Genomic DNA, 68,793 nt, shown 5'->3' with positions numbered 1-68,793 from the left:
AATGGTCACCCGCTTCGTCCTCACTATGGCCCCAAGTGTGTGGGATTCGCTTCCCCAAACCACAGATGGGACTGAAGCGTCAGAGAGACCAGGCAGCTTCCCAAAGCCACACGGCGCCTGGGGGGAGGTGGGGGGGGGCTGAGGTTTGAACTGGGGTTTGTGATATCAGGAGCCCCAGGTGAGGGCCCTGGGCCTGCCGAGCTTGGAGGAAGCATCTGGGGGACTTAGGGGACCAGAGGTCGCATGCTTCCGTCAGAGGCATCTGCTGGGCATTGCCCGTCCCTGTTCTCAGCTCCCCACGCCCCTCACGTTAGCCCAGCACACGCCTCTGGACAGGCCCCATCTCACAGCTGAGGGGAGCGAGATGGGAGGCGGGGGGGCGGGGGGGGACCCGGGTTGGGTCACACAGCGAGCGAAGGGGGGGGATTCATGTGGTTCAAGTCAGCCACCTCTGTCAGCACCCGGGGCTCAAAGGGCTTTGCCGGCCGGCGACCTGCCTCCTGGGTGACTGTCTGGGTTTTTACGGCTGGTGTCCCCCATCCACACCGGGAAAGGGGACCGCAGTGCAGATGGTCGGATTGCAGGGTGCTGCCTCCCTGGACGCCCACCTCAGACCGCCGGGATCAGAGCTGGGGGGCGGGGCAGCCAGGCGGAAAAGGGCCAGTGGCTGGGGGCCTCCTGAGGGGCTCTGCTACATATCATCCAGTGCCTGGGGTGGGGGTGGGGGCTGCTGGGGTGTGGACACGGCCAGAACTCAGGCCCTGTGGCGGCACCTGACTCCACCCGTGCAGGAGCCGTGGGGGCTCCGGACCCCATCCGGGACCCCTTCTGGGACCCCACCAGGGACCTCATCCGGGACCCCACCAGGGACCCCATCCGGACCCCATCCGGGACCCCATCTGGGACCCCGTCTGGGACCCCATCTGGACCCTGCCAGGGACCCCATCTGGGACCCCACCAGGGACCCCACCAGGGACCCTGACCGGCAGGCCAGGAGGGAGATTTCCCTGCAGAACTTTTAGCTCCCTGAGGGCATCGAACCAGGGTCAGGATACCAGGCTGAGCTGTGCGTGTTCCCCGGGTGGAGACGGCCCGAGGCTGGGGGTGAGGAGGGCCCAGGGCTGCCGACCCTGAAGCTGGACTCTCCCTCTGGGGGTGCTGTGGTTCTGACCCCATGGACTGGGCCTTCAGGGGCTTTTACACATCTGTCCAGAATCCCCTCCGCCGGGCTCCTGGCAGCCCAAGACATACCTGGAAGAGGCCGTCCTTCCCAGCACCCCCAGGAATGCTGCCTGTCCCGGGGTGGGGGGCCAGCTCTGCCCTGAGGGCCTCGAGCAGGGAATCCGGGGCCCTCTTGGCAGACAGACTCTCTCCTTGCTGAAGGACAGGGCTGGGCCTGGAGCTTGACGGGGGCCCAGCAGACCTGGTGCCAAAGGTTTACAGGGACCGGGATTCGGTCCCTGTATCCAGCGGGGATCCTGGATAAACCGGCAGGAAGTGGGAAGCGAGGATAAGCCGGCCCTACACCAAACGTGGGAGCACCGCGGCCGACCAGGCCTGCAACGCACCGGACCTGCTGGGTCAGCGTCCTCGCACACGGGTGTGCGCTCAGGGGAGGCCGAGGCAATGCAAGCCGTGTTGGGCGCGTTGGATGTGCACGCACACACTTCCCCCCTCAAAGCGAACCTACAGTCGCCCTTTCCACGCTCCCGGGAGATACTTTTTGGGAAAACAAGGCCGCCGCAGCCCTGGGGGTTCTGGAGCCCCAGTTCGGCCGGATTCCTTGCCTGGTGGACGGTGAGGTGCGCGGGTGAACGCGGCGACTGGCTGGAGCCTTGTTTGCAAACGCGCCGTCGACGTGCTGGACGGGTGACCGTGGCCCGGCCCCAGAGCCAGGAAGCCGCGGGAGGAGGGGCCGGCCTGGCTGCGGGGGAGCCGCCGGGCTGCGGTTCCATTAACAGGACGGAAGCTCGGAGCTGGAGCCAGAGATGAGTCAGACAGCACTGGAGGGGTGGGCCGCGGTCCAGGAGGACGCACCCCCCACGTCTGCCCGTCCCGCCAGGGCCTGCCCCGTGCCGAGTGAATTATTCAGCAAGCTGACCCAGACAGGAAGCAGGCACGGCGGGCTCCAGGCTGCCGGCCAAGGGCAGGCAGGACGCAGGTGGGAGGGGCGCACCTGCTCCGTGGGTCCAGGGATTATTTTAGAGCTGGGGAAACTGAGGCCTAGGGGGCCCCTGCATAGCTCCTGGGCTGAGGCCAGGATGCCCCTCTCACCGGAGAAGAGCGGAGCCCCGGCCAGGACACAATGGGGGGCGTGCAACACAGCTCTCACATTTCGGTACAGACCGTCCCTTCCTCCGTCTCGGCCACTGGCCCCGGGGTGAGCCCCTGCGGGACACGCCCCCCCCCCCTCCCCCCCCCCCCCCCCCCCCCCCCCCCCCCCCCCCCCCCCCCCGGCACTGGGGTCCCCGGGCCAGAGGCTCCGCCCCCTGCTCAGAGTGGGCGGGCCCGCGGAGGGCGGCCTCTGGGGCCTGGCCCTGGGGGCGGGGCTTGGGTGCATCTGGGCCACCACTCAGCCCTGCTCCAACTCCTTTCCCGGGGGCAGGGGGCGGGGCCTTGCCCGGCCCGTTAGGAGCCTGGGAGCCTCGCCAGACCCAGCAGCCGCCTGGAGGCTCCTCTGGGCCCGGGCCCCACGGCAGCGGCCTCCCCTGCCAGCGCCGCTGTCCTAGCTGTGTTGTGGAGGCAGCGTGAGCACGTCCTCAGGCAGCCACGAGCACAGCCCCTCTCTGGCCCAGACAGGATGTGGCCACGGCCTCCCCACGAGGGGGTTCAGGTCCTGCTCCAGCCCCAGTGCTGCCTGCTGGGCGCGCTCCCCCTCCTCCTGGTGCCTCAGTTTCTTCCTCAGCACAACGGGCAGCAGGACTCAGTGAACAAGACAGACAGAGGAGGTCACTGCTCCCAGGGGTCACGTCCTAGTGGGAGGGGCCAGGGAGCAGCTGAGATAATGTCAGAAGGGACTGAGGGGCGGGTCAAGGAAGACCCCTCCTGGGGAAGAAATGTCTGAAATGGTGCCTGAGCCCCGGGAAGGAGCAGCTACAGGGCCTCATGGGGGGGGGGGGGAGCACTGCAGAGGCAGGAGCAGCAGGTGCAAAGGACCTGGGGTGCGTGGGACGGGATGGTGGTCCTCGCCCAGGAGGGAGGCCCTCATGGCCGGTGACGGGTCTCAGGGCCCTCGTGGGTCCCGGTGTGGCGCTGGGTCCTCCGGGTGCTGTGGGGCGCCCAGGCGACAGGGCCTGGCCCCCGTGTTCATAAGACCCTCTGGCTGCTGTGGGGAGGGGCGGGTGTGCGGAGCCAGAGGGCAGTGAGGAGGCCGGGCTTCAAGACCATGTCTCAGGAGACGTGGTGGGACGGGAGGGGAATTTCAGATATATCTTGGGGGCGAAGCCGCGAGCTGCAGACGGACGGGTGTGCGGTGACACTGAGTTGGGAGACGGCAGAGCCTGGGGCAGCCGGGCCCGGAGGGCTGGTGGACAGGGCCACCCGGCCTCACCCAACCTGGGCCGCCGGCCGGGCCTTCACATGGGTGAGCCGGTGACCGAGGACCCAGACGAGCTGGCACGTGGGTGTGGACGGGGGTCATAGTGCACGGGTGATCTCTGAAGCGTCAGGACTGTCTGAGGCCATGGGGTGCGGACGGCTGGGAGAAGAGGCCGAGCCCTGTGGCCTCCACGCCCGTGACCCGAGGAGGGGGCGGGTGTGGGGGGAGGGCCCGGAGGGGTGCACGTGATGACAGTAAGGTATCGTTACTTGGCTCAGAGGTTGCTGGTCAAGAGACCGTAGTCACCTGCCTCCGTCCAAAGCAGCAGCAGATTTGTTCCGGGGTCACCTGTGGAGACCCCCCCCCGCCCCCCCCGCCGCCCGTCATCTGCAAAGGGCAGCCGGGGCTCCCGTGAACACACTGGGCGATTTTGTGGGCTGGATCGGCGCCCAAGCGGACCTTTGCTCGCCTCTGGTGTTCTCTCCCCGTGAGGCCCGGGGGGCGACCGGCTGGTTGACCTGACGGGGGGCGGGGCTGTCCAGCATCTCAGTTCCTGGTCCACAAATGAGCAGCCTGGATTCCCGAGATTTCCAGGCTCCGCCTGCCACGCGGGGCACCCAGCGTGCGGTTAGCAGAGCACACAGAGGGTCTCCGTGGCCAGGAGGTGGGAGGCGCACGGCCGGGCTACCCGTGTGCTGGCGCCCGAAGCCCCCCGCACACCCCGCACCCCCTTCCCAGCCAGTCCGTTCGGCACATCTTTCTTCCGGGCCGGTGCCCTCGACCCCACAAAGGCCCCAGTGGGGTTCAAGTGAATCGGGGAAGCAGGACCACAGGGTGCCCTCCTGCCCGCAGAACGCTTCCCCCCGGAGTAGATGCTGTGACCGTTGGCCGGGGACAGAAGGGGCCCTTGGCCTGTGGAGGCGCTGGGCTTGGCGGCCGCACTACCCTGGAGAGGGACGCGGTTCCCCGGGGGCAGTGGTTCTCAAACTCCCGCGAGGCGCACCCGGAGGACTGAGCTCGGCAGGTCTGGGGCGTCGAGGATGTGCCTTTCCATGATGCCGCTGGTCTGGGACCCCGCTTTGAGGACCGCTGACTCGGGGGTTCCTTCCCTGCCTGCATACTAAATCACCCGCTGAGCTTTTAAAACAGAGCCCGGCCCCACCTCACACCCAGAGTTTGGGGAAGGGAGGAGAGAAGGGGGCGGGTATTGAGGAATCTGTGAGGTTCGCCCCCACCATGGGCCCAGCGTGGGGGGAGGGGAGGAGCACAGGTGCGAGCCATGTGGTCGAGCGTGCGTCTGGTCCCACGAAGCCTCTACGACGGGGGAGCCGGTCAGGGCTTCCCGAGTCGGGTGGACCCAGCAAGAGGGCTTGGTGAGAACGGATGCCCCGGCCAGCCGCCCGGAGCCCCCAGGGAGCACCTGGGGTGGGGCTGTGGACCCGATTATTGGGGGATCCGTGGGATAAACGGAGACCCGGTGGGAAACACAGGTGGCCGGGCGGTGCCTTCGCCTGCCAGCACTGCACGCGCACACACGGACACACACACACACACACACACACACACACACACAGAAATACCTCCCACACACTGCTTGTTTCAAGCGTCACCCACCTACCTGTGCGCAGGTGAGGAGGCTCAGGGAGGCCGCTGGGCCCAGGAGAGGCAGTCTTGCAGCCTGTGTGATTGGCAGTGTGCCAAGGGCAGGGGCACCACTGGGCAGAGGGGGGTGATTCCTCGCCCCTTTCCTTAGAATCACCTCTCTGACTTTCACTTGGGTTTATTGTTTGTCGAAGCCCCCAAAGACAATGTTGCCTGTACTGGGGTGACCGTACCCGCCTCCCCTCGGCCCTGATGTTAACGATCAATTAAAAGCCCAGCAGGAGAAGAGGAGAGGCTGGGGACATCCGTGTCCCAGGCAGCTCCTGGGGCCCCCTTGGGCGGGAGGCTCGGGTCCCGAGTCAAAGCGTCCGGGAGCCCCTTCGGGCCCTGCTCATGCCGGGACCGTGACCCGACCCATCCATCGCCTGACGTCCGGCAGACAGCGAGTGCTTGAAAGCCGCCAGCACCCCGGGCCTTGGACACAAAGCTGTTGTTGGTGCCAAGCAAGGCAGAGGCTTGGCAAATGACCGGAGCCCGGGTGACGGGCACAACATGCTCTCACCCCGAACGAGCCTTTCCTGTGCCAGCTCTCAGCAGCACGGGGGAGCCAGTCCCGGCCTCCGAGGGGCGGGCGCCGTGCAGGGCGGGGCTGGGGTGGGCGTTAGCGGGGGCCCCCGCCTCTCCTCCTCACCCCGTGGAGACACTGAGACAGACGGCAGAAGTGAGGGGTGGCCAGTGGGCCGCAGAGAGACGAGAACCCAGGGGGGCACCGGGCCCCTCGCACCCTGCCCTCACCTGCCCATGGCCACCAGGTCACCCACGGAGAGGTCCCTCGGGGCAGGTAGGTGCCAGGTCCCTGCCAATGCCGGTGGTGGGGCAAGAGAGGGCCTCCCGTGGGCGTCTGTCCTGTGCCGCCCTCACTGTGACCACGGGGCGGGCCCGTCGTCACACGAGGAGACGGGGGCTCCCTCAGGCCGGACGGCCCCAGCCAGGTGGAGGCAAGGACATGTAGCATGAGGACAGCGGTCTCGCCCCTTGTCCTCCGGGTGCAGCGCACATCAGGACAGGAGCCCTGCCCGGGGCCCGCTCCCAGCACTCACATCTGGTGCAGACGAGCAGTGACAGTGGCCCTTCAACAGCCAGGAGGGGAAACGGGGCTGGTGGGGCCCCCCTGCCCGCCCGCCCCCACATCCTTGCTCTGGTTGGGCGTGGGTCCCGGAGAAAGAGTTGCGTTCAGCTGTGGTGTGCTGGCGGGGAGGCCAGGCCGCATGCACGTCAGGGCTCTCTCGACCAGCTCAGAAGGCCATAACTGGCAGCTTAAATGACAGAAACCCCTCCCCTCACGCTTCCAGAGGCTGGAAGTCTGAGACCACGGTGCCCCTGCCATCTGGTTCTTGGTGACGCCTCTTCCTGGCTTGAGACTGCGTTCCGCTCCCTGTGTCCTCAGATGGCCCCTCCTTGGTGTGCATGCGGATAGAGTGACCCATCCTACGGGGCACAAATCCCACTGGGAGGGCCTGTCCTCACGACCTCGTCTGCCCCTAAACACCTCCTGAAAGCCCCACCTCCGAATACCATCACAGTGGAGTTGGGGTTTCAACATAGGCACTTTGAGGGAACTTGGCCGGGGGCAGGAGGGTGGGGAGATAAACATTCGGCCCGTAACAGATTCAAAAGTCTTCAACGAATACTAGGCCATGAATCCAGCAAAAATAAAAATAAACCAACCTAACCAAGTGGAGTTGTCCCTATGGTGTGTGGCTGGTTCCGTACTCAAGACTGCAGTCACCCTACCAACAGACCAAAGAAGAAAACCCATGAGAACGTCTCAGTAGGTGCCGTAAGAATATTTAACTTCTCTTCGCGATGAAAACCCTCAGCACGCTCGGAAAAGAAGGAAGCCCCCAACCTGATTAAAGGCATCTACAAAAATTAATAACAGTAGACAAGAAACCGTATGTATCTAACGTCACTTTATTAAATGCTTATTTATTTATTTTGAGAGAGAGGGAGAGGGACAGAATCCCAAGCAGGCTCCGTACTGTCGGCGTGGAGCCCGACCCGGCTTGATCCCCTGAACCATGAGATCACGACCTGAGCTGAAATCAGGAGTCAGGATTTAACCGACTGAGCCCCCCGGGCGCCCCGGTAGCTAACATCGCTTTTAATGGTGGAAGGCTTAGACAGTGTAATGAGGCAATGACAAGCCGGGGGGACGCCACATTGGCCGGAGAAAAGACACACACCTGACTCTTCCCACGGGTGACGTGAATCCGTATCGAAAGTCCCCAAGAACCGACAAAAAGCTAGGAGAACTAATAAGTGAGCTTTGCAAGGTCCCCAGATACAAAGTCTCTATACAAAAATCAGTCCTATGTCTGTACACCAGCAGCGAGCAATTGCAAACTGAAACTTAAAAACAGGGACGTCTGGGTGGCTCAGTCGGTTAAGCGTCCGACTTCGGCTCAGGTCACGATCTCATGGTTTGTGGGTTCGAGCCCCCTGTCAGGCTCTGTGCTGACAGCTCAGAGCCTGGAGCTTGCTTCAGATTCCATGTCTCCCTCTTTCTCTGCCCCTCCCCTGCTCATGCTCTCTCTCTCAAAATAAACATTAAAGAAATTTTTTAATAAAAATAGTACCATTTACAACGGCACCAAACACATATGAAATACTTAGAGTTAATAAGTCTAATGAAATGAGTGTAAATTTTGTGAGTTGAGGGCCACAAAACACTATTATCGAGGTCAGCTAAAATGCACATAAATGGAGAGATGAACCATGTTCATGGATCGTTACCATGTTCGTTTCCCCCAAACTGGCCTATAGATCCAACGGAAGGCCAAAAATAAATAAATAAATAAAAGCGAAAGCACAGAATGTTTTTATGTGGAAGTTGGAAACCCAATCTTAAAACTTACAGGGAAAGGGAAAGGAGCTACAATCGCCGAAAGAAGGGTTTGAAAAGGAAGAACAAAGCTGGCAGGTTCTAACCTGATTTCAAGTCTTACTGTCAGGCTACAGTCATTACGAGCCTGTGGTATTTATGATACGATAGACACGTGGACCCACAGACACGTGGTCAATTGATTTCAGTGAAGATTCGAAGACAATACAGCAGAGAAAAGATAGTCTTTTTAACAAATGGGGCTGGAACAATCAGATATTCGTACGGAAAAAAAAAAAGAAAGAAAGAAAAGAAAAGAATCTAGACCGACACACTGCAGCGCACACAAAAATTAATTCAAATTGGTTCATTGACCTAAACAGAAAATCTGCAACCATATAACTCCTGGAAGACGGAAAAGGGAATTCTCGTGACCTTGGGTTAGGCAAAGATTTTAGATATGACACTTAAGAGCAGTGATCCATAAAAAAGCAAATTTGTAAGTTGAACTTAATAAAAATTAAGAACTTCAGCTTTTTCTGTGGCAGCTGAGACAAGGAACAGAGGAGCTGACGGGGAGAAGACATTTGCCCTTCCCATTACCCGATAAGAAACTGGAATTCCGAATGTGTGAAGGGGTCTCAAAACTCGGTCATAAACAGCCCAGCTTTTAAAATGAGCAAAAGATTTGAGCAGACGCTTCCTCCAAGAAGGTATATGGGCGGCAAGTGAGCACCTGAAAACGTGTTCAGGATCCTTAATTATCAGACAAACGCACGTTAACGCCATAGTGGAGATGCCAGCACACGTGGGAAGGCTAACTTCGTTTTCGTTTTATTTTGGTTTTTAGTTTTTTTAAGTTTATTTATTTATTTTGAGAGAGAGAAAGAGAGAGAGAGAGAGAGCATGCGCGGAAGGGGCGGTGAGTGAGAGAGGGAGAGAGAGAGAATCCCAAGCAGGCTCGGCTCCCGAAGCTGACAGGCATGCAGAACACGGGAGACGCGGGCATCCCTGGTGGGAACAGCCCCTTTGGAAAATAGTTCGGCTTCTTACCCAGCCGGGCCCACGCGTGCCGCGCTGCACGCGACAGCCCCGCTCCTCGTGACTCGAGTAGTGAAGGCATGCCACCCACATACTCACAGGTGGGTGTTTGCAGGGGACCTATTTCGAATCACCCCGGGCTGTAAAGGACCCCCGCGTCCTGAGAGTGATTGGGTGAGCAGGCGGCCATGCGACCACGCGGCGACCTACTGACCCACCAGGAGGGAGCAGGCCACCGACGGGTGTGATCATGGCGATGAATCACAGAAGCCTCATGCTCGCTGGAAGAGGCCAGACCCACGATCCCGTCCAGCGCAGGTCCTCTTACACGACATTTTGGAAGAGACAGAACCACAGGGACGGACAAGAAATCAGTGGATGCCGGGCCCCGGGAAGAAAGGGGATTAATCGTAGATTAGTTCAAGGGGGTTTCAGGTAATGGATCTGTTTCCTTTCCTTTTTTTTTTTTTAACCTTGTTTTATTTATTTTGAGAGGGAAAGTGTGAGCGGGGGAGGGGCAGAGAGAGAGGGAGAGAGAGAATCCCAAGCAGGGATTTGAGCCCCCAACCCGGGGCTCAGACTCACCAACCATGAGATCACGACCTGAGCCGAAACCACGAGTCGGACCCTTAACCGGCTGAGCCACCAGGTGCCCCCGGTCTCTGCCTTTTAATGGGAATGTTTAACCCATTAACCCTTGATGTGATTATCCACGTGGCTGAGTTTAGGTCTGTCGTCTTCTGTTTTCTGCCTCTCTCCTCTGGGTTCGTTTATTTGTTGTAACGAATATTTTGCTTAGTATGGCATGGTCAGGCCTTCACCGGCGTTTCGGCTGTCTCCTCTTCTGTCATTTTCACTGTCAGCACCCTGCGTCTTTACCCCCTCCCGTAAAATAGAGCGGGCTTGCGGATCCCGGCGCGTCCCCCCACCCCCCGCCCCGGCCCCGCTGGCCTTCGCGGTTGTCGCCCGTGTGTCCTCGACGAGGGCTGACAATCTCACCGCAGTGCGACCATTTTTTCAAAGGGGAGGGGAAGCAGACTCCTGTGTTTACTCAGGGAACCACATTTCTGTTGTGAAGGCGGCTCCCCCCACCCCACCCCTCCCCGGCGCTGCTCCCCACCAGCCCGGGGAGCCCCCGCGCCATTTCGGGAGCAGACGGTCCGCGGTGGGGGATTCTCTCGGTCTTCTTTCACCTGGGATTATCTTCACGTACCTTCATTCCTGAAAGAGGTAGTCACCGGAAATGAAACTCGGCCAAAGCGCTTTTCTTTCCGCATTCCAGGCGCCGCTTCCCTGCGCCCCGTCTCCGCGACGTGCGGCGTCTGAATCACCGGACGGTGACTGCAACGTGTTGTTTCTCTCCAGCTGCCTCAAGACGTTTTCTTTGGTTTTCAGGGATTATTATGTTTCTCAGTGTGGTTTTCTTTAAGTTCGTCCTCTTTGGGATTCTCTGAGCTTCTTAAACATTTTGACGCGTTTCTCTCACCAAATTGCGGATGTTTCCCGCCACTATTCCTTTGAATCCCTTCCCCACCTTTCTTCCCTCCGCCTGGACTTTCTGAGGTCGTGCCCTGAGCCTGGCCCCTGAGCCTCCACTCAGCTGTCACTTCCTGTCTCTCTTCTTCGGATTGGGCCTTTTCTGTTTATCTTCAAGTTCACCGGCTTTCTCTTTCATCCCTGTTCTGCTCTCAACTCCATCAGGGGGTTTCAGATATTGCATTTTTGGATTCGAAAATACTCATTTGTTTTTTATGTTTCCTACCTCTCTGCTGAGAATTCTCATTAATTTCTTATCATACAGTGTGTGTGTGTGTGTGTGAGAGAGAGAGAGACAGAGGTCTCACAAAACACAGGACGCCAGCTGTAAGTACCTGGTCATACCCAGGGCTGGCATCTGGCCATCCATCGTCCCTCCTCCTGAGGATTGATCTTTTTCCCGGGTTTGTTTGTTTTTTTAACATTTATTTATTTATTTTGAGAGAGAGGAGAGGGGAGGGGCAGAGAGACAGGGAGCGAGAGAGAATCCCAAGCAGCCTGCATGCTGTCAGCACAGAGCCCGACACGGGGCTCGATCTTAAGAATCGTGAGATCACGACCTGAGCCGAAATCAAGAGTCAGACGCTTAACCGACTGAGTCACCCGGGGGCCCCCATTTTCCCGGTTTCTGTCGAGCGATTTTGTTTCACATCGTGAGCACTGGAATGCCGTGCTGCATAGATGCCGGGTCCTGTTTCAATCCTCTGGAGATGCTGGCATTGGTGGCGTGGAGGCGGGTTCACCTCGCCTTCTGTGGGCCTCACGCGTGCACCCTCCGGGGCTGTTCTGAGGTGGGTGCGGGGCCAGACACGGAACTAGGGGACCCTCTTGTCGGCTCCCTCCCTCCCCGGGTCCTCGCCCCCACCCCCCGGCCCGCAGGAGCCCCTCTCCCTGTTTCTCTCCCTGGAAAGGGGGGGTTTCTATCACCATCAGAGCCTCTCGCGTGGCCGCGCTGACCCGAGGCCCGGCCTCGCCTCCTGGGCAGAGCCGCCGGGAAAACCCAGAAGTTCTGCGCACGTCACCGCGTCCTCGGCAGAAGTTTTCGTTTGCATTTTGCGTGGATTTCCGTTGTGATTAGTGGAGGGATGGGCTGTAGCCCAATCCGCACCTTGGCCGCGTGGGAGACGCCACCTCTGTGCTCCTTCGAGGGTTTCCTGCCCGTGACCTTGCAGGAGGATCTTTCTGAGGCCTGAGGGCAAGCGAGCGTGGGCCCCCGCTGGGTGCGGGCCCCCCCCCCCCCGGGCGGTGCTGGCAGCTCAGGCAGGTGGTGAGGACTCTTCTCCTGGCAGTTGGCCGGAGCTGACCCGCAACTGGCGGGGAGGCTGCGGCCAGAGGCCGGGTCAGGTGGAGTGGGGATCAGCCCCCTCGTGTCGACACGTCGGACCGGCATCCTCAGACGCGGGCAGCCCGGAGCGGCACACCCACGGCCGTGGGGACGGGAGGCGCAGGGCCGGACTCGGAACCTGAGCTGGGGCCTCCGGACCTCGTCCCCGCCCCGTCGTCACACGGAGGCACTGCCCCGGCCCCGCGTTCTCTGAGCTCCTCCAGCCGCTTGGGCCGGCTGAGTCCTTGCAGGAAGGACCCGGTCCCTTCGGCCCCACGCCGCCGCTCCGGGGCGGCTCGCTGATGGCGGGGCCGGTGAGCTCAGGGCCGGGGAGCGGTCTGGCCGGACGGCAGTGACTCAGTGCAGAGGAGGAGACGGGAGGCAGAGGCGTCGCACGCACACGGGGCAGGAAGAAGGACGTGAGACATATGGAGCATGACAGCTTAATGGCCTTTGGCTAAAGCGTCCCCTGAGTGTGCCAGCGCGGGCGAGGCTCTGTGCGGACGCGGACGACAATCCCCGTCACGCGGCGGCCGGGCGGGGACGGTGTGGCAGCCACAGTGCGCACACACGTGCGGGCCGTGCCCCCCCGTAGGACCTGCCCAGCCTCCGAGGGACGGTGGGCAGGCCGGGAGGGAGGGCACATCCGGATGGGGGTGAACCTGGCCCCTCCCTGCCTGTTCACTACGACGCCCACCTCCCCCGCGGGCCCCTCCCTGCCCCCCACCAGCGGGAGCCGGGAAGAGGGGACAGCGAGGGCCCGCGGCCCCAAACCACACACCGGCCATCTGGATGCTGCAGCCTGGGCCACCCACACACTACAGTCCCTCCAGATCTACTGTCCCTTTTAGGGGAGAATAGTGAGGTCAGGAAGGACCTGGGCACCCCCCCCCCGAGTCTAGAATAAGGCCACGTCCCCCGGGCAGCGTTCCCTTGGGGCCAGGGCCGTCCTTCTCCACAGTTGCAGCCCCGTCAGCCCCCATCAGCACCAGCCGGCATCTGTCCTCCAGTTGTCACCCTTGCTCTTGCCTCCGAACTCAAGGCCTGAGCGTCCGGCTCCCGCTGGCCTGTCCGCTAGCGATCTCAGGGGCGCCCCTCAGCCCGTGTCCCAGCCCACTCTGCCAGCTCCTGCACCCCCCGTCGGGGCTCCCCCGCCTGGGTCTCCTGCGGGCGAGAGCACCCCCAGGCAGCCCTGCCCCCCTTCCCTCCCCCCTTGTCATGGACACACAGCACCCCACCCCGCATCTGGGTGGAACCCTCTGATCTGCTCTGATGAGATCACTGGCTGCCCCGGGGCCCCGCCAGTGCGTCTGGACCCCCTCCCCACGCCACCCCCGAGCTCCCCTCTGCAGCCCCCGAGAATCCCGTGCCTCAGCCCCCCTGTCTCCTCTCTGGGGACCCTGGGCCGGGCCGGCTGCACGGTGTGGGTCTGCTCACGGGTAGTTACGTTCTCACCTTTGCGGTGACCGGTGACCAGGGAACTCCCCCACAGAGCCCTCGGCACACCTGCTGGGGTCACACAGCCCGAGGGGGCCCCTGTCTTGATCCAGTGTGGCAAACCACATTCCCTTCAGCGGCCCATGTGTGCCGACTTGAAACTTTGAACGGTAGAGGGGGAAGTGCGTCCTAAAGGTCAGCTTTCCAGAGAGTGCTTCCAAATAAGAGAAGCCTATAAAACGGGCTCTTTGGGATTTGGGCAGGAAGCTCTCGTCCCAGGGGTTCGCTGTCTTAGGGGAGAGGGGAGAAGGCAGTGTCTTGAGAATTCTCAGGTTCAGGATCTCAACGAAGAGGTCAACCGCGGACTGAGGACTCACAGCGTGGTGGGGGGAGGTCACATCCTGGCAGCGGAGAGCCTGGGGGGCCCAGCTCCTCTGGGCCGTGAGCTCCGGAGGCCAGGTGGGAGGGCGGGGCCCACGTTCAACCACAGACACGGAGGGACTGGGCGCTCGGGCCGCATGAATGTCACCCCATTCACTTTTTATTCACAAATACAAAGTAAGGTCCTATTATGTGCCAGATAATGTCCCCAGCAGGAAACAGTAGGCACAGACCTGATGGGAACAGGAAGAGTTTTGGGGTACAGGGGCAGTGGGTAATGGAGGCCCTCACCCATGCGGGGTGAGGGGAGCTTTCCCCAAGGCCAGACCTACGTGTGCGAAGGCCCTGTGGCAGGAGACGCACCATGTACCCAGAGCACGTGTGGGCGAGGTTGGAGGGAGGTGAGCCCCCAAGGCCAATATTTGCTTCAACCAAAGGATGTCAGCTAGGCTGCTGCAGGAGATGCTTGTCTAGCAAATGCCACTGTAAGACCCCCAGGGCCTCCCCCGACAGCCCACGGGATCAGCCCCCAGATGTCCCAGGGCCTGCCCCCAGACCTCAAACGTTGTTCCCATGACTACCACATCACAAGCACCGAGACTCAGGTTGTAAGATGACCTCGTGTGTTGCTCTCAGAGTCTGTGGGCCAGGGCTCGGACAAGCCACACAGGGACCTCCTTCCTGGGTGGGGGTGGGCGCTGAGCCACTAAAGGGGCCCAAGTTCCGCCACGGTCCCACCAACTGGCTGGGCTCTCTGTTCCTTCCATTTCAGGTCTGTGCTCAGCAGGAGCGTGATTCTTCAACCATGTACCCTGGGGGGTTGGGGGGACACCCAAGGGGACACCTGTAGGAACATGTGCCCCCCCCCGAGGTTGGCCCAGGACCAGATTGGGACCGGGGACCCCCGGCTCAGAGCCTGGACGCGGGAAGTGTGCGCACAGCAGGCTGAGCCAACACAGGTCAGACTCTCCCGCAGCCCCCCGCCGGGTGTCCCAGGTAAGCGCCCCTGCCCCACCAGCCCGGGCCGACCTGTAGGTCACGGCAGGTCACACGCTGCCCATCCTGGCCCAGCAGTGAGGGAGGCGGAAGGAGGGCAGGGTCTCAGCCCAGGCTGGAGTCAGAGGGCAGGGCAGCGGAGAGCGCGGGGGAGGGGGAAGGCGGGGCGGGGTGGGGGGGCTAAGGGGAAAGCCCTGCTGGCCTTGATCCTGGAGGCACAGGCCCTGAGGCGGTTTAGGACTCGAGACTCTAGGGTGGTGGGGCCTCCAGGGCGCTCCTGCCCCACCAGCCGCGCCCCCTGGTTTCCTTTCAGTGCCGGGCAATGCTCCGAGCCCCTCACTCCTCCCCCCCAGCAGGCTCTATGCTCAGCGCCCCCTCCTGTCCTGGACGGTCCCCAGGGCCAGTCTCCTGCACCGACAGTGCTCAGTGTCCAGAGCAACCCCAGTGTAGCCAGCTCCAGGCACCGACTCACAACCCTGTCTGCAGAGGGTAAGTTCCGGGAGAGGCTCAGGGGCGGGCAGGGGAGAGGCAGGGTGGGACGGACAGAGGTGGAGTGGGCGGGCCCTGAGAGGGAAGATGGAACTGACGGGACCCTTCGGCCCCGGACACCTGCCAGCTCCCGTCACGCCCCCACCTGGGACCCTGTTGGGGTCCGATGTCCCTCCCCAGCCACCCCTGCGCTTCAGCATCTCTCGGAGATGGCCTGTCGTCCACTCCTGGGGTTGGCACTCGCCCGGGCTCTGGGCCAGGTTGCCCCGCAGGCCGGTCCTTGTCGTCGCGGGGCAGGGACATACAGGCCCAGCTCCATATCCGGCGGGCCGCAGGGGTGAGCGGTCAGGGAGCCCAGCGGGCGCCCGGGGAGCCCACAGTGGCCCTTCTGAATGACGTTTCTCGTATTTACCGTCCGCGCTTCTCCGAGGTCACGCTGTGGCCTCCTAATAGGCCGGCGTCCCAGGGAAATTCACACTTTTCCACTTTGGGGAAGTGCAGCGAAAGCACCCTCTTCCAGAAGGTTCTTCCCCACACCTGTGGTAGCAGCCTTCTAAGACACTCGTGGAGGCTCGAGCCTCACTGCCACGGTCTCGAGTGAGGAACAGAGCACTTTCGGGTGACACCCTCTTCTAAACGTGACCACTCATTGTTTGGCCTTAACGCAAGCGCGAGACACCGTCTGCCATCCCGCCACCGGGGCAGACTCTCTGGGCCCTGCTCCGGCCAAGTCCCAGGTCATTTCCCGCCGAAGACCGGGAGGGCCGCTGTGTGTCCGTCCTGGGCCGCACGTTTAGGTAATTTTACAAATTCGTTTCCTCCTTAAATACCATTCAAGGGAACTAGCAACAGTCACCTCCCCGAAGGGTTCCTGATGGGTTACACGGGCCTCGTCCATCCTGCCCGTACCCTGTGTCCCTCGGCCCCAAATGCAGGGCCAGCCACGGCCGCGTTCGAACATCCGCTCACTCCGCGTCACTCGCCTGGAGAATTATCGTGGGGGCGCGAACGCTGCGTCTCACGCTGTGTAACGATCTGGGTCGGGGCTGAGGGCGCACGTCCTACCCTTGCCTCCTCGTGGCCTCCTCAGCAGAGTTCTGGGCTGCAGGCCCAGCGGGGCCGGGGGCTGCTGGGGATCCCTTCCCCTCTGCAGAAGACCTTAGTGGGGGGGCCCCCCCTCTTACGGTGGTGGACTGGTTTTGCCTCGGGGTCCACCGCTGCTCCTGCCATCCAGGGTGGGCACGTGACCCGGGGGGGGCGGTGATTCGGGGACTGCATCCATGTCAGTGAAGTGGGTTCTTGAGGACGGAGCCGATGTGGGTGGGACAGAGAGAGGAGAAATCTCATCTTAGCAATACATTTTAAATCCTTTTTAAATAAAATGTTTATTTTTGAGAGAGAGACAGAGCATGAGCAGGGGAGGGGCACAGAGAGAGGGAGACACAGAATCCCAACAGGCTCCAGGCTCCGAGCTGTCAGCACAGAGCCCGACGCGGGGCTCGAGCCCACAAGCAGGGAGATCATGACCTGAGATGAAGTCGGACGCTCAACCGACTGAGCCACCCAGGCACCACACCTTCTAAACCCTCGATCAAGCCGTACCTGAAGTCAGCATGCCCTGGCCTTCCGGGTTGTGTTTTCCGCCACCTGCAACCGAGGGAGGCTGGCCAGCCTGTGTTCAAGCTGAAGGGGCAGGATGGGGCGGCGTGGGCTCGCTGGGCCCACGCCAGGCAGCGGAGAAGATGCCATGACCCCATCGTGAGAAAAGCCTCTGACAAATCCAAGTTGAGGGACATTCTACAAAACACCGGTCCAATCCTCCTTACAGCCGCCAAGGTCGCCAAAAACAAGGAAAGTCCAAGAGTGTCCCAGCCGAGAGGGGCCCGAGGAGACGTGGTGACCAAGGGTCATGTGGTCCTGGCACAGAAGGAGGACAGTGGGACATTAGCAAAGCCCATTTCCCATCACGGGTTCACACGCTCCTTCCCTGTGACAAACGTACCATCGTGACCCAAGACGGGAGCCGCAGGGCATCTGGCTGGGGGCACATGGGGACTCGCCACCCTCTCTTTGCAGCATTTCTGTAAATTGAAACCCTTCTAAAATTTTCCATGTGTGTTTAAAACAGGAAGGAGAAAAATAAATCACAACTTGAAAATTTACTGAGGAGATACGGTTTCGCAGACACCAGTGAGCCTTCGGTTTGATGTTACACATTTCAGCTCTAGAAGAAGGGAGGGGCTGGGAGGCGTGCGGCTGCCCCGCGTGGGTCTGGAACTTTGTTAGGTGTGCAAGCAGTCCACGCAGCCACAAAATCCCACAGCGAGAAAAATACAGGTTCCCGGGCCGCCCGAGGATGAACGGGCAGGGGTTGTGTGGGCAGACACGCAGTCGGGCTTGAGAACCCTCGGCCACGAAAAGGATGACGGTTTACATTGACGGCTGTTGTACGGTGAACAGCCAGGGACAGGAGGTGGGTGAGGTCGGGACCCCCACCGACGCCGGGCTGGGGCAGGAGAAGCCACCTGAGAAGGCACCCCCGCCCCACCTGGGGCCGGCAGGCTTCCGGTGGCCTCTCCAGGCCGGCATGTGGGTCCTGGCTCGGTGTCCCCGAGCGGCTGTGGGGACGGGCCCGTGTGGGTGAGGACCGGGTGGCAGCTGGCCGGTGTGGACTGCCAGCCTCGCTCAGGACACCGGAAGATCCGCGGGGTCGGCAGGAGTGCGGCATGAGGGGCCGTGAGGACCGTGGCCTCCGTCGGGGGCCCCGCCTGATGGAAGACCCCGGCAGCCCCTCTGGCTTCCGCTGCACACGTGCAGGCGCCCAAGCCCCGGCCCCGCAACCGGGGCCCACGGCCCAGCCGTTCCCCCGCAGCCCTTCGGCTGGGAGCGGAGGGCAGGCGGGATGCGGGTCGAGGGCAGGGGGCGGCCTGGTGCCGGAGTGCAGAGGGCAGCTCGCCAGTCGCTGTGGGGTCTGCTCCTCGGACCCGGAGGGGCTCCCTGCCACTCGGGTCGCGTCTCAGAGAGAGGAAGGGGGTGGGGAACGAGAGAAGTCCACGGACACCAAAGCCTTTAGGAGCCGAATCAACAGGCGGGCACCAGGAACCTGCCGGCCAAGCCGGGCAGCGTGTCAGTCACCCGGTGCCGGGTAACAAGCGTCCCCGTGGCGGGTGGGAAGGAGCATCTCCCTCCCGTTCCAGTCCCCCTTAGTCTTTCTGGGACCGGCGGGAGCCCAGGGCCCATCCTCGTCAGGTGACGGCCAAGCACGAGCACACGGGCCAGACGCCCACACTCGGTCCGGGCCTTGGCTTCACAGTCACCAAAACTCCGCGGGCTGGTGGACGCGGGGGCCCCCCTCGAGGCCCCTGCTCACGGAAGCGGGTGATGATGCCGCACGACCTCTATCAGGGGCAGAAGGGAGCCTGGCACAAGGGTAGAGCGACCGGTCAGCTATTTTGAGGCCCCCGCCCCAGCGCAAACCCGGCCCAGCGATCTGACGTCAGTGGGAGCCCCCGCCCCCGTGGCAGGGAGGTCCTGAGGCATCCGGCCAACACGCCTCAGCTTTTGCCCTACGGGTCCCCCCGGCCAAGGTTCTCAGGAGCGGAGCAGTGCCGGGAGCTGTGCGAACCCCAGTCACCGAGCCCCCGCCTGCCAGGCCCGCGGCCACCACGGAATCACAGTAACTGCACCGACGCTGAACGTGGAAAGATTGCTTTCCGGGAAAACTGCTGATACCCGGGACTCTGGCAGAGACAGCTTGAGGGAGACCGGCCTCCCGGATCCATACGACACGTGACAGCTCAGATTGTAATCAATTTTCAACCCTCGACACGAAAATCATCTTGATTTATGAAATCCCACAAGTCAGGTCTTTTCCAGGCAGCCCGGCGTCGCGAGCAGGGGCGTCCTCCCAGGCGGCTCCGCCCCGTGCGAGGCGGCCTGCACTCCGGCCCACACCCTCCTGGGTGCCCGCCTGGCCCCTGGGGACTGACCTCCGGACGCAGCCACGCAGCCCAGGCCACACTCACACCCGGAGTGTGTGCAAGGACGCTGCTTCGGGCTCTTCCCTTCCGTCTGCGACCTTGTGTGTGTACGTGGGGGGCGGCAGTGGCCCCGAGACAGACCCCGACCTCAGGGGTCACTGCCCAGTAGCTGAAAGACCTCCGGTTGGGGGAAAATCATTGTCTCCGACCCCACGGACACGGACAAATGAGTTTATTCAGGGCTGTCGATGAAGATCTCTAGAAAACATTAGCCTCTATGCCTTTCAAACCGTATAATCACACACCATCTGCAATCGTGGGTCACCAGTGCCAGACCCTCAGCTAATTATTTAAATGTGCAGTCGGAACCAGAGTTCAGAAGCCTCACGTCCCCGTATACCCAAATCCGCCGGACAGATAAAATAACAGGGACACAGTGAGTCATTTTATTGCTCTGGGATGGTGAGTCCTTTCCAAGCACCAAAAAGGAAAGACTCATATTTGACCACATAAAAACGTAAAACACCTGAATGGTTCAAGTTACCATAAACCAAAATTAGAAGCAAATGGCAAACCAGGAGAAAGTGTTTCAATATATATCACAAATGGTTAGTAGTGATCTTATAAAGCCATACATTTTTAAAATTTTTTTAAATGTTTCTTTTTTTTTTTTTTTTTACGTTTTTCTTTTTATTTATTTTTGGGACAGAGAGAGACAGAGCATGAACGGGGGAGGGTCAGAGAGAGGGAGACACAGAATCGGAAACAGGCTCCAGGCTCCGAGCCATCAGCCCAGAGCCTGACGCGGGGCTCGAACTCACGGACCGCGAGATCGTGACCTGGCTGAAGTCGGACGCTTAACCGACTGCGCCGCCCAGGCGCCCCTAAATGTTTCTTTTTGAGAGAGAGAGAGAGACAGAGTGTGAGCAGGGGAGGAGCAGAGAGAGAGGGAGACACAGACTCCAAAGCAGGCTCCAGGCTCTGAGCTATCAGACCAGAGCCAGACGAGGGACTTCAACTCACGAACTGCGAGATCGTGACCTGAGCGGAAGTCAGACGCCTAACCGACTGAGCCACCCAGGCGCCCTTAAAGCACTACATTTTTAAAGGACAAGTGCACCCACAAGAAATGGGCAAAAGACTTGAACAGGCATTTCACAAACTGCACTGCGGCCGGTTGAGCTCATGACCAATGCTTCACTTCGCTGGAGTCAGAGAAATGCCACAAAAGCATCGATGGCGTTCAATTTATCTTCTGGCAAACAGCGTTTTAAATCATAAAACCAATTCTGGCCAAAGAACAGAGAAAAGACCGCTCATGCCCTGCGGCATGGAGGCTGGGGTGGGGGCAAGGCAATGGGGCGCATTTAGATACAATGAACCGAAATCCTAATAAAATTCATAGAAATATGTCCGTAAAAAACGCATTCCCGCGGGAAGACTTGCATCCAGCACCGTCGCTCCACGTAGCACCTGAAGCTGGAAACGGTCTCCGAGCATAAGCAGGTTGTGGGCACTGAGATGCTGTAAAAGAACGCTCACTGGCGAAGAACGTGACCCCGAGCACGGCCGAGTGGGGTGAAGAGAGTTCCAGAAACAGTGGGCAGATGCGCACGCAGTCCTGTAAGAGTCGGACAGGCAGGCGGCCAAGGGCCCAGGGCCGTCCCCACCCGTGCCCGGGGTGAGCAGCGGGCCTTCCTGAACTTACTCGAGGCAAATCAGAAGAAATTACAAGACAAGCCGGTCAGTGTCCTGCTGATGACTCCTCTATCTGTTCCCACTGACTTTGTCCTATAAATCACTTCCAACGGAGTTATTCAGGATCGTAGTGCAAGGAGGCACGCACCCGAATGGGGCTGCAAACACAGGGAAGACGGGCATCCGCTTAGCAAGCGGGTTATCGTCCTAACAGAGGAGGAAAGAGCCGGGGCGCGGCGGGACAACCATTACCATAGTCCCCTTGCAATTAAAACCGATTTTTTACAAGGCAATGCGAGTGAGGGAGAGGTAAATGCTGGGAACGGAGACCGTTCACCTCAGCACCAGCGCCCAGCGGGTGGGATTCAGGCTCCGCGCTCGCTAGCGATGGACTCCGGGCGAGCCACCGACTTCTCACTTTATCCTCATCTGTGACACCACAGAAGTGATCGTGTCTGCCCCCTCGATGCACCTCACAGAGTCGGGATCCGCTTTGGAAGGACTTGATAAATACCCATGCTACGGCTAACCCGGGTATTGCTGCTGTATTTATTCGAGAAGAACACAGCCTCTTTCCAAGGGAACGTTGCTTGGCACGGATTACACAGATCCAGGCGAGGCACGTGCGTATCCTGGAGCCACAACGCCGCGGCACCTGCTTCCATCAGAAATGCACACGCGGGCGCAGCAGTGTGGCCGCTCCCGCAGGCGTGGCGGTGCCGTTCGGAACAGCCCCAGAGTGGTAGGAGCCCAAGTGCCCGCGAACAACTCAATGGGTAAACTGTGCGTGTTTGCACAATGGCCTACAGCAAAGCGAATGAGCGGGGCCCCTCCCTCTGGGCGCCAGGCGTGTGCATCATGTGCCTGGAGAGAGCCCGGCGCTGGGGGGACCCGGCTGAGCATTTATTTGCCTTCCCTTCTACTCTTTCTCAAACTGTCAGAAAGGTAGCGTTTATATGTAGAGAAGACCCCTAACCATGCCCAAGTTGCACGCACAGCCTGTGAGGGCCAGCAGAGAGGGGGTCCGCCCCGGGAGGGGCGGGGAGGTGCCAGAAGAAGGGCCGGGGCCAGACCTCGATGCCACGCCTCCCCGAGCCAGGATGGCAACTCCGCAGGGCCGGGTGGTGGCAAGCCCTGGGAAAGGCCCGACTGGGCACCGGGAAGGGTGATGGCAGCCATTGTCCACACCCGTCTGGCCGCTGTGTCGAGACCCACACCTTGGAGATGGTGATAAAAACAGCACAGCCCAGGCTTTCTTTTTGAAAAATGTTTGGTTTGGTTTGGTTTTTAAGGCAAGACTGAGGCATTTGTGCTGCCTTTCCTGTAGGGACTGTGGGGTCCGGGAGTGTCTGCGCCTGGGGTCGGTGGGGTCAGCTGGAGCACCTGCTTTTCCCCCTGCTTTGCTGTGTGTTCTCCCCAGAGAAGGGCGGGCGCGGGATTCCAGAAGGGCCCGCCCCGCCTCCTGCGCGCAGCGATCTTGCGGTGTGGGCGGTGGAAGCCACGCGTAGGGAACCACCGGTGACCGAAACCCCCGCCAGCGTGCAGCCAGGCTGCCGTCCCCCGGGGTCCCTGCCCGCGATCCGGGAGGGAGGCGCGGGGAAAGCCAGCTGCCTGGCGTCCGCGGCGTGGAGAGGCTGCCGGTGCCTCCCGGGGACGTCCCCAGGCTCGCCGGCCTCCAGGGGGCAGAGGAGGGCGCGGCGCCTCGGCGCACCCGGGACGCCGGAACTTTCCAGGGGCTCCTCGGCCCCGCTGGACGCCCGTCCCGTTGCAGCCCGCGGGCTCGGAGCCCGTTTCCGGACCGCGGGCGCGGCACCTCGGTTTCCCCGCCCGCCCCCGGCCACCCGGGGCCGCACGCGAACGCGGCACAGGCCGGAGTCGGGCGGCTCGGCCGCCCGCGAAGCCCGGGGAGTTTCCCAGGAAGGATTTACGGCTCCTCAAACGTTTCCACTCCAGCTCCGGGTCACAGTCACGGTGGTTTCACTGTGACCTTGCGTCACCTGCCGTTTCCTGAGCGCGGAGGCCTGGGCTGAGTCATGCGGGGTCACGGTGCGCCCGGAAGTGGCCTTGATGGGAAGGTGACGAAGCCGAGCCGGGACCTTCCCCGAGGGGGCGGGAACCGCACCCCCCACCCCCCGACGCAGGGCTTTGAGCCCCGCAGGGGGATGGCCTCCTGCCCAAGCTCCACGCAGGCACTGGCCTCCCGCTCGGTGGGCTGGGGGGGGGCCCCTGGGGCGGCACAGGTGGGGTCGGCTGGCACGAGGTGCCCCCCCGGGTGGCCGGGGGCGGGTGGGGAGACTGAGGCGCGGTGCCCGCGGTCGCCGGCTCGGAACGGGATCCGAGCCCACAGGCTGCAACAGGACGCGGAGGGCAGCGGGGCCGCTGGAAGGTTCTGGTGCCGGACCTGGTGCCCGCGTCCCCGGCGTGCTGAGGCCCAGGCCACTGCACGCGGCTGGTCCCCGCTGCGCCAGCCTTGCTTTGAAGTTGTCTTCGGGGTTTGGAGGAAAGGCCTCCGGCCCCTGCGGCGACGGTGGCTGGACTCCCGCTCGGGCGCGGGGACGGAGCCCTGCTCACCCCACCCCACCCCCACCCCCCGTCGGCCCCGGGGGTCGCACTCCGGCACCCACGCGCCGGCTCCCCAGAGAACGCACTCTCTCCGCGGTTCCACTAGGTGGCGCCGCAAAACCGCCGGGGTTTGCTTGGGTTTTTTACACTTTGCGCATCTGGAATGAAACAGTCCAATAAAAATATAATGGAGCCACGTGGGTAATTTTACACGAAATGGGCGAAGTTAACTGTAATAATACGTTTTATTTACCTGGGCTGAGCAAGATCTGTCTTAAGGGAAAAGAGAAAGAATATCTTATTTAATCCAATAGAGCCAAAACTTACCACTTACGCATGTGGTCAATATAAGGAATTATTGGCGGGATACTTTCCTTTTTTTCTGTAAGTCCTCAAAGTCCAGTGTCTTTGTTACACTTACAGCACTTTTCAATTCACTCGCTAAACTTGTTATCAGATATGATTGATTGTACTTAAATTTCATAAGATTTATAGTCCAAAAAGGACATTCATCTACCTAGGTTGTTCCAAACATACATAGAAGTTTTCGGTAACTGAACTGTTATTAAAACCTAAAAAAAAAAAATTTTTTTTTTATTAATGTTTATTCACTTTTGAGAGAGAGGCAGAGACAGAGCAGGAGCAGGGGAGGTGCAGAGAGAGAGAGGACCCAGAATCCAAACCAGGCTCCAGGCTCCGAGCTGTCAGCACAGAGCCTGACGCGGGGCTCGAGCCCCCGAACCGTGAGATCATGACCTGAGCCAAAGTCGATGCTTAACCGACTGAGCCCCCCAGGCACCCCCTGTCATTAAAATTTTTAAATCTGACCTAATTAAAGTCAGATTAAAGCAGTCTGTGGTTGCCGAACGGGACTGGGGTTTCAAAACCCATGTTGCCAGCCCCCCGCCTGCAGGCAGCCCACCTGGGTTAACGGCCATAAGGTGACGCTCGGTGTTCTGAGGGATGAGCAAGGACTCCAAGGCCGCGTGAGCTGGCGCACCAGGCCGACCCGGCCGCTCTCGGAGACCCACTCTGATGGGGAGCGGAGGACCCGACAAGTCCTACAGCGAGGGCCCCAGGAGCCCAGAGCTCGACTCTTCTCTGTTTACCGTGCTTCTGTGGGGACTCCATGCCCCCCACCCCAGGCCTCTGCCCCCAGGAGCCGGAACAGACAAGGACCCGGATTCTCTCCTGGAGCCTCCGGAAGGAGTTCCGTCCTGTGGACACCTGCAGCCCGGTGAGGCCGGGTTGGACTTCGGCCCTGGGACCGTGTGTCGTTTTCAGCCCTGGGCTCGCGGTGATTTGTCACAGCAGCAACAGGAGGCTCACGTGGCCTTTGAGGGAAGGAGCGTGGGTGCTGAGCGTGGGGAGGTTCCCGGGAGCGTGGAGGGTTTGAAGCAGGAAGAGATACAGTCTAAGTCTGTGTTTCTTAACTGTGAGCACCTGCTGGGAGGGTGGCCCCAGGACCCTTGCAGACGGCTCACGCGGCCCCTGCCCCTGGTGGCACAGCCTCCTTTGCTCTCCCTGCAGCGCGGCTGGGTCCCATCTTACAGATGGGCAAACTGAGGCCTGCCTGTGTACTGGCCCTCCTGGTGGGTGCTGGACGGCAGAGCAGCTCAGACGGGTGGATGTCACCCTGCAGGCATCCTCGGGTGCCACGTGTGCCTCTGTCAGCGGGCTTTCTCTTTCAGTATCAAACTTGGCCTCGAAGGCCCTTGCTCGGGGCCCCCCGTCAGGTTGCTGGGGTTGTCCACAGCTCCGCTCATCAGGTTCGCGTGCTGCGTCCGGGGCTGAGCTGTGCATAACTCGTCAGTGGCTTCTCCTCAGGAGCGTTCGGGAGCCTTCCCCGGAACTGTGCGCCATGCGACACCCACGTGGGCGCGACAAACACGCGGGCCAGCGGCAGAGAGACAGAGGGGGAGGCGGGTGTCCAGATCAGTGGTTCCTACAGACACGAACGACCTGTGCCGGGCGGCGAGCTCGGTCGGTGCTGGGCCTGCCCGCAGCCTCTCTGGGCTGCTCACCGGCTGTATTTTCTGTTCTAATGGTTCAACTCGTATTTAACCTGCTGTCGGTATTTACCTGACTCTCAGGTGCGTTGAACACGAAGTTTGCCTAGGGAGGGCTGGGGCAGGGATGTGCCTCCTGGCCGTGTTTTAGTCACTTCAGGCCGTCACGGGGGGTTCCCGTGCTTTCTGGAAGGAGTCCGCTTAGGGTCTCCACCTCTCACAAAGGACCGAGTTTCTCTTGAACAAACTGGCTTGGGTCCACGAGCGCAGTCTGGGACACAGCCTTCCCGGCTGCCCGAGAATCAGGAAATTGGTTCTAATAAAGGCTACCGGGTGGGGCTCCTGGCTGGCTCAGTCGGTGGAGCATGCCACTTTTGATATCGAGGTCGTGAGTTCAAGCCCCACGCTGGGCGTTGAGCCTACTTAAATTAAAGAAAAAAAAAATTGTAAAGGTTGCCAGGAGCCAGTATTTCTCCTCGCAGGCTGGGACCAACCTGGGAAATTCCTCTGTCGGCCTCCCCAGGGCAGAAACTTCCCTTGCTTCCTGGCCTGGTAATTTTCCAGAGCTGCAACTTTCCTGTCAAGGGGCAGGAAGGACATTCAGCTGCTGACAACCCAGCCAGAAGTCACAACTGCCCAGAGTGGGATCCGGGACGTGACTCAGCAGCGTAAGGGAAGTCGGCAGAGCAGGGGCAGAGGCAGCTCTTGGTGGGAGGCGGGGCCGCCGGCTGTGGGGGCGGGGTGCCGTCCCAGGACGCATCCAGAGCCATGGCAGGTGGGGCGCTGGGAGGTCTGACTGTCCCCCCCCCCCCCCCCGCCACCTTCAGACCACGTGCATCTCTGGCCACACATGAGCATCACTTCCCAGGTACAGAACATTCCAGGGGGCAGGCCCAGGTGGCCAAGGACTCAGGACCCTGGCCGCAGGCGGGAGAGAGGCCAGCAAGACGTGACTCCTTCCCAGCTCCCACTGGCGGGAGACTGCAAGGAAACGGGTATCAGATGCTGCCACCCTTCTCAGCCCCGAGGTCTCAGGACTCCCACCCACCGCGGGCAGGCGGCAGGGGCTCCGTGGCCGAGCTCTGCCCCCCTTCCCCCAGAACGAACCTTGAACCGGACCCAAACGACGCCGCACCAAGCGAGGGGCCCTTCTCCAGCTTCAGGCACGAGGCAGGAGGTCACCTCCGCCCGCCCGGGGCCCACGTGGAGAGTGGCAGGATGTGGCAGTCTGCAGTTTGGACGGGAGACCTCAGGACTCGTGTGCGGCTCCCCAGCTCCTCCTCCCCTGCCCTGGCTGTACGGCACCCAGAGGGGCTCCCGGGGCCGAAGCCCGGGCCCGGGGACCTGTTGGTGTGGGCCCGTGCCGACCGCCCCCCCCCAGAAGCGGATGCTGCCCCCACGTGCCCCTGAGCGAGCCTCGTCTTCTACAAAACCTCCCGGCAACTCCGCATTTGGATATTTTTAAGGGCAGTTCTTTATTATTATCCAAGTGTGTGACTATCAAAAAAGGGAAACGCCGTCCACACCACACTCCTTCCGGTGTCTCCAGAAAGAACAGACTGTGCTGCAGCCGGTGCCCCCAAGGGCATGGCGAGCCCCCCGCCCGCCCCCGCCTGCCGGGACAGGTCAGACTCTGGCCGCACAGCCCCTCGTCCCTGCGTCCCTCCCAGCCACCGAGAGTTACACAGCATTGCACGGGGCACACACGGGCCAGCAGTTTGGAGTCACCCACGTAGACGCCCAGCTCTTACTTCCTCCCCAGAAACGAGGTCAAAGAACACTTCATGCAAATCCCCACCTTATGAGCTCAGTTTTCGTCATGAACCATCCTCCCATTTCCAGGTAACCGCCTGTGGTGCAGAACGGAAACACAGAGCGGGTGCGTTAGCCGCGCACAGCATGGTCCACGTGCGGAGCGCAGCCAGGCCACCGTCTGGGCCCAGCGAGGGACGGCGGGCCGGTCACTGTCTGGGCCCAGTGAGCATTCTCTGCTCCACCGGGCACGATGGAATCCTGCGGTTCTGAGGCTCTGGTTTAGAGCTTAATGTTGCTTCATGTTGCCCTAAACGAAGACAGAAAAGCACACGGTCCTGGGCGGGCCACCTTCCCGCCCACCCAACCGCAGCGCCCAGGACGAAAGCTGCCGGAATGCACTTCCTCGTGGGGCTGGTCCTGCCGAGGGTGTGGTCGGGACGGGGGAGCGGTGCCGAGGAAGGAGGAGGCCGGCCACCCTGCCGTCCCCAGGCATGCGTGCGGCCAAGGGCCACCCGGGCTCGGGACACATGATCGTGAGGTGGGACGTCAGAAGAGACTAGAAAGGCAGGTGCCTCCACTCTCCGTGTCCTAGACGCCCGTCCTTCCCAGTCTCCTCCCTGCAAACCCCACACAGAGGGCCCTGGCCTTGGTCTGAGATAAATACCACGTAAGTGTCACAGACAACATCCCATTTTTGCCCTCCAGCCTGACTGTTCTCAAAACCCAGAGCTGTATGCCCAGCTGCTGACCCACCATCACCACCATCACCGTTATCTCCACTCTCACCATCACCATCATCATTTTCCTAGTTTGCCTAGAAAGGGAGGGAGCCTCTCCCTACACGGGGGACCCAGGAGGCAGAGACACCCCCAGACAGTGTTTCTGTCACTATGAGTGAGACCTGGACAGAAGGAAATTAACATCTCCCGGGCCATGTAGAGACATAGTTAATGAAGGTTGTAAGGAAAATACTTATTCACATTCTTGGGTTTTTTCCAGCTCCCTGATCTAAGGGAACTGGCTGTGAGTTCAGCAGGCCTGGCAGCCCCAGCCTCACTCAGCCAACTGTGAAGCCTGCCATCTGGAACCCCACCCCGTGCAACCGCCCCACGTCGGCCCCTTTAAGCCCACTGTATGGACACACAGCCTGTTCGTCTGCTCCTCCGTTGACGGACATTCGGGTCGCTTCCACCTGTCGGCTGTTGCGAATAAGGCTGCTGTGAACGTGGGTGTGCACAGATCCCCCCGAGTCCCTGCTTTCGGGGGGATATGCCGAGAGGTGGGGTTGCCAGCTCGCACGCCAATTCCGTTCCGAATTTTCCGAGGAACCCATTTTCCCCGGCAGCTACACCACGTCCCATCCTCACCAACGGTGCTTGGCCGGTGTGTTTTTCAGAAGCCCCCGGAAGGAGAGGAGCGGTGGGTGTGCTCCTGAGAGATGCCGCCACATGGCCTGAGAAACCACGTCTGGGCCAAGGCAGCCCAGAGGCAGCTCTGGCCCCCGCGGGCGCCAGGCTCCGCGTCACCTGCCGACATGGAGAGAGCATCCCACACGCGCCGAGCCGAGGCGTAAACCGGGAGTCCACCGTGGTGGGGGAGGGGCTTCCGGCCAGGGGCTGACTTCGGGCCCACGGGGAGCAGCGGGGAGAAGGGGGCTTGCCCGCCGAGAGCCGGGCCCGGGGCGCCTGGTGGGCGGGCACCTGCGCCTCCGCCGTCTCCGCACGAAAGCTGTGGCTCCCGGCACATCAGCCGATTTCCTACCTGAAGGCGCGCTCCGTGCCAAGTGGGTTCGCTTGCCCACCTGGGGTGGCCCCTCTCCCGGGACTGGGGCCTCTACCCAACCAGAAGCTGCCGGGGGCCCCCCGTGGAGCGTGAGGTAGAGTGGGCACCTTCTCTGGGGGTCCTCGGCCTGGGGTCCGGGGAGGAGGGAGCACCCTCCTGAGGGTGCGGACGGGGACAGAGGGCGGCCCGTGTCGGAGCGGAGATGGCAGGACCGTGTTGGAGGCTGTGCTCATAGATGAGGAGGACAGCCTAGGACACGAAGGTGGGGTGGGAGGGGCAGAGCCCAGGTGACCTGGGTGAGGAGCCAGGTGGAGGGAGGGAGAGAGGAGGACGGAGGGAGGAGGGAGAGGAGGGGGAGGGGGAGGGGTGGAGGAGACAGGAGGGAGGGGGAGGGAGAAGGGAGGAGGGAGGGTTCGAGGAGGGGGCCAGGAGGAGGGAGGGAGAGAGGAGGGAGGAGGGAGACAGGAGGGAGGAGGAGGGGGAGGAGGGGGAGGGGTGGAGGAGACAGGAGGGAGGGGGAGGGAGAAGGGAGGAGGGAGGGTTCGAGGAGGGGGCCAGGAGGAGGGAGCCGGCCCCCCGCCCGCGTGGGCGGCGTCTTGCCCGAGGACCGTGGCTGGCCTGGCTCTGGACGGAGACGCGTGGGAGGTGACTGAGGTGGTAATTGCCCGGTGCGGGAGGCCACCCAGGGAGCTGGCGCCAAGGTGGAGGACGGAGCCCATCCTCAGGAGCACGGCGTCCCGGGCCCGGCCGTTCACCGAGTTCCCTTCCCCCGGCTGCTCCCAGGGGGCCACACTGGGGGCATCTGGCCTCTGCGGTGCCTGGGCCCCCGTGTGTTTCTTAAGACAAGGGAACATGAGCTCCACGGACCCAGCCGGGGCGTCCAGGAGAAGTCACGCTGCCCCCCTCCCCCCCGCCTGCGGCCTCAGTGCTGACAGCGGTCACCCTTCCCCACCTTCCGCTGAAACAGGTGCGCGCTGGAGGGACCCACCGCGCACGAGCGTAGTTCGGACCCGCCTCCGGCGACCCCAGCCTGGCTTCCGCGTGGTGGCTGCAGGGGGAGGTCCCCGGCATCTCTGGGTGCGGGTTCCGTGCCTTCCAGGCCCCAGCAAGGAGGCTCTGCCGGGCTGTTCCCCGAAGGCCGTGGGGGGACCCACCACCCGTGCCGACGTCCCCCGGGCCACATGTCCACACAGGCACGTGGCCATCGGCAGGAGGATGGTGCCGACACCGGTCAGGGGACGTGTCCGCGTGGACGCAGTGTTGAGGAGAGGCTGCCTCTGGAGCTGTACCTCACCCACCACGTCGCTGGCCGAGGCCAAGAGAAAACAAGAAAAATAGGGAAGACCAGCCACTGTGCTCACGTCCCAGGGCCGGGAGCAAACTTCTGTCCTTTAGGCGTTCCCTGTGACACTGTGGCAACGTCGCTTTGGCAATAAATAAATTCCTGAGACAAAGGAGGAGGCAGAGAGATAGACACAAATGAGACAGAGACACAGGGACAGAGACGGAGAGACAGAGAGAGACAGTGACAGAGACGGAGACAGAGAGACGCATAGATGGAGACACAGGCAGAGACAGAAAGACAGAGACACAGAGAGAGACAGTGACACAGAGATGGAGACAGAGAGACAGAGACGCAGAGACAGAGATGCAGAGGCAGAGACAGAGACAGAGAGGGAGACAGAGAGACAGAGAGAGACAGAGACGCAGAGACAGAGATGGAGAAAGACAGAGACGCACAGACAGAGACAGAGACGCAGAGACAGAGACGCAGAGACAGAGATGCAGAGACAGAGACAGAGAGGCAGAGACAGAGGTGGAGAGCGAGCCATAGAGGGTGGGGAGAAGAAAGCCTGGCAGGGAGGAAGGGAGGCAAGACCCGGGTGGGATAACTGGGGCCCAATGGAGGGTGTGGGACTTCCTGGCCGAGGGCTCTGGGGTCTCCGGGAGCCCTGGAGGTGGGACCCTGGGGAGGGGCACGGATGTGACCATGAACAAGGTGGGGACAAGGTGACTGAAACGCTGAGGTGTGCAGGGGGCTGTCTGCACTGGAGCCCAGCACGGCCCCCGGAATGACAGCAGGGAGGCTGGCGTTTTGTGAATACGCGATGATCCACCGGGGGGCTGGCAGGGACAGTGGCAAGCAGCAGTGATGGGAGACTGGAGAACCCGACCGGTCTGGACAGGTCCCTGGGCAAGACGAGGACACTGGGAGGGAGCCAGTCGAGGCCCAAGGAGGAGGCCCTGGGCCATGCCTGTGGTCGGGGGTCAGCTGGAGAGACCCACACGGACACCTCCCAGGGGGGACACGGGGGAGGCCAGTCATGGGTCTTGGAAGGCAGAGCTCAGAGGACGCCAGCTGCGGGCACAGGTTTGGGGCCTGGGCCACCGCGAGCCTGCCTCACGAGTGAGGGGACAGAGGGAGCAGAGAAGGACGTCAGGCGTGTAAGGCCTTGGCGGGCAGGGGGGATGCGTTCCCGGGAGGGGCAGTGATCAGCGAGGGGGGAGAAGTGAGGAGTGGGCGCTGAGGTCGTCTTAGGAGGGGGGGACGGGGTCTGCACGGGAGGATGTGGGGCCGGGTTCAGAGGTGACCTCAGCAGGTCCACCGGCCCAACCAGGAGCCTGTGGGAGGGTTTTCAGGAAGCATTTCTGGGAAGCCTCAGGTGTAACCGCAGGGAGGGGTCCCGCAGGCCTGGAGGCAGGAGGGGGGAGGCACCACCAGGGGAGGGGAGGGGTGAGGGAGGCAGGGGGCCTCGGAGGGCCTTGCCGAGCCACCCACTTCCTGTGACGGGTCAAGCCATCTGGGATCCGGAAATTAAGCCAGCTCTCCAAATCCCCTCTGGGTCTCCGTGTTCCTGAGGTTGATAGAACATTCAGGCCTCTGGGCGAGCGGGAGAATCGCATTTCAACCCCGGGATGGGGAAGGTGCCCACCAGTCCTGCAGGATGCTGGCCACAGGCCACCGAACCGTGGAGACTTTGGGAAAGATCTCACCATTGAGCAGGCTCGGGTGTTGGGAGAACTCACCTGAGCTCACCCAGCCCCCTGGTCCCCCGTCCCGGGGCAGGGCGGGTCGGCAAGCTGTCAGGGTCCTGGTGGCCACCAGGGCTCTGGAGAAGGAAGCTGGGGGATCAGAGGGCTCCCTCCTGGCCTCCCCCCCAGTGGTCCTTCCAGGGGCCTCTGCGGGCAGCTCTCTGCTCACAGCCGGGGAGCCTGGAGAGGGCCTGGTCCCTTGGCCCCCCAAGCCAGGCTCTGCAGGGACATACCCCCCTCAGGCGAAGTCCCAAGGTCTCAGTCCTCCCACGAGGGTCTCCCTGGGCTCCAGGACCCCCCTCAGGGCGGTCTCCCTGCCTGCAGTGACGGCTCCACCTGACTCGTGCCCGGCAGGCTCCAGACTCAGCGTCCTGTCTCCTTGCAAATCTCGGCCCCTCCTCTGTGACTGCAGCCGTCTGTCCTTCCCGCACCAGGCCCACCCGATGCCAGTGCACAGTGCCCGAGGTCAGCTGCCTGCGGACAGCCTGGCTCTCCTGCTGCACCTGCCGGCTTTGCCCTCCCCAGCCGCCCCAGAGCCGTTTCACACTGGCCGGTAGGCCTCCCGATGGGGCCTCTCCCTCCTAGCAGCCCCCCAGCACTTACTGAGAACTGCCGTGCAGCTGGTCTCCACCTTGTTGCTGTCCCATCACTAAGCTAGGAGCCCCTGGAGGTCTGTTTCTCAGTTGGGAATTTGTCCCTTATTTCCAGGACGGGGGGGTGGTAGGGGGGAGGTCTGGCAGCTGACTCCGGGGAAGGGGGCTCTCAGGCCCTGCAGCTTGTCTGCTGGGAAGGAGCCATGTTGTCCTGGATGGAGGTTGAGAAGGTCAGGGTAGGGGAGGAAGGTGGCTCAGCCAGACTCAGTGAACAGAACCACCGGGCTGGAAGGGGTCAGCCCAGGTAGCAGTTCTGGGACCATGATGAAGCCATGCCTAGCAGAGGGGACCCTGGGGCCGGCACTAGGCTGTGGATGTCCAGGATGCCTCCCACAGCTGGGGAAACTGAGGCAGCCCCCTTGCGATCATGTCTCATGAACATGTGTCCCCCCTTCCTCACACCATCAGTGCCTCACTGGCAGCCTGGGTGTCGATGCTGGATGGCCAGATTTCTGGAAGGTTCTGCAGGGAGCATGCAGCCTGGCAGGTACCAGGGTGAGGCCTACACCCACGAACAAAGACCTACAGAGCCCGGAGATCTGGCTTCCAGGAGTGGGGAGAGAGACATGGTCCTTGAGGACCTGGAGGAGGTGGGATAGAGGTGTCCATAGTCAGCAAGGAAGGAAACCTCCAGAAACAAGAACGCTGCAAGTGTAAGGCACGGAGACGGGATGACCCATGAGGTGTTTGTGGTGCAGGAGGGTCCTGGCTGGAGTGAGAGGGCAGGTGGCGGGTCGGCCTGGGCTGTGGGGTGTGAGCTGCGGCCCAGGTGGGTGGGAGACAGGACAAGGACACTGGACAAGGGAGGGCTGGGGCCGGAAGGGCACGGGGCAGACCACCCAGCCCCACGGAGAAGCAGAGGCCCCGGCCCCCTGCATCCTGTGTCGTCCCCTCCCGTGGCCGTAGGGGCAGAGATGCCCCGGGCAGTGCCTCGGTGGCGGGAAAGGTCCCACCCACTCCATTTGCTGAGGTTTCCAACAAAATCAAACGTGAAGAAATGCCCAAGCAGGCCTACAAATAATTGTTGATAATTTGAATATTTGCTTTAAGTGTTTCCGACACAAAAACACCCTCGATGCAATACCACCTTCCTAGTCAGGCCAATTAACAGGATTCACAAATGACGCGCGTTACCTGGGTGGGCACGACAGCGAGCGGGAAGGCTGGACTCCCCAAGGCCTCGTCGGGAGGCCCCGCGTGCGGGTCGGTGAGGCCGAAATAACAACTCACCTACCATGAGGTCATTCTGGAATGTGAGGTCTCTGCCAAACAGACCTTCTGACCCCACCTCCACCCCAGTCCGACAGGGCAGGCGCCGGGCAGGCCTGGGCAGTTCCAGAAGCCCTGCCGCTGGCAGACATTTGCCTCTGTGGAAGCGAAAGGAGAAGGACCGCACAAGTGGATCGCAATGAAAGTCAAGTGATCCTTCCAGGGAAGTGCCGGGCGGCCGAGGCCCTGGGTCTCGACAAGGGCTGGACCCCACGGGTCGCGGGAGCCTGGCACCTGCCATTCTGCGGGTCCCGGAGTACCTGTGCCGTGGAGCTGCAGAGAGAGGGGCCTTCCCCCGTCTCTGCTGAGTCGGACTTTCCTGGAACTTTGGTGCCCTGGGTGTCCTCAAGTGACGTCCTCAGATCACACGGCCGTCTAGTCGGGCAGGAAAGCCCGGACTCCTTCTTTATCCACCAGAAACCAAAGTGTAACAGCAGCTTCTCTGAGCAGTGACCTGTTCAGTTAGGAGCGGCTCCTAAAAAGAACACGACGCCCCATCTGCTGCCTGTGGAGCATCAGGGGCACTTCTGGTTTGACCATTAACTTGTCCTGGGACGCGGGGAACGTTTCTCCCTCTCTCTTTGCTTCCGATCGTACGAGGAGATGTGAGATGTGCGTAAACCCAGCGGGCGAACACGGAGAGAGGGTGTGCCGGTCGGCAGGAGCTTACACATCTCGGTTTCCTGGGGTGCCTCCAAAGGTGACACCAGACGGTGGTGATCGACCGTAAAAATGTAACACGCCTGTTGCGAGTCTCCTAGAGAGGCTCTCACAGGCGGTGGCACAGCCTCCGTGGGACCACAGGGGGCTGGTGCAACTTGGGTACTTTTTTTCTTTTCCTTCTAATTACTTCCTCTCCGGACAAACCTCCCTGCCACCCACCCCCCCCCCCAGAATAGAACTGAGTTCAGAATGTTCCAGGGCACTTTATCAGGCTGGCTTATTCTCAAAGGCTGCTGTGCTCTGTGAGTGACCTCTCGAAGGCCTCGTCCCTGCTCTCCTAATCCGTCCCCCACACGCTGAAGGACAGGGGTGGCTTCTGGAGAGCAGGCCGCCGCCCGGTCCCACAGCACCAGTGGCCCGGAGCGTGGGCCAGCACTTTCGGCCCTGTGACACCTGCCCCGAGGCACCTGGCTGCCCCCTTGGGCAGGCCACATAGGGCGTGGTCTCGGGCACACAGGTGCTCCCAGGGGCCCCCCGAGGTACCAAGGCACCGGCTTAACGTTGGAGAACCAAAGGCCCCAGTTTTGCATTAATGTGCCTGAAACGTTCCTTCCTGATTTACCTTTCAAATTGCACCTGTGGATGAGTCCTGGCGGAGGGTCCCCGGTGAGGAGACTGTCCAATGTGACCCTGGGTTTGGTGGGGCCCACGCGGAGGGCCAGGAGCCCAGGCTCCCCGGGGGCCGCGGGGACAGTGTTTCCCTGGGGTGGGCGATGGAGGCAGTGCCTGAACAAGCACGGGGACGACAGTGAGTCACGGCGGGAGCCGGCTTCTCTCCCCTCCCTTGTCCCACCCGCCGATCCATCACGTCCAGGAGACGGGCCCCCCTCGTCAGCGACAGCCCTTCCGGACACCTGTCTGACACCAGCCCCTTTTCAGGCAAGAGGGTCTGTGGCCGGAGCGCTCAGCAGACGGTAGTATCTGTCTAGAACGTAACCCCACTTTCCGCGTTCTTTTATCTGCGTCCGTGCTCTACGATAAAGATACGGATTGGCCTTTTTAAAAGGAAACTCACTCTTTCAGTGAAACACACGAGTCGTCCAAAGGAAGATCATGTGTATATAACAGTTTCAAGGAGTAGAATCCAAAAGGGACTTGGAAACAGTAAGTCCCGTGCTGCTTCTGCCTCTGAGGTGCGTTCACGGCATCACCCTCAGAGCCTCGGCCAGCCCTGTTCACACACTCCCAGGATGGGGAGCTCACGAGCTCCCAAAGGCATCTCCGGTCAGCTCCCAGCAGGCTCCGCACGGAGGCCGGGTCTGCAGACCAGCTCACCGTCCTTTCCTCGGGCGGCGATCTTGGCAGAGACCGTGCTCCCACGTTCTCCCAACAGCCTCCTCTTCCAGGCAGGCCAGCGAGGTTGCCTCACACTCTCAGAGAGACGGTCTCCAGCTGGGAGCACAGGTGCTGGGTTTTCCTCTTAAAGGGCAGTGCGGGCAGTGGAGGCCAATGCTCCCGGAGCAGCGAGACTTTGCCCCAGCTTGCAGGCGTGGGGACAAGGGCAAAACCGGGGACCCTGGGGGCGGCCCTCTGAAGGCAGAGCATTTCATAAATAACGAGCAAATGTGGACATGACCGTAAGGCCCAGCAACCACCCCCGCTCCGCTGCGGCTCTCCTCCCCTCCCCCTGCACACACAGGAAGAGGCCAGCCTCCCTCCCTCCGGGGTGGTTGCACCCACCTCGAGCTCTGGGTGCGCCCCCTCACCGGCCTAAGGTCATGCTTTGGTCACTTCTCCCTTACCCCAACCTACCTCAGGATTTAAACACACACGGTTGACTTTTGTAGATTTCTATTAAAATAAATTCATTTTGTGGCAACCAGAAAGCAAAAAGTCTTGTGGTCGTGATGTGCTGTTGTTACTCTAGGAGTTTGGCAACCCCCAGGGCGCTTCCCTTTCATCCCGCTCAGGGTTTTCAGGGACCTTTGAGGAGCTGTTGTCATCACCCCCCCCCCCCCCCCCATCAACACCAAGGCGGAGGCTCGGAGAGATTAAGCCTCGTGTTCAAGGGCAGGCCGAGGAGAGCTGGGGCAGGGATTCAAACGGAACCTCCTTTCCACGGGGATGTGTCTGGTGCCCGTCACCCACCCACCCCCCAAGGGCTGCCATCTAAGGAAGGGTCATTTTACCGAGCAGGCTGCAGGCAGGGAACGCTGGATTCGCCGGGCAAGGGTGCTGGCCTCACCATGCGCCGCCCGAGCCCCCCGAGCGACGCCCCCCCCAACTCCCTCGGCCCCCGGCGGCCTTTCCGAAGGGTTGGGCGGGAAACTTCACTTCCTCCACCACGGCCTCCACCACCGCCCGGGTCCCACACGCGCGGGTCTGAGTCACACACGCCCGGCCTGGGGACTTCACCGCTGGGCTCCAGGTTTCCGACCCGCGGCGGCGGAGGCCGGGCTGTCGCGGTCGGGGAGGGGTCGGTGAGCGGCCGGGGGCGACGGAGACCCGGGGGCCGGAGAGGCACGCCCCGCCCCGCCCCGCCGCTCCCCACCGCAGGGGGCGGGCCCGGGGCGCGGCGCGGCCATTGGCCCGGGTAGGTGGGGCCAGCGCCGGGCGGCCGGGCGGGGGCGCGGACGCGGATGAATGGAGCGGGAGGCGGCTGCGAGCGGCCGCCAGAGCGCGGAGCGCGGCGCGGCGGCCGGACCTCGGGACGGTGAGCGCTCCGGCGGGCGCGGGCGCGGGGCTCGGGGCGCCTTCGTGGGGCGCCGCCCGGGCGCGCCGGCCCCGGCCTGCTGACGTCAGGAGCGCGGCAGGTGCCCGCTGACGCCGGGCTGGGGCCGGCGGGCTCGAGGTGGCGCCGGCGCGGGCGGGGCGGGACGCAGGGCACCGGCGGCGCGCCCGGCGGCCCGGCCGCCTCTGGGAAATCCGAGGCAAATGCACCCCGGTCGCCGCCGGCAGCCCGGGCGGGAAGCCTTGGGGGGGGGGGGGCGGGGGGAGGGCGACGGGCAGGGGAGGGCAGGGCGGGAGCGGCCGGGCTGGCGGCCGGGCAGGTGGCTGGGCGCGCTCGCGGGCGCGGGCCCCGCGGGTCAGCTCGGGGACGGACGCGCCTCCCCGGGGTGCAGAGTGGCGGCGGGCCGGGTCCGGGAGGAAATCGCCAGGCGCAGAAGTTTCTCGCGGGCGGCCGGGCTTTGTTCGCGCGCCGGCTGCGCTAAAGACACCCCGCGGCGGGGGCGCGGGCGGAGCGCTGGGCTTTGGGGCCGGCACGCGGGGCTGGTCCCCAGCCCGGGCGTCGCCGGCCGGCCCCTCTCCCGCCCCACCACGCCAGGCGCGGGTACCCCGGCGCGAGGCGCGGGGCGCGGCGGGGAGCCCCCGGGCGCCCGGGTGCCAGCAGAGGGCGGGGAGGGGGGATGGAAACGAGGGTGCGGACCCGCCTGAGGCGCCGCGGGGCACCGTTGGCCCCGGACCTGGAGACCCGAGGCAGGACGAGCCGGCCGGCCGTGCGGACCCGAGCGGGGCTCCGCGGGGTCAGCGCCACGAGGGTAGAGACCGGCCGCGTGCGTGCGCTCCCTCGTGGGCGGCGGACTGGGTGGAGGGGCCTGTTCCTCTCCGCAGCCGCGGGGGAGCGCAGTAGTTTTCCACCTGAAGGAACCAGCTTCTCAGTCGCCGCTTCCCGCTGTGCTGTTTGGAACCTGGGTTCCTGCCGTCAGCCGAGACCCTGGCTCTGGGGAGCCGGGCTGGGACCCCGCCACCCGGGAAGATCTCATTCCCTGTGCGGCCCGGGTCGTGGCCTTCAGAGGAGAGAAAGTGTCTGGTTTGAGCCGCTGTGTGTTGGAATCTGACAATATCAGTAATGCTCACGGGGGAGAAGCTGTTTGCTGAGCAGTCGAACGTGCCAGGCCCGGTGCTAAGTGCTTTGAGCGTTATCTCATGTAAGCCCCCCAACAACCCTGTGGAGTAGGTACTACCACTCCCATTTCACAGATGAATAAACCAAGGCACTGAGGAGTTAGGTGACTCGAGCATGGTCACACCGCTAGCATGTGATGGAGAGGTTTTCATCCAGACTTGGGTGCCTCCGGAGCTCTCACAGCTCTCACATGCTGGTGGGGAGAAGGCAACCCGGGTGACCCGGCCTGACACAGAGCAGTGTCCCAAAAGGTGGGCCCGTGGCTAAGGGGACTGGAGCATCCGGCAGGGATGGCCAATGCCCACGGATGCAGGGAGAGGAGGGAAGGGCCCCTCTGGCTGGACCCCCGTACTCCGGGCTGCCCTGCCTCAGTACTGCCTTCCTGCTGGACAGGCCTGGTGGACACTACCTGGAAAGTTTTTATGGGGCTGCTTACCTCCTGGGTGGCTGTGACCTAATCCGCCCTGGGTGTGGCCCCTCAGGCAGGTGCCTGGGCGGGTCCCGACACCATGGTGAGGTGGCCGGGGCCTGGAGGCGGGGCTTGATGGTGGCCCAGTGAATGGAAGTCTCGGGGCTGATGTTCTGTCTGCTGAACACCTGATTCTGAGGGATTCGGCTCAGAGAGTCTGGCTCTCCCCAGTCTGCAGTGGACCCTCGCCTTGACAAACCGCTGCTGCAGTCTGGGCTCTGGGTCCACGTCCGGCTTCTAAACGATGTAGAAGTCTCCGCGAGCGGTGATCCATTTCCTGGGCCAGCACTGCTGAGCCGGTGTCAGTGCTGAAGCTCGCTGGGGTGGTTTTGGTCCGGGAGGCCTCCCCGGGTTTCCGGCGGGTAGCAGAGAGGCGCCCGGTGCTCGCGGTCGGGAGGGGGCTCGACAGCTGGCCCGGCGCGAACCCAGAAGACCCGCCCGGCCCCATTTCTGCTTCCTCTGTTGTGGACAGAAACCACGAAAATATTCCCTCCTGAGCCACGTGGCCTCCTGTTCTCAGGCATGGCAAAGAGCCCATTGTCTGCTTTTGGAAGGGGATAGACAATAATCCTCAGAAACCCAGCTGCTTTTGTTCTGGAACATTGAGCTGCTTGTCTGGCCTGGGCCTGGTCATGGTGAGCCCACTTCAGGGCAGGCCCGGGGCTCCACCATGGCAGGTAATCGACAGGCCCACCAGGCCCCTGCCCGTGGGTGGGAAGGAGGCACCAGCTCAGGTCTCTGGGGACCAGAGCTCGTGTGTGTGTGTGTGTGTGTGTGTGTGTGTGTGTGTGTGTGTGTGTGTCCGTGGAGCCCGGGGCCTGCTAGCAGGGGAGGAAACCGGCCTTCTGGGCCCCGGGTCGTATCCCCTCCTCGGCTGGTCATGGGGACTCTTCCTGCTGTAGGCCCTCAGCCTGCTGTTCTCAGATACCCCTCATTTCCCCTTTGTGGCCACGGTGCACCCCCTCCCACCAGCATTACACAGAATTAGCCTCTTGAACCACATTTCTTGGGGCTGGTGGACACTTTGCACAACCTCATGCCTTTTGCAGACGGCGCTCACAGCATGGCCAGGTGTGGCCCACAGAAGCCCAGGCACAGGGTGGGGCTTGTTCTCCAGGGCCTGGCCGCTCTGCTCGTGGCCGCCCAGAGAGTCATAGGCTCCTGGGCTGGGGAACTTCGAACACGTCCTCTCCTCCCACGGGGGCCCCCTTTCCTCATTGGCTTTTTATCCAGGAAGCCTTGGGGGTACCCGAGGCCACGTCCCTCGGCTCAGTGCCCTTTAGGGCTTGGGACCAGCTGAGCCGAGGGTGGTGCCCATTGGGCTGGTGTGGAGTCCGTGCATTTGGTCCTGGCGGTCTGCCTCTCAGCAGGTGCTCTCAGCCTGGTACTTGGGGCCCCAGGCCTCAGAGGCCACCCGGACACGGCCGAGCCCAGCCTGTGCCCCACCCAGCACCTCCAAACCCTATGAGGGCCCTTCTGCCAGTTTCCGTTTCTCACGAGCCCCAAGTGGTGCCCAGACCCACCTGAGAAGAGGCTCATTCCCTCCTCCCCGTGAGGCCACGCTTATGTTTAAGTGGAGAAACTGAGGCACAGAGAGTGCAGAGAAATCCACCACTGCCCAAGGTGGGAACGCTTGCCTGGCTGCAACGCATCCTATCTTCATCCCTCCAGGGATCAAACGTGGGGAACTGGAAAGACCAGTAAACTTGGACTCCCCTCTCTCTGGCTCATCCGGCCCTCCCCACACTCCTGCCCGCTGGTGGGGACAAGGTGGGTGCAGGGACGTCCGTGAGGACAGCCCCAAGGGACAGGTCCTTGGCTCTCTCCCAGCCTTCATCGTTGACCTCCATGCAAAGTGGCCGGCTTCCTGCTCACCCTGGGATGCAAATGGGGATGACCAGCCCAGATCTGCCTGCCACCTGCAGTCTGCCCTCTGAATAGCTTTGGCCTCATTTTCAACAAGTGAAAGTCCCCTCCTCTCCCTCAGTCAGAGGACAAGACACCAAGATGGACGTAGGAGACCAGAAAAGAGAGCTGCCTGAAGACCTCCACAAGTCAAGGGGTGAGGGCCCAGGGTCATAGGGACAAGGCCCAGGGCCCTAGGGGCAAGGGCCCAGGGTCACAGGGGCAGGGGCCCAGGGCCACAGGGCAAGGGTCCAGGGTCACAGGGGCAAGGGCCACAGGGGGAAGGGTCCAGGGTCATAGGGACAAGGCCCAGGGCCCTAGGGGCAAGGGCCCAGGGTCACAGGGGCAGGGGCCCAGGGCCACAGGGCAAGGGTCCAGGGTCACAGGGGCAAGGGCCACAGGGGGAAGGGTCCAGGGTCATAGGGACAAGGCCCAGGGCCCTAGGGGCAAGGACCCAGGGTCACAGGGGCAAGGGTCCAGGGTCATGGGGACAAGGCCCAGGGCCCTAGGGGTGAGGGCCCAGGGTCACGGGGGCAAGGGTCCAGGGTCACGGGGATGAGGGTCCAGGGTCACAGGGCAAGGGTCCAGGGTCACAGGGCAAGGACCCAGGATGCAGGGGGTTAGGAGGGAGAAGGGGAGGGGACAGGGAGGGGACCCACGTGCAGGAGCTCAGGCAGAGGCCACCATGTGGTGTGGCCCATGTCACAGTGGCGTGGGCTGTGGCTGTCAACCTCAGAGCCATCAGTGCAGAGAAGGGGACCTACCGGCCGGAGCGCAGAGAGGAAGCAGAAGTGACACCAGTGTGTGTGTCCCCGGCTTCCACGTCCCCGGTGAACGGGGTTCAGGATGGAGCCTGGGAGCGCCCCGGCCCCTAACAGGAAAGGCCCCCCTGGGGCGCTGGCTGGGCCAGAGCCAGACTGAGCCGGCAGGCGAGGACCAGTAGCGCCGGGGGCGACCTGCGTCCTTCCCGCCCGCTGGGTTTGCGGGCAGCCTCCACGTGGGGCGTGGGTGAGCGCACAAGGCCCGAGCCGGCAGAGGGGCTTGTGGGTACTAGGGCTGCTGCAGCCCTGGGTTGAGACCAGGACCCCGAGCCTCCCACACAGGGGCCCCCGGTGCTCACGCTGCAGCCGCTGGGGCCGGCGGGGCGGGGAGGAGATGCACCTGGAGTTCTTGGAGCCGAGTGGCTCGGACTCGGAGAGCCGTGGCTGTTGGCTGGGCCGGTGGAAGAGATCTGCGTTGTCCTCCTGAGCCAGCTCTCACACACACACACACACACACACACACACACACACACACACGTGCGTGCGCCGCCACGCCCTTGCCCCTCCCACCGGAGCCCCAGGTGCAGAGCCTCTGTCTGGAGTCTCCAGGGACCCCGTTGTCCTCGCCGCTAATCCTGGGCACCTAATCCCACAGGGCGCGTCTCCTATGGGAGCAGGCGGAGGGCCTCTGGCAGTAGTGGGGAGGCTCCCAGGGACCCGGGACAGGCCTGGAGGACGGGATAAGGCCCCGGACAGCGGCTCCCTGTGAAGGAGCTGCCTCCTCCCTGCACAGCTGGAGGAGGGGGATGCTTTGTCTCTCCTCTCGGGTCTTGGGGAGCCCTCCAAGCGTCCTGCGGAGCATCTGGTGGCCTCAGATGCGCCTCCACAAGGCTGAAGGCAGCAGAGCAGCAGGGAGGGACGGCCCGGGCACCAGACGGAGCCCCCCCCCCCCGTCCGCTCCAGTCGCGGGGGCTCCTTCCTGCTGCCGCCACCGTTTGGGGGTCATGTGGCTGGGGCTCCCATGGAGGCCTTTTCCCTCATCCTGGGCAACGCACATGGCTCCGTGGTAAAAGGACCCCCCTCCCGAGACCGGGGATCTCAGAGGTTATGTGTGCGTGGGAGAGGCCTCAGAATGCTCATGACCTGTGACAGTGGCGGGCATCCTGCCAGATCCCACTGCCCTGAAGCCCTCCTCTTGGGGCCTCTGCTGGCTCTCGCAGCCTGTGCTGTGGTGATTGGTAGCGGGCAGTTTGCGGCTGCCTCTTAAATGGCTCCCGGGTGTAGGGGGGCTGTGAGCTCCTGGTGGATGGGACAGTGCCCCGGGGGTCCCCAAGCCCCGCTGCCCAGCACAGCCTCACGTACAGCAGGTGTCGGTGTAGAACCACCCGCCGCGGCGGCCCGAATTCTCCAGAGAAACACAGTCAATAGGAGATATTTATATATAAGGAGATTTATTATTAGAAACTTGGGCTGCTCAACTGTGGAGGTTGGCAATTCTCTAAATGTGCAGTCGGCAAGCTGGAGACCCGGGACACATAAAGGTGCACTTCTGGCCTGAGGGCCGGCAGGGTGGGCTCGAGACCTGAGAAGAACAACGTGCTAGTTCGAGTCTAAAGTCAGGAAAAAGCCATTTCCCAGTTCAGAAGTAGCCAGGCAGAGAAATTCAGAGAAGGGTTAGCCCTGCCGCCCTATCCCGCCATTCGACTGGCTGGACGAGGCCCACACACCTGCATTGGGTCCACCGGTTCAGACGCTACCCTCTCCCAGAGACACCCCTGCCCACACACCTCGTGGCCCAGGTTGACAGGTGGAATCCACCATCATGCTGCCCTTGGCTCTGAGGCCGTGGCCGTGGCTCTGGGCCAGACTCTGAGCGGTGGTCTGGGTGGAGGAGGGGGAGGAGTCGTCAGGAGTGAGATGCCCTGGGGTCCTTTGGGGTGAGGGTACCTGCGGGCTGTGCCTGGAGCCCCCGGGGGGTGAGGGCGGCCTCGCGGCCCGTCCCTCCCGCTGTGGGGTCTGTCTGCCCCTCGGCTCCCCGTCGGCCGGCCTCCTGCGTCCACACGCTCCCTCCTCCGCCGTCCGGCTACCTTGCCCGGCCCCTCTGCACCAGCGCCAGTGAGCACCTTGGCACCGGCTGGACCCGGCTCAGCAATGCAGTGAGGCCCGATCGGCAGGTGGGAAGCCGACACCCGTTCTGTACAAACGGTTCCCAGCGGACAGAAATTAGGCACCTGTCACATGCTCACAGGGCCTCGGGAGCAAGGCTTCTCCGAGCGCAGCTGTGATGTCTGGCCCTCGCCTCCACGTCCGCACCACAGGGCTCGGCCCGTGCGGCCGACTGCTGTCGTGCAGGACCCCGTTCTCTAGCAGGCCTCCGCGGTGACGTGTCGGGCCTCGGGCACACACAGCAAGCTTCGGCATGGCCGTCTGTGCATCCACCCCCAGGCTTTGGCACACGATAGTGTCCAGGCAGGGCCTTGTGAGATCCTGGCACGAACTCGGAAATGTCCTTTGGAAGCCCCATGATGCTCGGACTGTCCTTGTGGCTGTGAGATTCCAGGTGTCGTGGAGCCTAGACTCGCTCAGGACCCCGCCGCCTGCCTGCCGGCGGAGGGATGGTTCCAGGCAGCACCCGCTCCTCGCTCACGCCGCAGTGCCAGGAGCGCCGGGGCCACCGGGAGGGCCGGCCTCCTCATTCCCCATCCAGAGCGTCCGTCCGGAAGGGTGAGAGCCGGACAAAGAACTCCAGACTCCAGGAGGCACAGGAAACCTGGGGAGGAGCTGCAGGCGTAAGGTTGCAAAGGCTTTTCCACAGGGTGCTGACCTGGCCGCGGACGGCAAGGAGAGGTGGCCGTGCCCGCCGCAGTCAGCCTCCTGGCGGAACCCCTGGAGGAGGCGCCAGGGCCGGCGGCCCTGAACGCTGCTGATAATTCTTCCCGTGTGCGGGTGGCAGCCACAAGTGGGCCGCCGGCCAGCACCCTGACTGGCGGTTCAATTTGCCAATTTAAATAATGGGATGCATAGGATTTGGCCTGAGCCTTATACACTCACGTCTGAGGTCCGTCCACAGTGTTGGTGCAGGTGGGATTTTCCCACTGACTTGGGGCTGCTCGTGGGTGCTCGCTTGTGGCTTTTGATTTCGATCTTCTTGTGCCCGGCCCCAGTCACAACAGCTGGCTGTCCCGCCGCCTCCTGAACCCTGCTGTGGGCCTGATCTTTCTGGGCCACCTGCCCGGCGTCTCTCCTGCAGGGCGGGGCGTGTGAGGCGAGCCCAGAGCTGGGGCAGCAGGTGTCTGCCCGCGGCTGGTGTCTTTGCCACTTACTGGAAACACTGACCCACGAATAATTCCCGGGGCCCCATCCCGGCCTGTCATCCACGCAGGCTGCTGGCGGCCTCCCTGAGCTCCCCGGGGCCCCTGCTGGCCTTCACCTGGTTGAGGTTCCTCTGCTTCCGGGCCTGCCCCAGACGATGTGTGCATTGTGCGTGCAAAGGTGCAGATGGCTCTGTGTGCACATGTGGACCCGCACGCACGCGTGTGTTGGTGCATCTAGAGGAAAGCACGCCACGGCGACAGCACAGGCTGGCCTCTGGGCCGTGGCATTTCGGGGAACGTCCGGCCTTCGTGGTATCCCTCCGTGTGTCTGTTTCGGCGGCCCGCCCGTGCCGGGGCTCGTGCTGGCTGCTCTCTTCTGCGAGGCTCTGCCGTGGTCCGGGCGCCTGTGCTGCGTGGGCTGGAGGTGGCCCCGTGGCCATCAGCTGCAGCACCCGCCCCGCCTGTCCTGCAGGGTCCCCAGGAGCTGCCCCCTCCCCGCTCTGCTCACAGCGGAGCCGGGCCTGCAAGGCTGGGAGGCGCTACAAGTAACTAGCAAGGCGCCCGGAACACTCGCGGCCGCCGCGGGACGACGTCGCTGTCCCTGCACGGCCTCGGGACTCGGCGTGGATGGCCTGGCGGCGCCCCCTTCACGGGGAGCAGCCAGCCCCGTGCGCGAACGCCACCATCAGTCGGGGTTCTTTCAGCACGGTGTTGGCGAGGACGGCCGTGTCGCACGCCCGCGGCTCCCGGGTGTCTGTCAAGCTCGGCCGCCCCACCCCCTCAGGCCTGTGGCCTCCTCGGTGCCGGGCCACACGCGACAGCTTGTGGCGTCCTCGGCGGCTGCCTTCGCCAAGCTTCCCAAACCGGGGGCTTAAAGCCGCAGGACTTCAGCCTCTCCCGGCTCTGCGGGCCAGAGCCTGAGGTCAGCGGGCCTCGCGCCGTCTGGAGGCTCCAGGAGAGGGTCTTCGTGCCCTGGGGGCCCCTGGCCTCCTGGTGACTGCGTCTCTCTGCTCTTGGCTCCCGTTGTCACGTGACTTCTCTGTGTCTTCTCTTCTAAGGACCCTTGTCACTGGATTGGGGCCCACCCCAGTCCAGATGACCTCATCTCAAACCATTAACCACGTCTGCAAAGACTTTTTCCAAATAAGGTCGCACTCAGTGTCTGGGCGGACACTGGCTGTTTTGGGGAGACCCCCGTTCGCCCAGCGCAGGGCCCGACGAGGCAGCGCCCCGTAACCGGGTGCCTGACGGAGTCTCAGCCGGCGAAAGTGGACGGGAGGCAGCTCTGGACACCCTCGTCTCTGCGCCTGGTGGGGGCGTGGGTGGGAGTGAATCCCTGTGGCCTGATGCTCTGGGTCTGAGGACGCGTCGGGGTCCTGAGTCACCAGCAACGGGGCCCCAGCCCTGGGGGAGGCCAGCAGGCGGCTCCGGGCCTCCGAGCACAACCCCGTGATGTTTCCCGTGCCTCCCACGGCGTGAGGCTCCCCAGGATGGCTGGGCTTCAGAAACACTCTGCATACAAAGTGGCCCGGCCCCAAAGGTGAAGGGAGTGGCAGTGTCCTGGGGCTGCCGGACGGCAGACCGCAGACCGGATGCTGACACAGCAGGTGTTGAGGGTCTTAGTTCTGGGAGCAGGATGCCTGGGACGGAGGTGCGGCCGCGAGGGAGCACCTGCTCGGGGCCCCTCTCCCTGGCCGCGGGACAGTGTTCTGTGCGCACGCGGTGTTCGCTCTGTGTGTGCCTGAGTCCGAACGCTAGTCACAGTGAACTGGGGCCCGCACTGACCCCCGAATCTGACCTCAGTCACCTCTTCGAAGGCCCTGGCCCAAACACGCCCCCGCTCTGAGGGGCTGGCGGTCGGGGCTGCAGCACGCCTTCCTTGGGGAGGACACCGTCAGCCCCGAGAAGCAGAGACTATGTGGGGTTTGCCAGAAGCAGCTGGGCTACGGGGAGGGTCCGGTGTCTTCTCCCGCAGGGAGCGCGAGCGGGCTGACGGTTTAGTTCTGGCGGGAGCGCCGGCCGCGCAGGGGGGACGCCCGGAAGCCACCGTGCACCGGGCAGGGCGGGGTGGGGGTGTGGGGGCCGGGAGGGAACGGGGCTGGGCTGGGGCCTCGGCGGAGAGGAGTGTCTGCCTTTCTCCTAACCCGTCCGCGTGGCCGCACACGTGCTTTGCGGCGACATCCTGAGAAACGTGCCGTGGGCAGCGAGCACAGCGGCCGCAGAACGAGCCGGGCCAGCTGTGGCGCCCTTTTTCCCTCCCGCGTGGGCCGCGCCCTCCAAGTGCTGGACTGCAATGATGTCCCCTTGGTGCTGAGGGCACGGAAAGCGAGCGGGGTGTGAGTCTCCTGCGGAAGTGAGGCAGGACGGTCAGTGCGGAGACCGCGTCCACACGGGGCGGCCCTCCCAGCGGCAAAGCGCACGGCTCACGCCGGCCGGGCACAGGCTGGGGGGGGTGGGAGGGGGATGGTGCGGGCCATCTGACTCCGTCCCGCTGTGCCTCAGCCCCGCTCCCCGACTGTGGCTCGCTCACGTGTGTGGGTCTGGGAGGTCCGGCCCCGGATTCAGAAGGGGGCTGGCCAGGGAAGGTCAAACCCCATCAGACTGGGTAGCGGACAGCAGAGCCATCGGCTGCCCCGAGGGACCGGGCACGGGGTGGGGGGTGGGGAGGGGGACACGCTCCCGGCGATATCCGTGCTCCGAGGGCAGATGTAAGCTTTCTGACCCGGAAACTCTTCTCACAGGACGAACCGGCCCCCGGAATACCGTTCGGCGGCTTCCGTGGCCGCCCCCGGGACCCCCCCCCCGGGCGGAGATGCCTCAGCGCTCGACGGGGGACAAGCCCCCGACGTCGGTGCCACAGCTGGTCCTCCCGAGCCCGCCCTCGGCCGCGGACGGCGGGAGCGGCCACAGCCCCCCCAGCAGGCGGGCGTCCCTCGGCTCGCCCCCCAGCCACGACGCCCTGGGCTCCTGCAGCCAGCCGCTGTGCCAGCCGCCGGCCGGGAAGCGTGACCCCCGGGCGGCCCCCGAGACGCGCCGTGTGGCTGCGGGGCCGCAGAGCGCGGCGTGTGGCTGGCGGGCCTTCGCGCCCGAGTGCCTGCGGGCCTTCAACACGCCCAGGGCCTTCCTGCTCTTCCTGTGTGCGGCCGCCTTCCTGCAGGGCATGACCGTGAACGGCTTCATCAACACGGTCATCACCTCCATCGAGCGCCGCTACGACCTGCGCAGCTACCAGAGCGGCCTCATCGCCAGCTCCTACGACGTGGCCGCCTGCCTGTGTCTCACCTTCGTCAGCTACTTTGGGGGCACCGGCCACAAGCCGCGCTGGCTGGGCTGGGGCGTGCTGGTCATGGGCGCCGGCTCGCTGGTGTTCGCGCTGCCCCACTTCGCCGCGGGCGCCTACGAGGCGGAGGGCGCCGAGGGCCTGGGCGCGTGCCGGGCCAACCGCAGCCTGGCCTGTGGGGACCGCGCCTCCGGCCTGTCCGGCTACCGCCTGGTCTTCATGCTGGGCCAGTTCCTGCACGGTGCGGGTGCCACGCCGCTCTACACGCTGGGCGTCACCTACCTGGACGAGAACGTCAAGTCCAGCCACTCGCCCGTCTACATCGGTGAGTGGGGTCGCAGGGGAGGCAGCGGGCGAGCGCAGGGGCTGGCGGTGGTCCTGGCCGACCTCAGCCTGGCCCCTAGCACGTCTTGGGAGTCCGGGGGGCGCGCGCAGAGTAAGTGGGCCCGGGGGCTGGCTCGTGCCCCGGGTCAGCCAGGCGCTGCCCTGCTGCCCCCGGGACTGGGCTCGAGCCTCACGCTCCCGCTGAGACACCCTCGTTTACGGGGAGGGGGGTGTCAGATTTCGGGGTTTTCAACCTCGTGGCACCACGTCCCCGCGTCCCTCCTGCCAGGCCAGGCTTTCCCAGGGAGAGGTGCTCGGGGACGCGCGCGAGGGACCGGCTGGCGCTCCAAGGCCTGCCCTGACCCCGTCAGCTGGCCGCAGCCTGCTCGTTCCCACCTCGGACTCTGTCCCTCTAGTCACCTAGCGGTGCCGAACCAGGGACGTTGGGGTCTCCTTAGTCCAGCGACGCCCTGGTGGGCCTGTGATGCTGCGTGGAGACAGCCGTGGCCTGGAACATGGGCTCTGGGGGTCTTTGCTCTTCCGGGAGAAAGGGTCCAAATAACGTCTGCGGTCGGCTCGGCCAGGAAAGCTGTAAAATTTTTTTTAAATGTTTACTTATTTGAGAGAGAGAGAGAGAGAGAGAGGGAGAGAGCAAGCAGGGGAGGGACAGAGAGAGAAAGAGGGACAGAGAATCCCAAGCAGGCTCCATGCCATCAGCAGAGAGCCAGACGCAGAGCTCAAACTCACGAGTCATGAGATCGTGACCTGAGCCAAACTCAGATGCCCACCCGACTGAGCCCCCAGGCGCCCTAGAAAAATCTTCAAAGCAGCCAGATTTCAGACTCCGTGAAGGCCGCCCCGACGTAAACCCTGGCCCAAAGGGTCCGTGTGACGGGGGCAGATAGGTGCAGACACACGGAGTGGGGGGCTCCTCGCAGGTGGGCTTCTGAGTGTCAGTGGCTCACGAGCCCTGGGGCAGTGGACGTGGCCGGCCTCAACCTCTCTGCTTCTCCCCAGCCATCTTCTACACGGCGGCCATCCTCGGCCCCGCCGCTGGCTACCTGATCGGAGGCACCCTGCTCAACATTTACACAGAAGTAGGCCGACAGTGAGTGGCCCCAGCTGAATCTGCCCCACGCGGACAGCACCTCGCCTGGGCGGTGGCTCCCTCAGAGCAGGACACACAGCAGGAAGAAGCTGGGCTGGCCCTGCTCTGGTGGCCCCAGGGTCTGGGGTCTGGGTCGGGGGCGGCCCTGGGGTCTGGGGGGGCTGGCCCTGCTCTGGTGGCCCCGGGGCCTGGGGGTGATCCCCAGGGTCTTGGGAGGGCTGGCCCTGCTCTGGCGGCCCCAGGGTCTGGGGTCTGGGTCGGGGGCGGCCCTGGGGTCTGGGGGGGCTGGCCCTGCTCTGGTGGCTCCGGGGCCTGGGGGGTGATCCCCAGGGTCTTGGGGGGGCTGGCCCTGCTCTGGCGGCCCCGGGGTCTGGGGGGGGTCCCCAGGGTCTTGGGGGGGCTGGCCCTACTCTGGCGGCCCCGGGGTCTGGGGGGGGTCCCCAGGGTCTTGGGGGGGCTGGCCCTGCTCTGGCGGCCCCGGGGTCTGGGGTGGTGGTCCCCAGGGTCTTGGGGGGGCTGGCCCTGCTCTGGTGGCCCTGGAGGCTGGGAGTCCCTGATTGCAGGCCCTGGGGACGGAGACCTGGAACCAGGCGAGACCAGTTCACCAGTTCTCTGATACCCTTTGTGGGACTGAGAGCAGATTTCGTGCTGCCAATGTGAGCTTCTGTGTGGGGTTTTCCACACCAGGCAGGTCTCTTCTGATACCCGTTGGGGGTCCTAAATTCAGCTCAGGTCTGACAGACTTCCCAGGGTCAGCACAGACCCCACAGGTGAAGGCTCAGCCTTAGGAGACCACCGCCTGCAGACGCCAGCCTCAGGCACTGGGTCCCCACGACTTCCGTCCCGCCTGGCTACAAATCGGGGTTCCCATGGCCCCGTCCTTGGGTTTTGTGAGCGGCTAGGACAGCTCCCAGGCCTCAGGAATGTGCTTTACGCACCAGATTACCGGTTTATTAAGCAGATTACGACCCAGGAGCCGCCAGATGGAGGAGGTGGAGAGGCCAGGTGTGGGAGGGGGTGCCGGCTTCCGTGATGTGCAGTGCGCCACCCCAGCACCCCCTCCCCCCCCCGGAGCCCTCCAATCCCCTGGGCTAAGGTCTTTCAGGAGCAGCGTGCGGATGCCCGGCGTGGGCGCCCTGAGTGCACGTGGGCAGGACGCTGACCCCAAGTGTCTCCCCCCACAGGACGGAGCTGACCACCGAGAGCCCCCTGTGGGTCGGCGCCTGGTGGGTGGGCTTCCTGGGCGCGGGAGCCGCCGCCTTCCTCATCGCCATCCCCATCCTCGGCTACCCCCGGCAGCTGCCAGGTGGGTGCGTCGCTCCTCTGTCCTCCTGGGGGGGCACCCCTGGGGAGTCCGGGCCCTTCGCCTTCGGGGCGAGGCCACCGTCCTGCAGGGCCAGCCCGGCCACGTGCAGCTGACCCTCAGGCGCCCCCAGGCCTGGGAGGGGGGAGCCTCAGGCAGAGACCTTGGTCCCGGCCACTCGCCGACGTCTGTGTCCTTCCAGGCTCCCGACACTACGTGGTCATGAGAGCGTCGGAGACATGCCGGCTGAAGGACAGAGGCCACGAGGCGGCCAGCAACCCCGACTTTGGGAAAACCATCAGAGACCTGCCCCTGTAAGGACCTTGTGGGCGGCGGGGGGGGGGGGGGGGGGCTCCTGCCCGTGCCCATGTGTCCTGCAGACCCTTGGGGGGCTCACACATGCCGGACCTTGACCCCAATCTAGGAGAGTCCGCGTGGCCCCTCCAGGGCCGTGGTGAGCACACAGCTTCTGAACCTCCTTTGTGGCCCCATGGACTCGAGGTCTCAGCCCCGAAATCCGGGCTGGGAGATTCAGAGCTGCACACAGAGCCGGTGAGGGACGGTCCCGAAGGAGGGTCCTCAACCTGCTGTGTCCTCTGTCCTCTGACCTTTTCATTAAGGTCACCTGCACGTGCCAGGGTTCCAGGCTCGTGCCCTCTCTCTGCCTTGAGGCCTCTGATGACCCAGGAAGGGACGGGACTGTCTCTGGCCCCCTGCCCTCACTGCCCTGCACCAGCCCCCACTCCTCATGTGCTCCCCTCCCTTGCGTGAGACCTGGTCTGTCCCCTCTCCCTTGGGTGTGGCCTGGTCTTGTTTTGTGGGCTTCATGGACCCCTGGCCTGTTCTGGTCTCAGGGAGACTCGGGGCCCTGGGGGTGGGCTCCTGGCCGCCCATACCCTCTTCACGGGACCAGGCATCGCACAGGGGGCTCTCGAGGGAATGGGGAAGGAGCCCCCGGACGGCCTCCAGCCTGATTCCTCGGCCTCGCTGAGTACTCCCCTGCCCCCCGGTAGTCTGGAGCCGGAGCCCAGGAACGGCCGTGTCTAACTGGCCTCGTGGGGCCAGGGGCTGTTGGTGGCAGGAATGAGCCCTCGTTGCCTGCCTTCGCCGTGGGGAGGGTGGAGGGGCGCCGAGGCCGAAGGTGGCCTCCGGGGAAGCCCCGGAGCTGTCTGCTGTCCCCGTGGAGAGGAGGCAGGGCCGGCGTGCTAGGGGTGGAAGGTGGACGGGCCTGCCTCACTTCGGGCTTTGTTCTCCTGCTTCCTGCTTCCTGTGGGGCCACCCAAGAGCTGCCCGCTCAGCAGGGTGCCCCAAGGCAGGTAAGCCGCCAGGGGCCGCACTGGGCAGGGGCGCAGGAGCGTCTGTGTGAAGGCCGGGTCGCCCCATCTCCCAGCAGCCACGGGGAGGCGCTCTGAGCTGGAGCAGGGCCACCAGTGCCCCACACGCAGCGCTAGGGACCCAGCACGTCAGCAGCACTGGGGACAGAGGGCCGAGAAGAGGTCTGTGTCCAGGCTTAGTTCCCTAGCCAGTTGCCGGTAATAAAATAAATCCTGGAACGTGTGCCCTCTGTTAACATCACGACTAGTTCTCCGAGCAAATTCAACACCAGATTTTAGCAGAGCCACCTAGAGCCTGGGACGAAGTCTGCACACCCTGGGGAGGGTCACCTGCCCCCCCCAACCCCAAGCCTAGCCGAGCGCCCCGAAGCCTGGGCCGATCTGAACAAGACCCAGGGAAGGGGCCAGCCAGACACAGGGCGTCCCCCACACAAGGCAGGACCTGCGAGCCCCAACAGAGGAGGTCCCGGGAGGCGCCGGTGCCCCGGGCCCCCCCTGAGCCCCCACCCGCCAGCATCCCTCTTCTTCCCTTCATGGACATGGGACCCAAATAATTAACCAAAAAGCATTGTTTTCAGTCTCCCGGCTTGAAAGTCAGTTTTGCATGTGTGTCGCTCTGGGGCGGGGCAGGTGCCACGAGCCGCGTGGAGCGTCTTTCCTTCGCCTCCTCCTGGCCGCCTGCTCGCGTGTCCCGGTGCAAAGCCTAGTCACGGCTGCACCGCACGTGCCTACTTTCCAAGATCCAATTGCCGGCCTGTGGCAGGTGCCCCGAGATGTGAGCAGGGACTCTGGGCTCCCTCCCGGTGTGAGCACGACCAGCAGCGGGGTCTCCGGGGCCGGGGCTCACGAGGACGGGCTTCACGTGTGGCACAGCCCTGAGCTGCAGACCCGGAGAGCGTAAGCCCCGAGGGCCATTTCAGAGCCGGCCCCCACGGCGGGCTGAGGGTAGTCATTTAGTTCCAGGGTTTGCTTTCTCGTAGGTGCGGGAGAGGGAGGCGCTGCCCTGCGGTGACCCGGGCTCCAGAGAGAACCCTGCCCCCAGCCCACATCACTCCCCGGGGCCAGGGACAGAAGCGTACCGGTCGGCACCTCGGTGCCCAGGTCCAGGCACCTGCCGCCCGGCGGCTCCGGGAATCGGGAAAGCAGGCGTTAGAGCCTCAAGTGCGGGCGGCTGGCTGCCCCCCGAGGCCGAGCTTCCGAACTTGCGGACCCCCCGTGGCTGTAATTTCGTTCCCACTCCAAGCGTCGTGCCTCCACTGCCCCGTAAGGACGGTGTGCTGTGTTCTATGCTGCATGTGTGGTCGGCACACCCGGGCGCCAGCCCTGCTCGGCCCGAATCCCCGACAAGGTGCAGAGCAGTCCGGCCAGAGCCAGCGGCCCTCGGAGAAACGTGCTCACGCGAGGGCAGGCGGTGTGGGGCAGGGCCTGGCGCCCAGCCCGTCGCTCGGGGCGGGGACGCAGGTGGACAGCAGTCAGAGCCCGCGTCGGGCGCTCACAGAGATCTCTCCGCTTCTCGGTGAGACCTGAGGCCGAGAGCGCCCCGGGGCCGTGCAGGGCTCCCCGTCCTGATCCCCAGAGGGAAGCAAGGCCGGCCTCACTGAGGAACGGGCAGGTCAGGTCCGAGGGGCCAGGGCTGAGGTCCTTCCTCAGGATCCCTACGACACCACCCCCAAAGTACACACCAGCCGCGTCCACCCAGAGGCTCCTTGGAGGGCCCCCTGTGCCCCCTTCTCGAGGGCTGGTGGCTGAGAAAGGATCCCAGCCTTCAGTGCCGGTCCCCATCCGTGGGGACCTGGCCAGTCCTGGACTTGGGGACAGCCGCCTCCCCCAGCCCCCGGCTCCTGACTCCCCCCACCGCCAAGTGATTCCACGGTGGTGTGGTTGCTCGGGGTCTCTCCCCGCGCCAGAGCTGAACTGTGGCGGAGGCGGTGAGGAGGTTGATTTAGCGGCTTGCTTTCCTGGAGCTGGTTCTCCGCCGGCCTCACACCCCGTCCTGACCGCCCTGGGGGAGACGTGGAGGGCCCCCCACTCCCCAGCCCCCTCTGGAAGGGCACTTCCTCCCTGCTCTGGCCTGCTCTGACCCTCTGTCTCTTCTCTCTCGTCTCCCCATCCAGCTCCATCTGGCTCCTACTGAAAAACCCCACGTTCATCTTGCTGTGCCTGGCGGGAGCCACCGAGGCCACACTCATCGCAGGCATGTCCACGTTTGGCCCCAAGTTCCTGGAGTCCCAGTTCGGCCTGAGCGCCTCGGAAGCTGCCACCTTGTTCGGTGAGAAAACTCGCTGAATCCTCGGGGTCCTCTGACTTTTCGTGAGTTCTCGGACGAGTGAGGGGTCTCCGGAGTCTCTTTTACAAGCGCACGCGGCTCCTGTGCACGCGAGGACACGCGGGCGCGTGGTCCTGCGGGGAGGCCCCCGGAGCGGGTGCTGGGCCGTGCGCAGTGTTGCTTTGTGGGTCCGATGGTCCTTCCCGGGAGGTGGGAAGCGTGCTGACCTCCTGGGGGGGCCCGCTCTGGCCGGGAGGGTCCGGGGCGAGCTCGTCGCCTGTGACGCCCACTCACCCCCTCCAGCGTCCCTGGCTTGTTGCAGAAAGGGTTTGGCTGGTGGCACCCAGACCCTCAGGCCCGGTCGCACCCGGGAGCCAGGGGGCCGGCGTCCCAGGATTTCACGGGACCGTGGGGTCGGAGCCCCGGGACCCGCCCGGCCAGAGACATTCTGTGGCCAGAGCCAGGCTGGGCCCCCCAGGAGAACGAGGGCCCTGCTTAGACCCCCTCCTGCTGCTGCCCAGAGGGCACCTGCAGCCTCACGGAGAACACACCAGGCGGGACGCGTTACCAGACGAGGGGTCGATGCCGGGCCGTGCCAGACGTGGCGTGGATCCTGGCCGGGAGGGTCAACACCCCGTGTGGAATGTGGGGACGTCTGGGCAGCACATGGGCCAGTGCAGGCCGCCCCCCAGGCCTCGGGGTTCTGTTCCGGCACGGGGCTTGGGCATTGAGTTAGGGACCCCGTCCCCCTATCTAATGCCCCCAGACACCCCTCCTTGCCTGGCCTCTCGGCCCCATCCACAAGCGCCTCCCCTTTCCCAAAGCGGCCCCTCCCTGTGCTCACATTGTCCCAGAACGGCCACCTGCTCTGGGGTCCCCCGGGCTGCAGCCCAGAGCTGGAAGGGGTCCATGTCCTTGCTGGAAAGGCAGGCCCACCGAGCCCCACACCTGTTCCACCCCGTCCCTGGGACGGCCTGGGAGCTGCGCGCCAACCAATCCCAGCTTCACGTGAAATGGCGCGGGCCACGGATTTCTCGAAGGTGGCTCACGGCTGGACTCGCAGAAGCTGTGGTTTTCTGGGGAGCACAGTCCCTGGGCGGCCTCCCGGTCAGGCGGGCAGCAGCAGCGGGCTATTGGCCTCTCGCCCTCCCAGTCCCGCCCCGCCCCTGCGGCCCCGCAGGCCCTCACCGAGCACGTCCCCTCTGCCGCAGGGTACCTGGTGGTGCCGGCCGGGGGTGGCGGCACCTTCCTGGGTGGCTTCTTCGTGAACAAGTTCAAGCTCCGTGGTGCGGGCATCATCAAGCTATGCCTTTTCTGTGCCCTGACCAGCCTGCTGGCCATCTTCGTGTTCTTCATGCACTGTCCCAACGTGCCCGTGGCGGGTGTGACCGCCAGCTACCACGGCGGGTAAGGACCGAGAGGTGCCCGGGAGAAGGGGAGAGCCCAGCGCACCCGTCGGAGGCCCCGGTGGCCCCGGGGGATGGCGGCGGTGGGGTGGGGACTCGGTCACTGTTTGGAGAAGGTCAGGGCTAACGGTCGCTGAAAGACAGCCCGGCATCGGCCCTTTGGAAGCCCCGGGCTCCGTCCCAGCCCCAAGCCCGGGGTTCCCATCTGGAAAACGAGACTCCGCTCACCCAGCCGCTCTCCACGTGTGGACGTGGAAGGTGGCCCAGGGTCGGCTCCCGTGTGCGACCGACTCACGGGAACGTGAGAGCGACAGCCGGTCAGGCTAATATCTGAAGCAGGCTGTGACGGTGGCCGCTGGGACGGGCGGCCCCTCTCAGGGACTCCTGGTGCCGCTGGCGGGTCGGGACCGCAGACCTCACAGTGGCCGTGGGAGCACTGTCCCCCGACAGGACCGCCACGGTCCCCCCACGAGGACCGTGCTGCCACGGGAGGGAGGCAGGCGGGCCCTGGGCCAGCTCCCAGGGAGGGTGCTGAGGGAGGCGGGAAGGGTCCGGATGGGCATGGGGTCTTCCATCTGAGTGGAAAGAGAAGGAAGCCCGCGCGTCCGTGATGGCCACCGTGTGCACGCGCCCCTGAGCCGTGCAGGTGCACAGCTGCCACCTGAGGGGCTGGCGCCCCTGGGGGGGGGGGGGGCTTTGGCCCCGTGCGCTCTGAGCCACCTGCCCGTCCAACCACCAAGTCGGGGGAAGTGCACCGCGCACACGGAGAGCAGAGCGGAGCGCGGTTTGCGTGGCGTGAGAACGCCCAGCGGGTCCACGGGCAGGAGGCAGGGAGGGGAGCACCGGGAACCGGAGGCCGTGGCTGGGGGCGGGGGGGCGCGAGGCCCCCGGCTGGGCTCCCCACCCGGCCCCGGCCCCACCGCCCCCCCTCGTCTGCCGCCCGCAGCCTCCTGCCCCAGGGCCGCCTGGAGCTGACCGCCGCCTGCAACGCGGCCTGCGGCTGCCGGCCCGAGCTCTACAGCCCCGTGTGCGGCTCCGACGGCCTCACGTACTTCTCGCCCTGCTACGCGGGCTGCCCGGAGGCGGCCGAACCCGGCCCCGGCGGCCAGAAGGTGAGCGTGGCCGCCGCCCCCACCCCCCCACCCCCCACCCCCCCCCCGTGCCGTCCGCGCCCCGGGAGGGCCCCTGCCCCTTCCTCCGGTAACCCGCGCTGTTTGCGCCCCTCAGGTGTACCGAGACTGTAGCTGTGTCCCTCAGAATTTTTCCTCTGGTTTTGGCCATGCCACTGCAGGGAAATGCACCTCAACTTGTCAAAGAAAGCCCCTCCTTCTGGTTTTCATATTCGTTGTAATCATATTTACATTCCTCAGCAGCATTCCTGCGCTCACGGCAACGTTACGGTAAGCCCGGGCCTGGGTTTCGCTCAGGCCCAGAACCTTCCCTTGCAGCACGCTGCGGTGGAGCTCTGCAGATCCCGCGGGGTACGTGCCGGGCCCCCCACACACCGCGGCAGGAGAGAGCCAACTGCCTCTGTGAGGTGCTTGCCACCCGGGGAGGTGGCCACGCAGCCTGGGGCGTGGCCAGGACTTGGCTGCTAGCGTGGGGGGTGTGACTTGGCACACGGCCCCACCTCCCCGGGCGCTGACGCGGCCGTCTCACGTTTCAGGTGTGTCTGTGACCGGCAGAGATCGTTTGCGCTGGGAATCCAGTGGATTGTGGTTAGAACTCTAGGTACTGTGCCCTGTGAGGAAGCCACGTACAGTTGTGTAGTGCGTTCGCTGCACAAGGGCACCCGGCCTGTGTCTCCTCACGCCCGGCGGGTGTGCATTCGGCTGGTGCCCGCTTTGGAGAAGGACGCCATCCCCTCACCGTCCACTAGGGGGACCCATGGTCATTTATTTGCCTTTTCCTCATTAGCACAGAGGCTCCAGGGGAGTCGCGGGTGATTCGGCACCTCCCCCCCTGGTGCCAAGTCCCCAGAAAGGAACATTTACGTCCCGTTCGCACCCCCCGCGAACACCAGTGGCTGACTGACGTCACCTTTCTGGGTCTCTCGCTGCCCACCCGCCCCCTCTGGCCCCCGCGCGGGTTGGGGTCCTGAGTGAGCCTCTTTCTGCAGGGGGCATCCCGGGGCCCATCGCCTTCGGCTGGGTGATCGACAAGGCGTGCCTGCTCTGGCAGGACCAGTGTGGCCAGCAGGGCTCCTGCTTCGTGTACCAGAACTCGGCCATGAGCCGCTACATGCTCATCGCCGGGCTGGTGTACAAGGTGAGTGCGGGGGCGCGCTGGAGGGGGGCGGGGCCCCGGGGCCCCCGGGGCCCCGGTTCCCAGAAGCGGCCTCCTTCCCGGGGCCCCGGTTCCCAGAAGCGGCCTCCCTCCCAAGTGAGAGCCCGTTGTGGGGCCCCAGCCCCACGAAGCCCCTGCCTGCCGGGGCCTCCCCCCTGCCGCCGGCCCCGGACTCCGGTCCCCTAGGGCTTTGCAGGGATGAGACCCCGCTCCGTCCTGCGAGGGCAGATTCTGGCGGGCCTGTCCGCGTCTGGGGGCAGTGGGGGCGGGGCTTATGGACCCCTGAGCAATTCCCGCTTCCTAACCTTGAGGTGCCTGGGGCACTGGCCCACCCTCCGCCCGACCCTGGGAAGAGAAACTGCCTGCTTTATCACGTGTTTCATGTCGTGTGGGGAGAAGCGCGGTATTTATAGTTTGAATTTTCCCCCGATGGGAGGAAGGGACACGGAACCTTCACAATAAAGTGAAATCCTGCGGCCAGCCTGTAGGAGTGTCTCGATTTTCTTCTGGGGGGGGGGCTGCTCAGGGGTCTCCCCCTTGCCTCACGTTTGTCTGGAAGCATCTCGGGGATGGCGAACCCTCAGCCCCCTGGGCTTATCTCCACACGGATTAGCATAATAATAGCCACGTGTGAGAAAGGATTTGTGTGACCCCAGAGGAAGGCAAGGGGTCAGTCGGAGGGGGACATGGCTTCCTGGGAGCTGCCCCCGGCTTTTCCTCTGTGCCCCTGTGCCCGGAGCAACAGGCCGGTACCCGGGCCGTCTGTCCACCCAGACGATGAGCCCTCTGCGTCAGCACAGCGGTTACGGTGGCTTCTCAGGTCAGTGTTAGTTTCAGCAGACAGGTTCCGAACGCGCCCCCTCCCATCCCTGCGCCAGAGTGGACACGGGTGCCACGCTTATCAGGCTGGTGATGCTCCCAGAAACGCTAAAACCCAGCATCCGCACGTTAAAACACACACGTGTACAGGGGCGCCTGGGGGGCTCAGTCAGTTACGTGTCCAACTCGGGGTCAGGTCGTGATCTCGCGGTTCGTGGGTTCGAGCCCCGTGTCGGGCTCTGTGCTGACAGCTCGGACCCTGGAGCCTGTTCGGATCCTGTGTCTCCCTCTCTCTCTGCCCTCCCCCCCCGCCAAAAATAAACAAACTTTTTTTTAATTACAAAAAACCCTGAAGATCTTTATTCCTCAGTTTTGGGGGCCAGAGGTCCGAAATCCGCACGTCAGTTCCTTCTGGGGGCTCTGACGGAGGGTCTGCTCCAGCCCCGTCTCTGCCTCTGTGTCGCGTGGCCTTCCCCTGGGTGTCTCTGTAAAGCCACTGTCTCCTTGCTCCCACGAGGACACCTGTCACTGCAGGCAGGCCCACCCGACACCCAGGATGATTTCATCTCAACCTTCTGAACTTAATTACACCTGCCAAGACACCGCTCCAACGATAGGCTCTGGGGTCGACACGGGGCTCTTGGGGGGGGGCACTGTTCAGCCCAGGACGAGCCCCCCCACCCCATCCAGGGCCAGTATGTTGTCAAATGCTGGTTTTCATTCCCTCACTGACAGTATGGGTGTCCACGCAGGGGCGGGTTATGCAGGAAAGACGGGTCTTCTCTCCGGAAGCAGGGTCCTCGGGACCTCGGGAGCAACCGGGCCGCCTGGCCTCTTCCTCTCTCCCAGGTGCTGGGCTTGCTGTTCTTCGCCGCCGCCTGCCTCCTGTACGAGCATCCGTTGGAGGCTCCCAATGGCCTAGAAGCTTCTCTGCCCAGCCAGTCCTCGGCCTCCGACACCCCCATGGACCTCCAGGACGCCCCCTCGGCCCTCCAGCTCCAGAGTGACATCTGACCGCCCACCCGTCCGCCCAGGGACCCGAGCCAGCTGCCTGGCACTTCCTGCAAGCGCTGTCTGATTTCTCCCCAGAAGGGCTGACCCCTTGCCGATTGATACCCCAGGGCTGAGGACCCTCCAAAAATCTCTCCTAGGATCCTGAGGGTACTAAGCTGGTGGGGGCCGCACGTCCGAGTCTCAGAGACGCCGAAGAGAAAGAACGCAAGGCATGGGGGGACGCGGCGCGCCTCCCTCCTGGCCCCGGGGGAGAGTGTGACGGTCCCTCCGGCTCAGGAAGACCGAGGCCCCGCAGCCCAGCCCTTCTCACAGTCCGTGAACGGACAGAGCCGCGTGGCACTGGATTTTGCCCGGGGGCCTCGAGAACCCCGGACGCGTCGACAGCCATGATTTTCAGTCTCTCTATGCGATCTGAGCTGCACTGTTACAGAAAGTCCAGAACCACCTGCCGGCCGGTGTGAAGCTGCAGCCGCCGGGGGTTCGTAAGTCACTGTTCTGTCCTGGAGACTGGAGAAGCGTCTGTCACTGCCGGTGGCTCGCACACGGGGCTCGTGCTGCTCCCGTTCATCGTGGCACCGTCGACACCGCGGGGTGGGAATTACAGAGCACTGACCCCCGCCGGGGCGTGTCACCGGCCGTGCTCCTGAACGGGCCTCATTCGGCGCATCTGGGGACCGGCCTGGCCCTGACTTCCTGTGTCTCTTCTGATGCGGGGCAGCTAGGCAGGCGGCCGTCCCCAGAGGCACGGTCCCTGCTGTCCCCTCCCATCCTCAGAGCTGCAGCGGGACGGGACGCGTCGCAAAAGCAGATATTTATGGACCAATATTTTGCAGAACCTTATTTATAGAATTTGTTTTTTACCTGCTCGTGTGGTGGGCGTAGCGGCCGGCTCAGCGGACATTCGTGAACTCTGCCTGGAGGAAACTGGGACTCCCATGGGATGTTTGCGGATGTCCTCAGTTAAAATTATGTGTAAATAAATATATTTTGATATTTAAAGCAAACCTCTCTGGCCAGTGTGTTTTCTTTCTACGAAGGTGCAGAGTTTGATGTTTGTACACCCCCTTCGTGTGGGTTTTTGTGAGTTTGCGCCCCAAAGCCAGTGTCGGGCTGCCCCGGGGACGAGCGCTCTGTCGGCCCTGCGCCCTCCCGGTTGGCCTCTCGCCACCCGCCTCGCCAGTGACCCCCGTTGTGCCCCAAGGGTCCCCTCCCTCGGGGGCCCAGCGCCAGCTGGGTGGGCCTGAGCCCTCAACCCAGGTCCCACTTTCCTGAGTGACCCGCAGCACCAGGATTCAGATGGGGACGGCCGGATTCAGCAGGTAGCTCAGGAAGAGTGTGCGTGTGTGTGAGAGGGGACATAAAGGGACACCCCCCCCCCCCCACTGCGCTTTCTCCCTGGGTATCCAGATCTGACGCAGTCCCTCCCAGGTGGAGCCCAGAGAGTCCACAACTACGGCCCGGGGGGCCCTGGGGGCAGCTCACAGGTGTCCTGGACACCAGTCTCACCAGCCGGCCCACGTGGGCCCACGTCCCGGATGGCCTTTCCTTCCACTCCCCACGCTTGAATCCTGACCCGGCCGCTTCCGTTGGCCAAGGTTTACGTGGTGAGCAGGAAACAGCCTCCCTGGCCTTCTGGACCACGTTCGAGAATTGACGGGGCACCTACTGTATGCCAGGCCCTCTGCTGAGCGGTGGGGAACGGGGGAGACACTGCCTGAGAGGTCCCCACGGCAAACCCAGGCCGGGCGGGAGGGCCGCGGGCCTGGGGACACACAGCCTGGCAGGGGCGCTGGGACCCTCTTAGGTGCGCCAATGCCCTCTCCCCGGAGGAGGAGGCCCTCAAACCCCCTTCATCCTGGCGGACGCTGGTACCTCTGGATTCCCTCCACCCTGTCTTTGCCCTCGAAGAGGGTCCAAGCTGGGGTGGTGCTCACTTAAGCTCGTGTCTTTTTCTAAGCAGCTTTATTGAAATACGAATCACCCACTTAAAGTAAACTAGGGGCGCCCGGGTGGCTCAGTCGGTTAAGCGTCCAACTCTTGATTTCGGCTCAGGCCACGATCCCAGGGTCATGGGATCGAGCCCCTTGTCGGGCTCTGCGCTGAGCACGGAGTCTGCTGGGGGTTCTCTCTCTCTGTGTCTCTGACCCTCCCTCTCCTCCTCTCTCTGAAAATAAATAAATAAACGTAAAAAAAATAAGGGAAAACTCAGTGGGTCTTGGTCTGTTCACAGGATTGGACCAGCATCGCCAAGGCCGGCTGGAACGTTCTCCTCACAGAGACCCCCCTTGGCCTGTGCCCCCCAGCTCCCCTCCCCACCCCTGCAGCCACGAATCCACTCTCCTCCCTGTTTGCCTCCTCGGAGCATTTGCTGTGGGCGGGACCGCACCGATGGCGTCTTCCACGCCTGCTGTGCTCGCCAGGTGCCGTCCAGGCCGTTTCCCGAATCCTGTCTAAGGTCGAATGACAGTCCGCCGTGTGGACGGGCCCCGCTGCGTCGGTCACACTCCTTACAGAAGAAACAAAGTCCCCGGCTTCTCCCCGCCCTTTCCAGGCTGAAATACAGTTTTGTTCACTTCGATGCTGGGATTGGGGTAATGTCCTCCAGCAGGGCTCTGACCGCGAGCCGCGCTGTGGCCGTCGAGGGGACACAGCATCTTCCGTGCACACACGCACCCCATAAGCACGTCCTGACAGCCGCGTCCACGCCGGTCTGCCCTGCTGCGCCCCCGGCCCGTGGGGTCCCCAGGATGGGGTCCGCCAGGCTCACCCGGGTGACCTCTGGCCCAGGCCGGCCGGGGAAGGGCATCCGGGGACACGGAGTGTCAAGGAGTCAACTAGCAGGGGCAGGTCTGGGGGGCAGAGTGCCCGGGGCCGAGCAGGCCCCTCCCACCAACCAGGAGACGGGCCTTCGGGCTGGAGGTGAGGCTGGCGGAGTCACACTGGAGATCCCCCGGTGGTCCGGCCTGTGGGCGAGGTGGGGACGAGAGGCTGGAGGGGCAGGTCCCGGGTCAGCCCCAGGAAGAGGTCTCACCGCCCGCGAGGGACAGCAGCTTCCATCAGAGAGGAGCACGGTTCCAATGTGCGGGATCCTGGGCGTGGGGCTGCCAGGGCCTGACCTTGTGGCCCACCCCCCCCACCCCTTCCCACCCCTTCCCACCCCCTCCCAACCCCTCCCACCCCCTCTCACCCCTTCCCACCCCTCCCATCCCTTCTCACCCCCTCCCACCCCTCCCACCCCTCCCACGCCCTCCCACCCCCTCTCACCACTTCCCACCTTTTCCATCCTTTCTCACCCCTCCCACCCCCTCTCACCCCTTCCAACCCCTCCCATACCTTCTCACCCCCTCCCACCCCTTCCCACCCCTTCCCACCCCCACCCCCTCCCAACCCCTCCCACCCCCTCTCACCCCTCCCACCCCCTCCCACCCCTTCCATCCCTTCCCACCCCCTCCCACCCTCTCCCAGCCCTTCCCACCCTTTCCTACCCCCTCCCACCCCCTCTCACCATTCCCACCCCTTCCATCCCTTCTCACACCCTCCCACCCATTCCCACCCCCTCCCACCCCCTCTCACCCCTTCCCACCCCTCCCACCCCTCCCACCCCCTCCCACCCCTCCCCATCCCTTCTCACGCTCTCCCACCCCTTCCCACCCCCTCCCACCCCCTCTCACCCCCTCCCACCCCCTCCCACCCTTCCCCATCCCTTCTCACCCCCTCCCACCCCCTCCCACCCCTCCCCATCCTTTCTCACCCCCTCCCACCCCTTCCCACCCCCCACCCCCTCCCAACCCCTCCCATCCTTTCTCACCCCTCCCACCTCCTCCCACCCCTTCCATCCCTTCCCACCCCTTCTCACACCCTCCCACCCCCTCCCACCGCTTCCCACCCCTTCCATCCCTTCTCACCCCCTCCCACCCCTTCCTACCCCCTCCCACCCCCTCCCACCCCCTCCCACCCTCTCTCACCCCATCCCACCCCTCCCCATCCCTTCCCACCCCCTCCCACCCCGTCCCACCCCTTCCCACCCCTTCCCACCCTTTCCTACCCCCTCCCACCCCCTCTCACCACTTCCCACCCCTCCCATCCATTCTCACCCCATCCCACCCCTCCCCATCCCTTCCCACCCCCTCCCACCCCGTCCCACCCCTTCCCACCCCTTCCCACCCTTTCCTACCCCCTCCCACCCCCTCTCACCACTTCCCACCCCTCCCATCCTTTCTCACCCCTCCCACCTCCTCCCACCCCTTCCATCCCTTCCCACGCCCTCTCACACCCTCCCACCCCCTCCCACCGCTTCCCACCCCTTCCATCCCTTCTCACCCCCTCCCACCCCTTCCTACCCCCTCCCACCCCCTCCCACCCCCTCCCACCCTCTCTCACCCCATCCCACCCCTCCCCATCCCTTCCCACCCCCTCCCACCCCGTCCCACCCCTTCCCACCCCCTCCCACCCCTTCCCACCCCCTCCCACCCCTTCCCACCCCTTCCCACCCCCTCCCACCCCTTCCCACCCCTTCCCACCCCCTCCCACCCCTTCCCACCCCCTCCCACCCCCTCACACCTCCTCCCACCCCCTCCCACCCCTTCCCACCCCCTCCCACCCCCTCACACCTCCTCCCACCCCCTCCCACCCCTCCACATCCCTTCTCACCCCCTCCCACCCCTTCCCACCCCCTCCCACCCCTTCCCACCCCCTCCCACCCCTTCCCACCCCCTCCCACCCCTTCCCACCCCTTCCCACCCCCTCCCACCCCTTCCCACCCCCTCCCACCCCTTCCCACCCCCTCCCACCCCTTCCCACTCCCTCCCACCCCTCCCCATCCCTTCTCACCCCCTTCCACCCCTCCCACCCCTCCCACCCCCTCCCACCCCTCCCCATCCCTTCTCACCCCCTTCCACCCCTCCCACCCCTCCCACCCCCTCCCACCCCTCCACATCCCTTCTCACCCCCTCCCACCCCTTCCCACCCCCCTCCCACCCCTTCCCACCCCCTCCCACCCCCTCCCACCCCCTCCCACCCCCTTCCACCCCTTCCCACCCCCTCCCACCCCCTCCCACCCCCTCCCACCCTTTCCCACCCCTTCCCACCCCCTCCCACCCCCTCACACCCCCTCACACCTCCTCCCACCCCCTCCCACCCCCTCACACCCCTTCCCACCCCTTCCCACCCCCTCCCACCCCTTCCCACCCCCTCCCACCCCCTCACACCCCCTCACACTCCCTCACACCCCCCTCCCACCCCTTCCCACCCCTTCCCACCCCCTCCCACCCCTTCCCACCTCCTCCCACCCCTTCCCACCCCCTCCCACCCCCTCACACCCCCTCACACCCCCTCACACCCCCTCCCACCCCCTCACACCCCCTCACACCCCCTCACACCCCTTCCCACCCCTTCCCACCCCTTCCCACCCCCTCCCACCCCTTCCCACCTCCTCCCACCCCCTCCCACCCCCTCACACCCCCTCACACCCCCTCACACCCCCTCCCACCCCCTCCCACCCCTTCCCACCCCTTCCCACCCCTTCCCACCCCTTCCCACCCCCTCACACCCCCTCACACCCCCTCACACCCCCTCACACCCCTTCCCACCCCTTCCCACCCCTTCCCACCCCCTCCCACCCCTCCCACCCCAGTGTTCCAAGATGGCAGCCTGGCTTCGGCATCTGGACCAAGAACCCAAAGAAGGAGTTGGGGCAGAGTGTGTCAGGGGGTCAGCTGAGTCCACACGCTCACACCCCACAGCATGAACGGTGTCCCCTGGCCCCACTGCGTCCCGCCGGAGCCGTGTGGCCTCAGAGCTCCCAGCGGACACGTCCTGTGCGGCAGAGATGAGTCCTGGGACCCAGGCCTGGAAGGGCGGGAGGCAGAACGGGGCGAGGGAAGATGGGGGGACGGTGGGGAGGGTGGCCCCTGTGCCCAGAGCCGCGTGTCCCCATCTGCAGGGGGGTGGAACTGCCCATTTTACAGATGGGAAGACTGAGGATCCGACCGGCCCCACGGCGGCACGCTGGCAGAGACAAGTGTCATGAATTGAATGTTCTCATGCTGAGGGCCTGGCCCCCGTGGAGCGGTGGGGGGCTCGTCATGGGATTAATGTCCTCATGAGAGGGGACCCCGGAGCCCCCACCCTGCCCAGCACGTGAGGGCGTGACCAGAGGGAGGTCTGCTAACGAGGCGGGTCCTTACTGGGACGGCCACACGGCCCCCAGAGCTGGGGGCGATGTCTGTCGTTCTGGCAGGATTTCAGCCCTGGGCCCTGAGGGGGGTCCTGGTCCAGGGCACGGCCCCGCCCCCGTGCAGGGAGGGCCGGGCACAATTATCAGGTGTCGGTTCCGAGACGCCCCCGAAGGAAGCGGCCACACGCAGCACTGGGAATGCGGAAGCCGCCTGGTGTCCTGCCACGCGGGCCGTCCGAGTCCCTGTGGAAACCTCTACGGTTAACACGAGGTAACTGTGTGGACATGAGGTAAGTGTGTGGACACAGGATGAGGGAGAAAAGGCAGGACAGAGGCCCCAGGGGAACGGGGCCACCGTGGCCGGGGAGAGCCGCCTCCTGGCTGGATCCCCGGGGGACGCCCCACCGTCAGCCGCGTTGGCCAGAGGCCTGGGCCGGGGACAGGCTGCCCGCAGCACCGGTGCGAGGACCTCCCACGGGACACCTCCCTCCGAAGTGGGGGGGCTGCTGGGTCCCGAGCACCACGCCCACCCAGCCCTCCCCAAATTCCCGACGTGCAGCCTGGGGAGGGCCACCCCTTGGGGGAGGGCGGGAAGCAACCTGAGGGTGTGGACGCAAATCTGGGGCATACGTGTGCTCACACGTCCGTGTGCACGCGTGGCCGTGCCCCTGCACGCACATACACACGTTCACTTCTAGAGTGCTGACCCTGGGGCGGGGTTCCGATCCCTGCTCTGGCACTCACAGGTGGTTTGACCTTGAGCAAGGAATGTTGGCCCCTCTGCCTCAGTGTTCCCATCCGCAAATGGGGCCCGGATGGGGACCCGCCTCCCGGGCGAGGAGAGGAAGAGCTGATCCGTCTGGGTGGAGCTCCAAAGATGCCCGGTCACCCCTGGTGGCTCCAGGACCCCAGGTGGCCCCTTTCTGATCTGGTCAGAGGCCAGTGGCCATGCTGGCCGCTCCCTGGGGCACAGAGACGAGGTGTAGAGAGCAATTACTCTGATCATTTACGCTCAGATTTATTTTAATCGGCAGCACGTTAGAAACGCGCATCTGATGACCGTGTGACACCTGTTCTGTGTATGATCCGCTGTCCTCTAAGGGCTGCTCCCACGGTAATTACGTTCTGTGTTTAATTCACAGCGTGATCGGTACTGCACGTCGTGCGGGGCCGTCCCCAGGACCCCCCCAGGACCTCCCCCCAAGGAATCACTCACGTGCACGGGAGCAACGCGAGGGGCATCGCCGCCCCCGGAAGTCACTCATCCAGAGCCTGGAGGTCCCCAGTCCCGTCCTCTGCTGGCCCCGTCTGGGCCCTGGCATCGTCACAACACCCACAGTAATGAAGACTGGTCTGTGTCTGTATTTGCCACCTTCCCAGGGAGGCTCAGAGCAGCACATGTGAGCCACTGCGGGCCCCGCAGCCCCGTCCGGAGCCAGCGGGCGGTCAGGCTAGGGCACACGGGCTGGTGGACCCCTCTTCTGTCCTAGCAACACGGATGGTGGTGATGGAGGGACGGGAGGGGCGGGTGGAGCCGGTGGGGCCGGAAGGGGGAAGGACCCGGCCGCTCTGCCCCTCCACCCCCCCCCCCCCGCCAGCTACCCTGGCTCCCCAGAGACGGCTCGTGGGGGCACCTCCACACACTGTCCCTTTGCGCTGCCCGCGGTGGCCTCACCCGTGGGGCGTCTCTCGTTTGGTCTGAAGGGGAGAGAGCGTGAACTCAGGGGCCGTGGACCTGGGAGCACCTTGCGGGCGCCGTCCGCCCTCGAGCAACACGGGTGTGAACCGCGTGGGTCCACGGCACGCGGGACCTTACAGGGCGGCCCTGTGGGCGAACTGTCTTCTTTCTTTTCTTAGCGCATCCCTCCGTCTAGCTCACTTGGTGGGGAGAGTCCGACAACACACGCGGCACGCCAAGCGTGAGTCCAAGGTCGCTGCTGCTGTGCACACGCTCCCGCCGGCGGAGGCCAGCGGCTGTTGGGCGGGGGGGGGGGTGTCAAAGCCGCACTTGGAGCGGCGGGCGGGCGGGCGCCCCGGCCAGGACGTGTTCAAGGGCAGACCTCGGGTTCCCGCTGCCTGGGCCTGCACCCGGCCCACCAGGGCGAGCGGCCGGCTCGCTGACCATCCAGCACCCGGCCCGGCCGGACGGTCCGCCCCTCAGGAAATAAACGCGTTCTTGCAGCGCCCCGGGCCCGGAGGGGCCAGGTAAAGCCGGTCATGGCCGCGGACGGCGGAGTCCTTGTCCTGAGAAACACCAGGGGCGTCGTTTAAAATGAAGGTTAGGGGCGCTGGGGGGGCTCAGTGGGTTAAACCTCTGACTCCCGATCTCAGCTCAGGTCTCGGTCTCAGTTTGTGAATTTGAGCCCCGCGTTGGGCTCTGCGCGGGCGGTGGGGGCCCGCTGGGGATTCTCTCCCTCCCTCTCTGCCCCTCCCCTGCTTGTGCTGTCTCTCTCTCTCTCTCTCTCTCTCTCTCTCTCTCCCCAAATCAAC

General features: G+C 64.0%; 1 protein-coding gene across 1 annotated transcript; it reads left to right on the top strand.

The window, feature by feature from the left end:
- Positions 1 to 37,300: 37,300 nt before the first annotated feature.
- Positions 37,301 to 61,132, top strand: SLCO4A1 (solute carrier organic anion transporter family member 4A1). The gene is made up of 12 exons (XM_042979973.1): positions 37,301 to 37,345; positions 47,730 to 48,593; positions 49,610 to 49,700; positions 50,885 to 51,006; positions 51,206 to 51,317; positions 54,452 to 54,606; positions 55,815 to 56,010; positions 56,956 to 57,121; positions 57,237 to 57,409; positions 57,676 to 57,740; positions 58,129 to 58,277; positions 59,964 to 61,132. The coding sequence occupies exons 2-12, from the start codon at positions 47,801 to 47,803 to the stop codon at positions 60,126 to 60,128; spliced, it is 2,187 nt and encodes a 728-aa protein (XP_042835907.1). The 5' UTR covers positions 37,301 to 37,345; positions 47,730 to 47,800; the 3' UTR covers positions 60,129 to 61,132.
- The last annotated feature ends 7,661 nt before the right edge of the window (positions 61,133 to 68,793 follow it).

The sequence above is a fragment of the Panthera tigris genome, chromosome A3, assembly GCF_018350195.1.
Source record: "Panthera tigris isolate Pti1 chromosome A3, P.tigris_Pti1_mat1.1, whole genome shotgun sequence".
NCBI classification, from domain to species: Eukaryota; Metazoa; Chordata; class Mammalia; order Carnivora; family Felidae; genus Panthera; species Panthera tigris.
Note: the sequence above shows the minus strand (reverse complement) of the source record. Positions and strands in the feature narration are given on the sequence as shown.

Excerpts from the sequence above, each read along its gene's own strand:
- SLCO4A1 (XM_042979973.1), top strand. The coding sequence starts at position 47,801 with ATGCCTCAGCGCTCGACGGGGGACAAGCCCCCGACGTCGGTGCCACAG. Across the intron at positions 54,607-55,814 it reads GGAAGCTGCCACCTTGTTCG|GGTACCTGGTGGTGCCGGCC; the intron begins GTGAGAAAACTC and ends CCTCTGCCGCAG. Across the intron at positions 57,410-57,675 it reads GCGCTCACGGCAACGTTACG|GTGTGTCTGTGACCGGCAGA; the intron begins GTAAGCCCGGGC and ends CTCACGTTTCAG.